This window comes from Conger conger, chromosome 16 (genome assembly GCF_963514075.1).
Source record: "Conger conger chromosome 16, fConCon1.1, whole genome shotgun sequence".
In the NCBI taxonomy this organism is placed as follows: domain Eukaryota; kingdom Metazoa; phylum Chordata; class Actinopteri; order Anguilliformes; family Congridae; genus Conger; species Conger conger.
The window spans coordinates 2431036-2483068 of NC_083775.1; the positions used below are offsets into that span (position 1 = coordinate 2431036).

The window sequence follows — 52033 nt, forward strand, 5'->3', positions numbered from 1 at the left end:
ATTATAATACATTACATTACAATAACTACACTACACTACCTTACACTACATTACAATACACGACATTACACTGTGTTTTACTACATTACAACACGTTACATTATACTATATTACACTACATTACATGACACGACATTACAATACATTATAATCACTTAGCAGATGCAAAACCCACTCGGGGAAACAATCTCGCAAACACGCCGATTCATTTTTAAATATTGCCGTTTAATCACAGAGATCTTGTTACTTCAAAGAGTCTCGGATTTAAGCCCCCATTTCACAGATCTGACCAGTTTCAAGAAATGTGCCGATTGCTTGCTGCAGAATGAGAATGTGTGAGGGTGGATATTTTCCTTTTACCAGTATGTAACGGAAACATATCCCTCATAATATGTGATCATGTAAGAAGGCTTTGTGAATGAGCGACACACACACACACACACACACACACACACACACGCACTGTATAGTTCTCCCGCCTGGCAGCAGATCTGAGGCCTGTATTTGTTGACGAGGGAAATTGCAGCCCACTGCTGCAGCATCCTGCCAAAATTGTTTTATTATTTACTTTCCCAGCAGTAGGACAGGAAATAGCAGCTTATCGTGTTAATAGGAGGTTATTTGATCGGAGTCCAAAATAGTCGTGGATCTGAGAGGGACCCTATATGTTAACTTCCAGGAGGAGGTGGGCGTGTGTGTAACGGAGACCGTTGTAACTGGAAGTCCGTCACAACCCCGGACTATTCATGGAATGCCTTGATGGAGACTCACTCGTTTTGACGGCGTACACATTCATCGTTTGGATCAACCGCGGGGGGCCGGCGATTATGTTCAAAACTTTCTTTCATCTCCGACATTAGCGAAGGAAATGTCTCCTTAATTACCCACGGCCGGGGGTGATCATTTCTTCAGAGGCCTTTCTTGTGGACACGCCCGTCTGGGGTTTAAGCTGCTCCTCTTCCGGCTTCCGAGGCCCCAGACGTGGAGGTTGGCCAGTGAATGCCGCGGGCCGGTCGTCTCCACCGGCTAAACGCTCCCCCTGACGGCCCCCGCCGAGGCCTTCCGCTCCTCCACGAGGCGATCCACACCCTCCCTCCTCCTCCCCCTTCCGCTCCTCCACGAGGCGATCCACACCCCGGCGTGCGGGGCCCGGGGCGGAAGCAGGGTCCTGCGCTGAGCTCTTTTGATTTGAGGCGTCCTCCCTCGACGCCGGCTCCAGTGACACTTCTCTCCTGCCCCTTCCACTCTCCGCTTCAGGCCTGAAGCCAACACGGAGCACTGCTGCACTGCCTTTAATCACAGTAATACGAATAATAACAATATTGATCATTCATTAATCTATTCATTATTTAACCCACTTATTCCCGGTCAGGGTCGTGGGAGGGGTTGCAGTCCATCCCAGCATGCACTGGGCAAGATGTGGGAATACACCAGTTACCCTAATTTACAATTCCTTGGACTGTGGGAGGACCCAGAGGGAACCCACCTGGACAATCTTGCAACCACCAATTTGACTCACCGAAGGACTTTTGGATGGAATTATTACACTTATGATCGTTTTAATGTTAAGCACAAGTGACAGCTGAATGCAGGTGTTTGTTATATGAGATGTCACCTAAATTTGAAACTCAAACACTATTTTTTGTAATTTTGTTATTTTAGCCACAGCAGGTAAACACATTGCACTAGACAATCCCAGACAAACATGGCATCCCCATATGCAAGTAGGTCTCCCCCTGGGGGCCAAGAAGATAATTGCAACTGTCAGTCATCACTATGGGAGACTTGTTTGCCTTTTGGTTTACTTACCGTAGTACTATTAAAATAGATAATATCACGTAAGTTAACAGGCCATTTGGACCAGCAATGCTTGCCTTTCCTACCCCTAAGTGTACTTACATTTTAGCTTCTAGGCAAATTAGGCAGTATCTAACACCGTATCAAGCCTGGTCTTGAAAACCCCTAGTGTTTCTGTCTCCACTGTGTCCTGGTAAGCTATTCCACGCAGTTACCACTCGCTGTGTGAAAAAATACTATCTGTACTAAATGTACAAAATCCTATCTTTGCCAAGTTCCATTTATGCCCTCTCGTTCTGCGAACCGAACTCACCGTGAATAATCGCCGAAAATTCACTTTGTTAATCCCTTTAATGAATTTAAAAGCCTCAATCAAATCCCCAAAGAGGCTTTTAAGATGGTCTGAGGCAGTGGGATTCACTATTTTGAATACACTATAGAGATATATTGGCCCTGTACAAGAAGTATCAGAATAAAAAAAGTTTTATTAGCTACTGAAAGCTATTATTTTTCAAGAGAACTTCTAGAGTAGAAGTTTTGAATTAACATTTACGCAAGGTACGTTTTGGGCTAATATGGGTTATCTGGACGTGGGAGTAGTCTGAAACATCAGAGAGATGTAGCTGCATTAAAAAAAAAAAAAAAAACAGTTGATTTGATGGGTTTTTATATTTTTAAATATATAATGTATTTATGTATTTAAAAAAATACATATTAATGTACTTATTTATTTATTTTGGAGGTTGGGGCGTTCCAAACGTCTGCCGCCGAGTAGTTCTAATTTACAGCCCACGCACTTGTCTGCGATGTATTTACTCTTCACCGACAAATGTTTCCCGAGCAGAAAACTCCCGAGCAATCCCGCCGGAGCGCGCAGACGCCCGTCTGGCAGGCGACACGCCACACAGGCGTCAGCGTACCTAGATCAGCGAAGACAACTGGAGAAAGACGCGAGTGGTGCCGAGAATGCGGCGTCTTTCAAGAACTGTCAATGCCGTTGTATTGGTTTTCAATCGCCCAAAATACCAGCCAGATGAACGGCGAGAGCGTAGTCCAAGAGCGAAGCGAAAAAACGCACGTATGCGCACAAAGTGGCATTAGTTTGAGGCCAGTTTACGAAACAAAACAAGGGGCGCGCTATAGTGAGTACGCTGTGCTCTAAGCGCACTCAGCCGTTAAATGATTACTTTTCGAATACTTACAGGATTACGAGCAAATAAGGCTCACAAAACTGTAGTTCTTACGAACTGTTCTAGCGCGGCATGGCTACTTATGAAAATTGAAAACGTAAAGGCGAGATGATAAACCATGAATCCGTGTTGGCTTCTTGTAGCCGACCCTTAGTCGTGCCTTTTATCTGAGTACGTATCATATTAATGTGTCGGTAAGCGACAGGTCCCTGAACAGCGAAGGCTGTCCGTTTTATGTCCTACATACGCCCTCCGCCGTGCTTACTAGGACTTTTTCAGTTTTCACTGGGATACGTTTGTCTTCCCACGGTGCGAGAAACAAGCGTGCCAAAGGTTTAGCGTATCCTAAGTGATGATCCTACCTGAAGCAGCTCTCATGTTTCATCCAAGACAGCCCTGCGTCAGCAACAGCTGCCCTGCAGCGTGGACTGGCTTTTGGAGAAAGGGGGGTGGGGGGCCAAACGTCTTGAAGCAAAAGCTTGGAGGAAGACTACTCGCCGGGCTAAAACTCGGCTTCTGTGGAAATAACTTTTTTCCTTTTTTTTTTTTTAACTGTTCAAGGTAAAAAAAAGAAAAAAGCACTGTGTTCTCCGTCGCCAATTTGCATGAACGGCCGTCAGTGTTACATAGCGTTGAAGCGTGTGCTTGGACCTTAGACGTCCGGGACGCCTGCTCTGGGCGGTTTTGAACTTCGCGTAATCTCGCTATATTGTTTACACCGTGTGCTGCACGTGCCGACGGGATCAGCTGTTCGTAATGCGTTCAGTTTTTGGTCATAAAATGACAAATATTTAATGACCATTCACTGGGCACGAGTCTCGTTTTTTTGCTTTAGGTATTTTCACCCATGACAATCACCCAGTGGATAGGCTTCTATTTTTGGATATCTGCATTTTCAGTTCAAGAACTAGGAGATGCCTCCTGGATGAATAAGCACACCTAGTCCTTGATATAGTGTTTGAGTTTGTCCTCAAAGCTGACCGTCTGCGTTTATAAAGACAGAAGGTAGTCTTATTTGACAATGAAACCTTTGTGTACTGCAACCATGTGTCCAGTTTAGTCACTGTGATGAAGGAGAGCAGAGAAAGGTGCAAAAGCTTTGCATCTTTGTGAGCAGGTGGATGGAACGCACAGCTAGCGCACTTCCTGGTAAGGGTTAAACGTTGAGCCTCTGCCGTGTGTCAGTTTCCTGGGACACATTTGATAGCTGCATTTCATTTTATGAGCTTGAGTTGAGCTGAGTGCATGCATTTCAGATGTAGACCGGCAGTCCCTTGCCCGTTTAGCATGTTTCTTTAATGTGCAGACTGTTCTCTACGTTGTCTATGTGATGATCTTGTTTTTTGGGGCTCGTTGGAGATAACTTATGATGAATGCCTTGCTGAAAGTAAAATGGAAAACAGAAGATAGTGAGGTATGAGTGGAAGAGAAAATAAATCTCCATCGTCCCTCGTTCCTGTTAATTGTGGGCATGTATTCCAACATCTTGCGTTGAATTAAATGGGCTAACGACCGCAGTGGTGTAAAATATAAACCACACATTTGCAGGAGAATACTACTGGCATAATTAACCCTTTGAAGAATTGACTTTTAGTGTTTTAGAATTGCATCGTTTTAATTTCACAGTCCTGATTGTCATATAGGAATTAGCATTTTATGGGCAGGGGGGGCACATTTTGTTGTCATCCTCCCCCCTCTGTGAAAGGATATCTACATCCTTCAATGAAATGGACGGCTTCAGGATTTCGCCCTCTTACGTATCAGAGGAACAGAATTGTCGCATTATCTTCGATCTGCTCAATGTGATCTCTGACTTGTTCATTAATCTCTTATATAGCTGCACCGAGCAACACAATCTAATGTTTCACTCGTACTGCGCGTGTGACAGCCACACGAGAGGAACTGAGAGCGACAGCGAGGGAAAGTGAGCTTTAACGTTAAAACCCAATGCCTATAACCTTCGGCCATTTCCACAAACGTATTTCCTGCCTATAAGGCAATGCGATTGTGCATTTGACAGTGAGAGAGAGAGAGAGAGAGAGAGAGAGAGAGAGAGAGAGAGAGGGAGACTGAGAGAGCTGAGAGAGAGAGAGAGAGAGAGAGAGAGAGGGAGATATAGACAGAGTTGAGAGAGGGAGACAGAGAGTTGAGAGAGGGAGAAGGAGAGATAGAGAGTTGAGAGAGGGAGAGGGAGAGAGTTGAGAGAGAGAGGGAGACAGAGAGTTGAGAGAGGGAGAGGGAGAGAGAAAGAGAGAAGGGAGAGAGGGAGCTGCAGGTAGCTGACCTGAAGGTGGCCTCAGTGCACACCTGCGTGTACCTGTGGGAGAGTGTGTTCGAGGGGTTTTTGATTGGCAGAGGGGTGCCCACCTGTTGCCCCGCTTGCCCCCCCCCACCGCCTCTCACCTGACCGGCCTGGGCCAGCGTTATTTATAGCCCCCTCCCCAGACATAGTGTCAAACCTCAAGGATGCTGGGTACCATTACACCGGGCCGTTGATCTGGGTTCGCTGCCAGTCAGCGGGACAGAAGGACCAAGCGCAGACTCAGGGAGAGTGACAAACGGCTTTAATGAAGGGCAAACAGAATTCAGCCTGCGCTCGATATCCAGGCAGGCAGGTATAGTACAGGTAATCGGGTGCATAATTGTGACACGGGCAAAAGGTCCAGTAACAGGGAGGCTGTCCAACGCAGGCAACGGTACAAAAACAACAATCCAGAATCAGGATACAGATAGTCCTGGCAGAAGTCATCAACGGACTATCCAGCAAGCAGAACAGAAACCACACTGGTAAAGGAAAGGGGAAGTGAGAGCAGGGGACAGAAATGGATCGTGTACGAAAGCGGGCCGAACTCCCGACGGAAAGAACAGCCGGGCAGGAATAAGTGCACTCACAGATGACACTAAACGATCGTCCGGTGCGGGAGCTGGGGAACAGATAACGAGGAACAGGTGAGATGATTGAATGAATGACAGGAAGGAAGTCCATATAGGGAGTGAAGGGCGGAGACATGTAATGAGGAGAGAGGGAAAACAAGGACCGGAGTGAGAGCACAGAGAGCACGTAGAACGTGGGGAGAACAGGAAAAAGGGCACGGAACGTGACATTAGCATGAGTTAGCATTAGCACGACAGTGTGGCGTCCCCCACGGGCCCCTCCTGAGACCTGCGAGATCGGGTACAAGCTCCTCCTCCTTTGTATCGGGGTGTCGGCGGTGCCCCTCATGTATGCGATCCTATTGGCTCCCTGCCCGGACCTCGAGGCCTGCCACCTCACTGTCTCCGCAGGCAATGGTGTAAAAACATTTTTCGGATGGAAGGGTTGTTGGAAAGAGCGGTCCGCTCTGCCACCAAGGACTTGGAGTGCGCCCTGGTTACTGTGCAACGCCCTCGCGCTCTTTTGACCGTGTTTGTGTGTTCAGATGCTGACTGAAAAACTTCTCGCTGCATCCAGAGTCAGTTTGAGAAAGCCGTGTTGTGTCTGTGGCTTCTCTCAATTCAGCTGAGTCAGCTCAGTACAGATCTGTGTGGGTGAAACGGCTGTTCCGTGTCTTAACAGAGGGCACTGGAGGTCACCAACACTGCCCTATGCTCGTCTTTGCTTTGAAATGCTGATGAATCTGGCAATCTGACAGGAAATATTATTATAATATTATATATATATATTTAATTATAATAATATTATAATAATATGTATTATTATTAATACACTATTATGATATTATTATAATAATAATAATTATTATTATTATGCTCTTGCTGTTCATTATCACCTGCAGTAAGACCTTATTGCTGTTCATTATCACCTGCAGTAAGGCCTTATTGCTGTTCATTATCACCTGCAGTAAGGCCTTATTGCTGTTCATTATCACCTGCAGTAAGGCCTTATTGCTGTTCATTAGGGAAGTTGTCCATCTGCCAAACACCGGAGCCCACAGGAGGGTCGAGGTGTGACCGGAGCGGAGTGGGAGACAGAAAGGTGCGTGTTTTTGGGGCAGACTGAGGGGTGACGGGGTGTTGAACGGCGGGCGGGGTGTGATATGAACCCAGTGACGAGGCTCACAGTGCAGGTCTGTACAGCAGCAGGACACAAAGTTATCTTTCCTTTTCCTTTCATAGACTGAGAGAGAGAGAGAGAGAGAGAGTGTGTTTATGGGTTTAAATGTGTGAGAGACAATGCGTGTGTGTATGTGTTTGTGTGTGTGAGAGAGAATCTGTGTATGTTTAGGTGTTTGTGTGTGAGAGAGAATGTGTGTGTGTTTATGTGTTTGTGTGTGTGTGTGTGTGAGAGAGATAATGTGTGTGTGTATGTGTTTGTGTGTGTGAGAGAGAATGTGTGTGTGTTTATGTGTTTGTGTGTGTGTGTGTGTGAGAGAGAGATAATCTGTGTATCTAGGTGTTTGTGTGTGAGAGAGAGATAATGTGTGTGTGTGTATGTGTTTGTGTGTGTGTGAGAGAGAGAATGTGTGTGTGTGTGTCTGTGTGTGTGAGAGAGAGAGAGTGAGAGAGACTGTGTGTGTGTTTATGTGTTTGTGTGTGTGTGAGAGAGAGAATGTGTGTGTGTGTGTGAGAGAGAGAAAATGTGTGTGAGTGTGTGAGTGTGTGAGTGTGTGAGTGTGTGAGTGTGTGTGAGAGAGAATGTGTGTGTGTGTGTGTGTGTGAGAGATAATGCGTGTGTGTATGTGTTTGTGTGTGTGTGAGAGAGAAAATGTGTGTGTGTGTATGTGTTTGTGTGTGTGAGAGAGAGAAAATGTGTGTGTGTGTGTGTGTGTGTGAGAGAGAGAGAATGTGTCTGTTTATGTGTTTGTGTGTGTGAGAGAGAATGTGTGTGTGTTTGTGTTTGTGTGTGTGTGTGAGAGAGAGATAATCTGTGTGTCTTTAGGTGTTTGTGTGTGTGAGAGAGATAATGTGTGTGTGTTTATGTGTTTGTGTGTGTGTGTGTGAGAGAGAGAATGTGTGTGTGTGTCTGTTTGTGTGTGTGAGAGAGAGAGTGAGAGAGTGAGTGAGAGAGAGAGAGAGAGAGAGAGAGAGAGAGAGAGAGAGAGTGAGAGAGTGAGAGAGTGAGAGAGTGAGAGAGTGAGAGAGTGAGAGAGTGAGAGAGTGAGAGTGTGAGAGTGTGAGAGTGTGAGAGTGTGAGAGTGTGAGAGAGTGTGAGAGAGTGTGAGAGAGTGTGAGAGTGTGTGTGTGAGTGTGTTCATGTCCTCCGATTATCCCTGTCCTAGGGCCAGAGGCCTAAAGGCATGTAACTTCCGGACCGGAATACCTCATCGCTCACATTCCCGGGAATGCTAGTGCAACACTGGGATCTCTGTGCGCGCCGTCCTATGTCGGGAAGGGGGGTGCCTTCATTCCTGGTCCAGAGTGTGGCGATCCCCACAGCTTTCCACCCCCCTCTGTCTCTCAGCGCGGTGGAGCGCTGTTCTCAGACCTGTGGCTTTCCACCCCCACGTGCGGGGCTCTGTCTCTCAGCACGGTGGAGCGCTGTTCTCAGACCTGTGGCTTTCCACCCCCACGTGCGGGGCTCTGTCTCTCAGCGCGGTGGAGCGCTGTTCTCAGACCTGTGGCTTTCCATGGCTCAAGAGCGCTCGGTTGTCATCTCGTCGTGATGTGGATATTTTAATATCTGGATGGCAGTGTTTCCCGCTGGAAAGCTGCGGCTAGTCAGAGTGCTTGCGATTGCAGCCCGGAGAAGATTGCTCGGGCGCTCATTTTGTTTCGGTCCAGCCATGTGTCTCCCTCAGAGTTGAAATGAAAACTTTCTGGAGCGTGCGGTGTTGTAGTCTGCCTGTGAATTTCACCTTGGCGTTGTTCCTCTGCCCTTTGTGTTTTGTTGGAACTTGACAGTTGTCAGTCTCTTGGGTCAGGTGCTACACAGAAGTATGTTCACTCCAATATCAACTCTCAGAGTTTTTTTCATTCATCGTAATCACTGCACCACCTACTTATGGGCCTTATAACAAGGCCTCGTCTTCAGGCCTAAGGGAAATATTTTGGCTGTTTTGGGTTCCCTGTCAGTTGTCAGTTTTCAATTTGTATCCTCTCCTTTTCCCTGCCTGGTAATATTTTACTTGATACCTTACTGTTTGAAGGGTTTTTCGTTCGTTATTTGATTTTGAGTGAATAAAAAGGTGGTAAGCTAAGCGTTTATTTCAGTTTGAGTTTGCGTGTCTGTTCACCGTGTGATGCCAAGCCCCTCCCCTCCCCAGCATCACATCCCTATTCAATCGTGCAACATTAGTCGTTTTATTTGTGCAATTGCAGTGCTGTTTTTGTGTGCAACTTTACTAGTTATTTTGTGCAATTGTAGTGCTGTTTTCTTTTGCAACATTACTGGTTATGTTTGGTGCAATCCCAGTGCTATTTTTGTGCGATTGCAGTGCTGTTTTCTTGTGCAATTGCAGTGCTATTCAAATTATATACATTCTATAAATATGTGTGTATATACAATATGTGCTTGTCATTGGTCATTTTGCGAGTTCAGAACTGTCCTTGTGAATTGATTTGTGAAGCTCACAAGAAGAGTCCAGAAAGTGTCAATTGCACTGACTTGCATATGGGGTGAAACTTAAACAGCCTCAAGAAATCTTGTGCACGCTTAATCTTTCGGGGTTTATGAGGGTTGTAAGATGGTGTTTTTTTGGTTGTAATTTCTCAGAATGTTCTGTTTCATTGGGGATTTGCCGTTTTTACATTTGGTATTCTTCCGTCTAATTTTATGTTGAAGGGAACTCTCTTCTCTTAAACCAGCGGATGGTTTCAGGAAGGCTTTTTGCTATGTTCTGTGGCTAATGTGAGCTGTGCTCTTGCTGATCTGTGTCAGCACTGTGGGATGTCCATCTCAAGGTCTGGAATCTGGATCAGAAATGACCCGGGGGAATGATACGATGCAGCAGAACACCACCTGCCCAATCGCGCTCTGCAGTTTTACACACAATCTTTATTGGTAGGTCTGAACCATACACTGTATTCACGCTGCTATCCTTACTTTGCCATGTTAATATTGGTGAATTCTGCACTTCTAAAAGCCAAACGCTTGCATTGAACAAGGAGTCAAATTTCAGGATAAATGTTGTCTGAATCCAGGGCTTGTTTAAATTCATATCTTCCACGGTAACTTGTTGGCATTTCTTCTCATCGAAGATGCCGTTCCTGATGGCCTAAGCTGTTCAGGCTGGTTTAAGATGGTTTAAGTCCACCAGTTAACCACCAGGTTACTCTCCCAGCTTAACCTGCTTTGTTCAGCTTTGAGACTCGGCTGTGACTGGAAAGTGTCAAAGACGCGGCTTAAACCGCCTTAGAGCGCCGTAGCTGCGATTAGCGGCACGGCGGAACCGTTGCGATGCGTTACAGGAGGGTTTTCAGCGGCGTCTTTTGATTCTCGGCGAAAGCGCTCCGACCTTCGGCTCGCGGGCCGGCGCTGTTACTCTAGCCACGCAGCCGGTGCGCCTGACGTCTGTGCGGAGAGGACTCTCGTTGCGTCACAAACTCTCTTTCTAATCCTCTCCAGGCTAATTGTAGCCAGGGAGCAGCTGGATTTATGAAGTGAGGACGTGGGGGGCTTACCTTGCAGGGCTCGCAACCCAGTGGCCTCTCGTCCTGCATCTCGGCCGCGTTTAAAAACGTGGTCGAAGAATGCCCGGGCAAAAAGAAATTAACCGCAGAAACTTGTTGAGTTATTTTTCTCATCTGTAACCGAAATGCAGGAGAGCGATTAGTAGAACTAATGTAGCCATGAAGGCATATATTCTCAAAAAAGGTCAAATGCCGCACAGATGGCAGGTATTAGGAGGTATTTTTTTCACACAGAGAGTGGTCGCTGTGTGGAATAGCTTGCCAGGACATGTAGTGGAGGCAGAAACACTGGTGTTCAAGACCAAGCTTGATACAGTGCTTGATACCATGAAGCTTTTTAGTAAACGGTGAGCACTCGGTAAACTTTAGCGTTCAGAGCGAGCGTCGTTGAGCTAAATGGCCTGTCGCAGTACCCTATAGGTACTGTACATAAAATTGTACCCTTAGCCAGCAATAAATAATCAATTTGTACATTTTTGCTTGGAAAACGTACTTATTTGTACCCAAGTAGAACATTACTGTCCTCCCAGGGAACGTTTGGGAAGGTTGATGATTGAAGAACAGAAATGTTCATCCAGTGTACCTTCTTATTACACTTCAGGGGCTCAGGGGGCCTTTCCAGTACCTGGTATTTTGCCTGTCTCTGGGACCCTGTCTCTGGGACCCTGTCTCTGGGACCCTGTCTCTGGGGCCCTGTCTCTGGGACCCTGTCTCTGGGGCCCTGTCTCTGGGGCCCTGCGTTTGGGACCCTGTCTCTGGGGCCCTGTCTCTGGGGCCCTGTCTCTGGGACCCTGTCTCTGGGGCCCTGTCTCTGGGACCCTGTCTCTGGGACCCTGTCTCTGGGGCCCTGCGTTTGGGACCCTGTCTCTGGGGCCCTGTCTCTGGGACCTTGTCTCTGGGGCCCTGTCTCTGGGGCCCTGTCTCTGGGGCCCTGTCTCTGGGACCCTGTCTCTGGGGCCCTGTCTCTGGGGCCCTGTCTCTGGGACCCTGTCTCTGGGGCCCTGTCTCTGGGACCCTGTCTCTGGGGCCCTGTCTCTGGGGCCCTGTCTCTGGGGCCCTGCGTTTGGGACCCTGCACCCCCGTGTCTCAGAGCGGTTCACAGCCGCTGGGGCAGGGGCACCATGAGCCATGTTAACAAGTCAGCAAAGCCCAACGACTCACTTAATCCTAGAATATGAGCCTCTGCACCTCAAGTGGCCCTCGTCCTGCCCTCTGGGGTCTTGGCACGTGCACACACACACACACACACTCACACACACACTCACACACACACACACACACACACTCACACACACGCACACACACACTCACACACACGCACACACACACACTCACGCACACGCACACACACACTCACACGCTCACACTCACACTCACACGCACACACACTCACACACACTCACACACACACTCACACACACACACACACACACACACACACACACACACACACACACACACACACACACACACACACGCACGCGTCTCTGTTCAGCAGGTCCTCTGATGGTTTATCTCAGCTGGTGGCTTTTGATTGGCTGTTCTTGATTGGCTGTGTGGGAACAGCTCTGGGGCCTATTCGGTGTATTAAAAGGAGCAAAGGGTTTTCACTGAAACTGAACCGTAGAATCGGTGGGAGGGGGACAGAGAGCTGGAGAACATCTTTTGGGAGATGTGTGGGGGGGGGGGCGGGGGGGTGGGCTATATCAGGGAGAGAGGGCGGGGGGGCTTCTGAAAGAGTAACCAGGACGATATGGGTGAAGCATAATAGTTGTGGGAAGATTGCAGAAGACATCCATCCCCCCGTCCCTGGCAGGACAAGTGAAAGATAAACTGAGAGAGACATGTTGTGTGTGAGTGTGTGTGTGTGTGTGTGTGAGAGTGTGTGACATGTGACATGTTGGAGGGAGGGAGCTGGGGGGGTGGTGGTTTTGGGGGCAGGGGCAGTGGTTAGTGGCAGCTTGGTTTCGGGAGGGGGGGGGGGACGGTGGGCAGAGGAACTAGCTGACGGCTAGGCGCAGGAGAGGCTAGAGGAATAGAAAGCAGAGGACCAGTGTTTCCGTAGAAGAACCCTATCTAGTTGAAGGGTTCTTTGTCTGGGCGCTTTCACGCTTCACACTGATGATGGAGGGTTCCACAAAGAACTGGAATGGGTTCCTCTGTGGAGTCAAGCCAAAGAGCCCTTTCAGAACCCTTTTTTTTTTTCCTCTCGGAGTGTAAACTGAGTTGTAAGGCCAGAGCCTGTTTATCGGCGAGTTGTGAAGGGGCGGGGGTGTGGAGGGGAGGGGGGGGGGGGGGGCAGGAATGAGCGCAGTCATCTCACAGCTGTAACCCGATGCCCTGGGCCCTGATCGCCAGGAGCAGCTGCCTGGCCACTGATCCACGTGTGTGTGTGCTCTGAACCCCTGTTTCTCCCCTCCCCGTCCTCCAGACTATCCCAGCCACTGTGTGCTTAAACCCCCCTCCCCGTCCTCCAGACTATCCCAGCCACTGTGTGCTTAAACCCCCCTCCCCGTCCTCCAGACTATCCCAGCCACTGTGTGCTTAAACCCCCCTCCCCGTCCTCCAGACTATCCCAGCCACTGTGTGCTTAAACCCCCCTCCCCGTCCTCCAGACTATCCCAGCCACTGTGTGCTTAAACCCCCCTCCCCATCCTCCAGACTATCCCAGCCACTGTGTGCTTAAACCCCCCTCCCCGTCCTCCAGACTATCCCAGCCACTGTGTGCTTAAACCCCCCTCCCCGTCCTCCAGACTATCCCAGCCACTGTGTGCTTAAACCCCCCTCCCCGTCCTCCAGACTATCCCAGCCACTGTGTGCTTAAACCCCCCTCCCCATCCTCCAGACTATCCCAGCCACTGTGTGCTTAAACCCCCCACCCCATCCTCCAGACTATCCCAGCCACTGTGTGCTTAAACCCCCCTCCCCATCCTCCAGACTATCCCAGCCACTGTGTGCTTAAACCCCCCTCCCCGTCCTCCAGACTATCCCAGCCACTGTGTGCTTAAACCCCCAGCCCCCCCAGCCCCCCGGTCTAGTCTCCATGCTGTCCGTCTCCATAACCCATCAGACTCATCTTCACCCTCCTGTGGCAGCCTGTAGCCTGCAGTCCGGTCGCTAAGGTACAGCGTAGCCACCATAAGATCCGCACAGCCTTGGGCCCTTGAGCAAGGCCCTTAACCCTGCGTTGCTCCCGGGGAGGATTGTCTCCTGCTTAGTCTAATCAACTGTACATCGCTCTGGATAAGAGCGTCTGCCCAATGGCATTCACGTAATGTATTGTAATGTGTTGTAATTAGTATCTGTATTTGACCTGGGTCTGCTCTGTCGCTCAGTTGTGCAGTGACAGGTGAGTAACACACGGTGAAAGAACGACGTCACGGTCGGGTTGGCCCTCAGGAAGCGCGAATGTGGTGATGGGGCCTCTTCAGCACATCCTGAGTGGCCCTCGATCTCCCGTCATCCTCACCTTTCACCTGGGATCTCCTGGGGTCCCCTGTGGGTCACCCTCCCGCGCTGAGGTACGGCAGTGGCATTAATATGTCTGGGGCATGAAACGGTAGCCTGTCGGGGCCCTGTTCCTCAAATCACGGTCCTCGAGGGCCGAGAACTGCTGGTTCTCCACCCTCCCTTTACCTGGGAGTCAGGTGTGTTCACCCTCCCTTTACCTGGGAGTCAGGTGTGTTCACCCTCCCTTTACCTGGGAGTCAGGTGTGTTCACCCTCCCTTTACCTGGGAGTCAGGTGTGTTCTTCCTCCCTTTACCCGAGAGTCAGGTGTGTTCACCCTCCCTTTACCCGGGAGTCAGGTGTGTTCACCCTCCCTTTACCCGGGAGTCAGGTGTGTTCACCCTCCCTTTACCTGGGAGTCAGGTGTGTTCTTCCTCCCTTTACCCGAGAGTCAGGTGTGTTCGTTCACCCCCCCTTTACCCGAGAGTCAGGTGTGTTCACCCTCCCTTTACCCGGGAGTCAGGTGTGTTCACCCTCCCTTTACCTGAGAGTCAGGTGTGTTCTTCCTCCCTTTACCTGGGAGTCAGGTGTGTTCTTCCTCCCTTTACCTGAGAGTCAGGTGTGTTCACCCTCCCTTTACCTGGGAGTCAGGTGTGATCACCCTCCCGTTACCTGGGAGTCAGGTGTGATCACCCTCCCTTTACCTGGGAGTCAGGTGTGATCACCCTCCCTTTACCTGGGAGTCAGGTGTGTTCACCCTCCCTTTACCTGGGAGTCAGGTGTGATCACCCTCCCTTTACCTGGGAGTCAGGTGTGTTCACCCTCCCTTTACCTGAGAGTCAGGTGTGATCACCCTCCCTTTACCTGGGAGTCAGGTGTGTTCACCCTCCCTTTACCTGGGAGTCAGGTGTGTTCACCCTCCCTTTACCTGGGAGTCAGGTGTGTTCTTCCTCCCTTTACCTGGGAGTCAGGTGTGAAGACAGTCTGGCCAATCGGTGGCACTGCTTTATATTATATGGCTTTATCTGCGTTCTGAGTAGTACTCTGAATGTTATGATGTCAAAATCCTGTCAGATTGGCATATAAACAGCATATTTATGACACAAGCTCATTTCTGTCAGTTCTGTCAGTCTTCAGTTACAAAATTCTAACGTCTCGAGTTGTTCAGTTAATGTGGAGGAAAGAGAACCGGGGCTGGATTTGGATTCAAAGTGAGTATCTTTGCTATAGACTTGCCATTCTTCGTACTTGCTTAACAGAGGGGTGTACGGAGGACGTATGTGTTTCTTCACATTATCAGATTATCCGCTTTCCTCTTCAGTAGATTATTGACCTGAGTGAGCCTGAGTAAGACATTAAGTGAGTACTGAATTAGACTGTCGCCAGCCTGTCAATGGCAATGATACCCTTGGCTCGTTCAGGCTCGAAAAAGAGCGAGATGCTGTCTAGGCCAGGGAGATATTTCCCCGAGCCGTGTTACTGCGATGGCTGAATAACTAATAACTGAACTGAGTAAAACCCGGAGCAGCTCTTTTAACTTCAGTCCTTGTTCCAGAGGAGTCCATACTTAGGAGGGTTCCAGGTTTTGCACCTATCCAGCGAACTCAGTAATCCTGTTTTGTGAAACAATGGTTCCCAGTCTCACCCCTATGTTTGCTGGTTTTTTTCTACGGTCAGTCTCTTGGCGCAAAGAATATTTGAATTCTTGGAATTTACATTGTCTTTGAATTCTTCCAGATTGTTCTTTTCAGTGGCCAGGTGTCCATGTTTTTGACGTTTAGGGTTGGTGAATACCATTGTTTCTGATATCGCATAATCGGCACAATGTCAACGTGGGACTTCATCTATTCTTCATGTAATCTACAGTTGTTTGTGACAGAATGTGGCTTAAAGGGGTAAATAATCCCTCCAAATGCCAAAAGCATCCGGTGAAGAGAGGTTAAGAGTTAAATTCTGAGATTGCGATTTTGGTTTGAACTGAACTCAGAGGAGTCTCTAAGGGTTTTCTAATCAGGGTGTTTTCTCTTTACTTTTACAAGTTTATTCTTACAGGGCCAGCGGGGATTAATCATCATGTCTGTTAATGCCAACTGGCTAAGTTTCAGCTGCAGTCAAGATGGAGAAGCCATGAAAAAAACAGGCTGCAAGACATCAAACTAAGACACTCAAATACACAACAGGTCACAAGAACACATCACTCTTCAATAAGGAGCCGAGCCGGGCAGACTACAGCATACAGAACAGCTCACAGTTAGGCAAACAAATCAGTTGTACGGAGCAGATAAGATACTACTCACAGCAGGATGTGATGCTTTAACTTGTGGAAGAACCTATGCACTTGTAAGTCGCTATGGATGAAAAGCGTCTGCCAAATGACAAAAATGTGTATGTAAATGTCGATAATTCAACCATGCAAACCGTGAGGTGGACCAGGCCCAGGTAGCTGGTAACGCTGACCCATTGTTTATCGATGGACATGACATCGCTGTCCATTACCTAGCACGGTCAAGATCCCATTTCACCTCGCTGCTTGGAGAACCGGCGGCTAAAACGATTCGTTTCTCTCCGTGTCTTTAACGACGAGGCTGCCTGTCAGCTGAACGCGTGCACGCAGTGTGTGTGGGGGAAGTGTCAAAGAGGGCTCTCTTCTCCCCACAAGGCGCACAAGTCAGCCCGATAACAGAGTCACGAGTCGGCGTGTCACCCCGGGGGCCAGTGTGCGAGCGAGTTGATGAATCCAATCTGGACGCAATTCCGGGAACCGAACTGCGGTTTTTGAACCGTTCATCCTGAACCGCCCCGTTGACGCACGCTCATTATCTGGCCATCTGGCAGCGGAACGGGAACGTCGTGAAGCAATCGCAGAAACGGCCGGGAGAAAAACAAGAGCGCCGTTTCTGCGAAGAGAGGAAGGGTTCAGTCTGATAAATGTGGCGCCCACGTAGCGCTGATCCGCTGTATTGTTCTTACGCCGGCCCTGATACCAGCGTGGCTTTGACCTCTTCCTCAAAGGACCCAATTGAAGCGAGTCCATGAAGCATTTAAAAAGAATTTCAAATTTGTCTTGAAAATTTGGGCGGCTGGCTTTTCGCCCAAACCGTCCTTAAGAATGCAGGGCACCCCCACTCATTCGGGTTTTGGATTTCACTGAATATCCATTTCGTATTTTTTTTTTTTCCTATTACATTTATTTTTTGTCTCCAATATTTGCACGTGATGTGACATTATTTTTGTGCACGCATGAGTTTCGAGACCATCAGCTCCTTCTGTTTCCTACGGCGCGCCAAACGTAACATTTATTTGCAATTCACTAAAAGTTATACAAAAATATTTTGAATGCAGAAAGTTCTGCAAAAACAGGGCCGCATTGCACCTAAGTATTAGAAGCAAAAAAAAAAGAGTATATTGTGAAAAAAACAAAAACATTTTATTTGTCATTTTATTCCAGTGGAAAATGCTCAGCCTGAAGTTCTGAAACTCGGACAAGCGCCCTGACCGTTTCACTCCGACAGCAGATCTGCTGAAACTCTATCGCTCAGCTGATCTCTGGATCTCTGTGGAGAAACTGTCCCGTGATCGGCCGTCTCCAGGGAGACCGTGAGCTCTGGAGCACGGACGGGACCTTTAGAGTCCTGCTGGACGGCCTAGCGTCCTAACTGTACGTGTTTTAGCTCGGCGTTAAAGCCGTGACCGACGACCTGCTTCAGAACCAGCCGAATTACATTTAAACACGCCCTATTGCACAGGGCCTTCACTGCTTACACTACCATCGGCAGGGCCTGGAAAAGCATCTAACAGGGAGAGAACTGAGCGAATAACTCTGCCGGTGGCAGTGCGGTGTTGTGGGGAGGAAGGTGGGTCGCCCTTTAACGTGTTAAATATGTGAATAGAATGTCCTTAACCAAACAGTCACATGGGTGGTCTCGCAATCGCTATGGTAACTGAAGGCAGCAGAGTTCTTGGAGCACTTGGAACATTCCTTGGACAAACCTGTTCTTCAAAAGGGTTAACTTGGGGAAGGGGGGGGTTGCCGACTTCATTCTGATGTGGGGTAGGGTCGTACCATTTTGACGTCAGTAAGGTAAGTTTGAGGAAAAGTTCAGAACCCAAAATGATGCTGAGTGGCTTAAGGCAGTGTTTTTGTTTATATTTGGGGTTTTTTGTCGCCAATCATGCAGTCCCGGTTAAGTCGATTGCTCATGTGTACGATGGCCCTGCTCTTCCTGATAATGAGACAGACCTGGCTCCCTGACCATCACGCTCCAGTCCTGTCCTGTCTGGAGCAGGCAGACTGACTTCCAGGACAAATGTGCTTCCCTCCTACATACTTACATACTTACAGTACTGTAGTACTACATTACTAGTATGGTATGATAAGGCATTTCAGTGTCTGCGTCTGTGTGCGTCTGTGGATGTGTGTGTCTGCTTCTATGTGTGTGTGTGTGTGTGTATCTGCGTCTGTGTGCGTCTGTGGATGTGTGTGTCTGCGTTTGTGTGTGTGTGTGTGTGTATCTGCGTCTGTGTGCGTCTGTGGATGTGTGTGTCTGCGTTTGTGTGTGTGTGTGTGTGTATCTGCGTCTGTGTGCGTCTGTGGATGTGTGTGTGTCTTTGTGTGTGTGTGTGTGAGTGTGTATCTGTGTGTGTGTATGTGTGTGTGTATGTCTGTGTGTGTATGTGTGTGTGAGTGTGAGTGTGAGTGTGTGTGTGTGTGTGTGTGTGTGTGTGTATGTCTGTGTGTGTATGTGTGTGTGAGTGTGTGTGTGTGTGTGTGTGAGTGTGTGTGTGTGAGTATGTGTGTGTGAGTATGTGTGTGTGTGTGTGTGTGTGTGTGTCTGTGTCTGTGTTTGTGTGTGTGTGAGTGTGTGTGTATCTGTGTGTGAGTGTGAGTGTGAGTGTGAGTGTGAGTGTGAGTGTGAGTGTGAGTGTGTCTGTGTGTTCACATTCCATGTGGGGCTAGTGTAACACTGGGGTATCTGTAACACTGGGGCTAGTGTAACACTGGGGTATGTGTAACACTGGGGTATGTGTAACACTGGGGTGTGTGTATCCTGTGAGCCCCATGCAGGGGTGGTATGTTCACGCTGGTGTTGTGCTGAAAGTGTGGGGCTTCTGCGGTGATCTGCCTGCTTCCGGACATGGACCGAATCAGACCCCCGTGACACACACCAGCAAACACTGCAAAAATCTCACGTATTTTAGGCTTATATTCAGACTTAAAATCTTATTTCTGTTCCTTTTCTGCGTAATGTGATAAAGAAAATTGACAATGGGGTGACAAAACTTCATATGTCATGCAAAGAGTGGCAGTGAATCATTTCGTAAAAAGCTATCATGCCAGTAACAACGGCCCATTAAAATAAGTATATAAATTAATTGCTTATTGTTTTCGGGGCATCCAAACAGGGATCCTGTTCTTTCTTAGTAACTGAAGACCAATTAAAAATGAGAGGAGAATGAAAATTTGCCATGGCAAAACACAGTGAAAAGTGCAAAACCTTGAAGAAAGGTATTTAATTGGGATTGCATTGACTTTTTGCAAGTATTTCATAGATGCCAAGCTCAGACAAGCATAGAACCGTATTTGAATCCAAAACAATTCCCAAATTTACACCACAGGCTCAACACGGTGGCCTGGAGCTCAATTTTGAATTACAAATAGGAGTTTGTTTGTTTTCTTGATGCGATCAGTTGGGTGATTTCAGCTCTGTGCAATAAACCAACATTTAACGTAAGACTTTTGAGTTTATTTCCAAGTCAGGTTCAAGGGCAAATGTTGATCTCGCAGTCTAACGCTCTCTGTTAAAAATACTTGTGATGTTATCAAACCCATGATATCAATGTGTGAGGCCTGTAACTTGAACATGTGGAAGACTGTTGGCACGCGGTTCGAAGGAAAAGATGTTGACATCTTCAAGCACGTCTTGGGACGTGTTTCACAAAATGAAGAGTGTGCAGTAGCTATCTTTAGTCCGTCGAGCCTGAACGATTGAGCCTTGTATCGGAGAGTTGGTCAAGTGTGACCAGAAACATATTTTTCTAATTTGTACACATTTTGAGAAAGTGCATCTCTATTGCCACCCCTCCTGTCTTGCAGTGACCGCATTTTGCTCTTCTTTTGGTAGCCGTGGATTTCTGTATCTGCCTTTTTCAATTGATATTGATATTGTGTGTGATCACTGAGCCTGTACTTGGTCAGGATCTGTCTCTGCTCTGCATCTCTGATGGAGAAGAGATACTCTACCCGTGTGTCCTCTCTCTTCAGGGCCCAATAACAAGTTTTTTTTGTTCCAATGGTCCAGATAGGATTTATTGATGTGTTTTATAATTTGGCTGACTGTAATGGGCAGTTGTGAAACAGTGCTGATTTGAAGCTGGTTTGTGTTAGTGGGTGTTAACATTGTTCTGGAAACGTTTAGAACCAGATGACTGAGTGGATATTGTTCTGGGCTGTGCTCTTGGGTTTGGAGTGCCAGGAATTGTAAGGAGTTTGTTGAACTCATTTTTATATGGTCAATAAAATTGAATGTCCTTTTCTGAATTTGAATGAGAATTTAAAATCTGCCCTAATTCACCCCTCCATGTATTATTAGTGTTTCTATGTACTTGTAGTATGTTTTTACAGAATTTTGCATGCAGGATTTTTTTGCTGGATGCTTCTCTGATCTGGTGTAGTTCTGCTGATCTGAGTGGACCCCATATGTTACTTCTATATAGCCTTACATGGCGTTGTAATGGGATTTTTCCCCCCCAATTTGGTAGACAATTATACCCCATCTAATCCCATTAGTGTTAGCTGAGGGATACACCGCCCACACCCCGTCCCTCGGCGGCCCGAAGGAGAGCAACACGCCTTCTTCAAGCCGTCTCGTCTCGTGCTCGTGACCACGATTCCCGGCTTCCCTGCAGGCCTTTGCAGTCAGTGCATTCTCTGCCAGGCCAAAGCTTCGTGTCGTAGTCGTAGCTTGGTGTGGTGTGTCCTAGAACACGGAGGTACCTCTGCTTCCCTGAGAATCTGGGCATCTTTTCCAAGATTAGAATCTTTCAAATTTACTGTCAGGGCCCAGTTCTGACGGTACTGCTCCAGCAGATCCAGGTTCTGCCGTAAGCCCTGTTCAGTGGGTGTCAGCAGAACCAGGTTGTCTGCACTCAGCAGAAATTGAACTTCCTTTTTTTATTATTATAATTTTTTTTTGTTTGTTTTATTTAAGTGAGGCCAGAACCTGAAGACTGTTACTGAACACCACTAACTCATTGGTGTAGATATTGAGCAATGTTTTTTTTCAAGTATATATTGATTTAATTATGTCTCTTGACTTTACACCCTCCACTGCTTTCCAGGATTTTATAAAGGCTCTCATGCCAGATTTTTATGAAATGCTTCTTTAAAGTCGATGAAGTTGATTAAGATGTGTGGGGGTCAGTTGTGCTGTGTTTTGGAAGAAAGCCAATCGGACTCTTACTCACAGTGTTCGGTAAGGAGGGCCTGTATTTGGGCATTAAGAATACTGCAGAAAACCTTCCCCAGACTACTGCTCACACAGATGCCTCGGTATTTATCAGGGTCAAATTTATCTCCACTTATATTGGGCATATAAACCCTTGGCTCCAGATCTCAGGGAGGCAGCCTGTTTGTAGAACCAGGTTGAATAACTTAAGACCTTCAAGAATTTCTGTTCTGATGTTGTCAAGGCCTCTCTTTTCTCTTTTCTCTATTGGTCTCTCTCTCTCTCTCTCTCTCTCTCTCTCTCTCTCTCTCTCTCTCTCTCTCTCTCTCTCGCTCTCTCTCGCTCTCTCTCTCTCTCACACACTCACTTATCTCTTTTTTTTTTTTTTTTTTGGGTGGCGGTGGGTGGGAAGAGGTGGGATTTGGGCTTGTAAATGTGGGTTTGGGTTATTTTGAAGTTAGTAGGTTAATTGTGGAAAGGTTTTTGTCTTGCAAAGAAGGAGCATCAAAAGACTCCCCTTCTTCCTCCCTACCTCTCCCTCTATCTCTTCCTCCCTACCTCTCCCTCTATCTCTCCCTCCCTCTCTCCCTCCCTCTCCCTCTCTCTCCCCCCCTCCCTCCCTCCCTCTCTCCCCCCCTCCCCCCCTCCCTCCCTCCCTCTCCCCCTCTCCCCCCCTCTCTCCCTCCCTCCCTCCCCCTCCCCCCCTCCCTCCCACTCCCCCCCTCCCTCTCCGCAGGGCGTTGCTGAGGGACCCCGCCGTGGTGGTTTCCCGTGGAGCAGAATGCGAAGATGGCCCGCCGGCCCCCCCCCACAGGCACCCAGGCGCTCCGCCGCTTCACCCCGGAGTCGCTGGCGGAGATCGAGAGGCGGATGCTGGAGGAGAAGGCCCTGCAGGAGGCCCAGAAGCCCGTAGAGGTGGACGAGGAGGACCGGCCCAAGCCCAGCAGCGACCTGGAGGCCGGCAAGAACCTGCCCTTCATCTACGGAGACGCCCCGTCCGAGCTTCTCAACATCCCCCTGGAGGAGCTGGACCCCTTCTACCAGGCCCAGAAAGTACGAGCCGTCGGCCCCGAATCCTGGGGCCCCGAATCCTGGGGCCCCGAATCCTGGGGCCCCGAATCCTGGGGCCCCGAAGGCCTGCCGTCCTCCTGGACGTTTTTACATGACATTTCATAACATTACATTAATGCCATTTGGCAGACGCTCTTCTCCAGAGCGATGTACAACAAAGTGCATACCCATAACCAGGGATAAGTGCACTTTTTTTTGTCCCACTAACAATGTGTAATGACCCTGTCTAGGGTCTGCCCGCAACAGGAATAAGGGCCAAAAATTGCCAAGTTGCATGAAATCAGATTTTTAAATGGTCATAATTGCACAAGCAAACTGCCAGATAGTTTGACATTTGGTGCCCTGGGAGGCCTTGTATGTGTATATAATTCAAATCTGCTGTCAAGAATGCATTCAACCCTTTTCATTCTGAAGATATTTGGCCTTTGTTTTTTTTGTTTTTTTTGTTTTTTTTCACAAGAAGTCAATTTTGACGCCTCATATCTCAAATATATTTTTGTTGTCAGATTGTCATGGTGTCTTAACAGGTTTGGTTTCTTTGACAGCTTCAGAAACCCTGGCCTCGTACACGTGCGTATACTCTACCAAGCAAGAGAAATAAAATAGTCCAGAGAAACCTGAACTCTTTTAACACTATAATTATCTTATATCATTTTTTTATCAAGACACCATGACATTTTTTTTCTTCAAAGATAATCTTGAGTGAATCTTTAACAAATCCAACGTTGAGGATAGTGACACATTTCTGATGCCCCTTTTTGGCAGTGTTAAAATATCTGTAAATTAACTTAATTGCATTTTTCATGAGCTATGTCTTTGTTGTTAATCACCTGGTGTATTTAAATTTAAACTTATCTCTCTCCCCTCTCCCTCTTTCTCTCTCTTCCCTTCCAGACCTTTATTGTCGTCACCAGAGGGAACACCATCTTCAGGTTTAACGCCGAACCTGCCTGCTACCTGCTGAGCCCGTTCAGCATCGTGAGAAGAGGAGCCATTCGAGTGCTCATTCATTCATATCCTGCATTTCCAGAACGTACATCCTGCTGCGCTATACAAGCCTTTCTCATGCGAGAGCAATCATATAAATCTAAATAAATCTAAAATGAGTCATTTAAGAGAACTGGCCACATTCATCAAATTGTTTCTTATTTAGATTATTTCCTGAGGTAGGGTTTTGTACGAGTCATGAAAACAAAGCCTTGCATTGCTTGTCAGCGCAGATCGCCTGGCACACCCAACTCGGATCAAATTTTCAAACTAGGTGTTGCAGTTTTCGTGCCAAGGCAGAGAGATTAAAAAAAAACTGCATATCATTTGTTTCAGAGTTTGCATGCGGTTTTCAAGATTATTTGCATCTGCTACAATCTTCGGAGTTGTTGCAACTTGCATAGCCCTACATTGCATTTTACTGGTGTCTTGTGTATCATTTGAAAGTTTTCCTTAACTCTACATTAAATTGTTTAGCATGTTCATCATGCTAACCATTCTATCGAACTGCGTGTTCATGACGATGAGCAACCCCCCACCATGGAGTAAAACTGTGGAGTGAGTAGCCATATTGTTTCTTTGATTACAGACAGTACATTTTGACAGTGGGCTGGTTTCATCATTGCTTTCATCAAGACGTGAGATTACAGAGCTGTGTTTGTTTGACCGTTGACCTTTGACCCCCCCCTCTCTTGTGACAGGTATGTTTTTACAGGTATTTACACCTTTGAGGCCACGGTCAAAGTGCTGTCCCGTGGCTTCTGCGTGGGCTCTTTCACATTCCTCCGAGATCCATGGAACTGGCTGGATTTCATGGTGATCAGCATGGCGTGAGTATTACCTGGCTTTATCCAAAGCGCCTTTATCCAAAGCGCCTTTATCCAAAGCGCCTTTATCCAAAGCGCCGTACAACTGATGCTTCTCATTCACCCATCCATACACACACTCACACCCCAGGGCACCGACCAGCTCGTCAGGAGCAATTGGGGGTTAGGTGTCTTGCTCAGGGACACTTCGACACACCCAGGGCAGAATCGAACCGGAACCCTCCGACTGCCAGATGACCGCTCTTACCACCTGAGCCAATGAGACGACCGCTCTTACCGCCTGAGCCAATGAGACGACTGCTCTTACCGCCTGAGCCAATGAGACGACTGCTCTTACTGCCTGAGCCAATGAGACAACTGCTCTTACTGCCTGAGCCAATGTCGCCCCCCATTAAAGCATTAGAGTGTCAGAGTGAGCTGAATTTCATGGTGATCAGCACTATAGTGAGTATTTAGATATTAGAGTGAGTATTAGAGTGAGTAGTACAGTATTATAGTGAGTATTAAAGTATTAGATTGAGTACTATAGTGAGCAATGAAATATTAGAGTGAGTATTAGCGTGAATGCTATCATGTCAGAGTGTAGATTACAGTGCTAGAGTGCTAGGGATTGAATTAGAGTTGCTCGGTGACTGTGATGTTTGTCACCCACCTGTCTGAGGGCTTCAGGCGTATTTAATGTGTTAAAGGGGTGAAGAGAGGGTGAAGAGAGGGTGAAGGGAGGGTGGAGGAGGTGTCTGAGGTCAGTCGGGGTAAATCGGTGCCTCCATGCTAAAAACCAACAGAATTTGTCTCCCTTTAATAAAATATACAACATGAAGGCAATCGGTGGGGTGTTATGGCCAAGTGGCAGGTCATGAGAGGAGGTAGAAGCTTTTTTAGTCTTATCTACCTTATACATAATGCATTCCCCATACTTTCCATACACATATAATCCTTTAAAAAGGTTTTTTGAACGTTTGTATGTGAGCGATCTCATCCCTGAAAGGATTAAGCCTGTCCTCTCATCAGTGTTTCCACACAGCGACACAGTGAAGCGCAGGAAACGTGTCGGTGTTCTTATTTACTTTATTTATCAGGGACAATGCACATTAATCAACATTTTCAGTTTCCACGTCTACGTAAATGCACCAGAGTTAGCGCATGAGCTAATTGTCTTCTGTAGTCCCTAACCTGCATGTGTTTGGACTGTGGGAGGAAAGCAGGAGTACCCGGAGGAAACCCACGCAGACACGGGGAGAGCACAAGGTTTCAGACCCTGGACCTTCAGTGTGCCACCGTGGTAACCCCCGTTCTGGGCTCAGAAGGTTCTGGAAGTTGTGTAAAGAACCCAGATGCTCATGCGGGCGCTCGACAGCCCCTCCCATCTCACTGTCAGAGGTCAGCCGGCCCATCGGGGGTGCGGATTCAACAAGCCCAAAGGGTCAAGGGTCAAAGGTCAGGGTGTTTACACCATCGTATTTACCGGCCTCCAGCCTGTATCTTAATTAACGTCCCCCCCCGCCCAGTCCTCCATCAGCTCCACCCCCCCCCCCCCCACACACTCTAACTCCTGTCTGTTCTCTTAACCTTTCCCAACAACACCGCTCCTCCCAAATGAAAATGTTTGTCCACTTGCAACCTGGGGGTCATGTAGCTGGTCTATTTTTACACCTCCCACACCCCCACCCCAACTTCCAAACTACCCTGTCTTTCCCCCTCCTTAGCAGTACTCCAGGACTCCTCCATCTCCCCACGCCCCCCTTTTGATCTGGCAAATCAGTAAATCCAAATATTCCAAATATTTCCTTCATATATTTCTCTGTATTTTAAGATGCAAGCTATTTGCTACGACAAATTACCTCCATAATCAAACTCGGAGAACACATTTGTGCAGGTTCAAGCGTCAATACACTAACTTGTCTTTGTGATCTAAGATGATCCCACTTGCCAATATCAACACCTCTCTCAAAGATGTTTTAATGATCGTCCTCTGCGTTTGAGCTACACGCTCTTTCCCATTTCAAACCCGTTAATATTCACCGGGTGTGTGGATATCATGTGACGGCGCAGAGCGCAGACTGAATTAAACAAATCAACAGCGTGTTTAGTGTGGCCTTGCGAGACCTCTGTTGATTTTCACTCTCGAGGTACAAATTTAATTTCGCCCTGGATTTGAGCCCAGGTTTCCCACTGAAACGCAGTCTTTCGCCTTTCATTAATTGGTTCAAATGCTGCTTATTCAGCTGCCAGTCATCAGATATTGCCGTTTGGCTCCAGAAAGTGAGTTGTTGCTTTCATGCTAAATATAGCCTTTCTCAAACCCTATCATTTGCCATAGCAGCAGTTGCTGTTCACCTTTTGTATAATTGACTGCTTAAATGGGGAAGGGGTATTTGAAATCGTAACATGAAATCATACAATTACAATACCCTGATTCCTGGCCAGGCCAGGGTCAAATATTCATTTTAAATATTTCAACAAACCTTTTCACACCTGTAAATCCCAGCAGATTTCGGTCACTTTCAAGAAACTGATTTCTGTTTTCACCAAAATTCAGGAGAAAAGTCTTGTTTGGTGTAAAAAAAAAATTCTTATGAACAAAATGAGAAAGTATACATATCTGCTATACGTGGGACTCTTTTCACATTTAAGCAGCATGGAAAGAGTCACGTTGCTTCAGACTGCACCTTGGCTAACTCTAACACAACTCCTCAGTAGAATTACCCCCCAGTATAATACCACTATAATATCCCACCTGTATCTTCATCTTCCAGCACGTCGGTGTTGCACCTGTATCTTCATCTTGATGTTGTAGCTCTTCATCACATCTCTTAGAGTTATGACATGCCATAACTTTACTGACTTAGCCCATGCTTACCCTGTGAACTAGACTTGTTGTTCATGGCCTTAGACTGATTCTCTGTCTAGAAGTTATCTGACCCGTGTTCTGCAGTTGTTCCAATGACCGTTGGTATGTGCTTACAGTATCATACCTGTCTTTGGGGGCAGCCTGTTGCCTAGTGGCTAAGGTGCATATCAGAGACCCGCCAGGTTGGTGGTTCGATCCCTGGTGTAGCCACGATCAGGTCCGCTGTCTCCCTTTTAGACCCCTGACCCCACACTGCTCCAGGGGTGGATTGCCACCTGCTTAGTCTAATCAACTGTAAGTCGCTTTGGATAATAATGTCAGCCAGTTAACATGTAATGTAATGGATAAAAGTGTCTGACAAAATGAAAGTAATGTAATGTGTTGTGACTGCGTGCTGGGCCCCTGAACGCCCCAGGTGTTGACCTCTTCCGGCCGTGTCTGCAGGTACATCACGGAGTTCGTCGACCTGGGCAACGTGTCTGCCCTCCGGACATTCCGTGTGCTCCGAGCTCTGAAAACGATCACCGTAATTCCCGGTACGTGTCACTGCGGAATTCCCGCTGCGGGTTCCAGCGCTGCTGGAAACAAGACCCTCTTAAACTCCCTGCCGCTTTGTTACCCGTGGTGATGAGTTGCAACAAAATCGTTTTTAGAAGTTTGAGCACGCGGGTGTTTTGCTCCTGTTTGTGGTTTGACTTGAGCATTATATGAATCCAGAGCCAAATGGATCGGAATTTGTCCGGAATGATGGGAATGTTTGTCATGAATTAAAAGAAAAAGAAAATGATTCCCATTTAATATTAACTGCCTGTGTGTTGACACTATAACTGCTGACATTGGTGTTTACTAGGGGTAATCCGAATACACGAGTGCTATACGAGCGATTGACTCATCATGCGTGATGATCGATGAATTGGCGTATTTCATTTATTTATTTATTTTCATTGGCTGCAGTAGCTGTACACCAGAAAGGAATGTGCAACATAAACTTCATTTACAACAGCGGAACAAAAAATGATTTGAATGCAGTCGGTGCAATAACCGAAATATCAGTGTTAGCTCGCCGGTTCACCACAACCGCTGAGCGATCAGTGTTCAAATTCTGAAATACAGCTGTGTCTTCATTCACTGCACTTACCCTGTACGTGCTGACGTCCAGTAGTTTCAGTGTAACTGAACGCGTCTTTGCCTCTCCTGTGCCTTGCGGGCGGCAGGTCTGAAAACCATCGTGGGCGCCCTGATCCAGTCGGTGAAGAAGCTGGCGGACGTGATGATCCTCACCGTCTTCTGCCTAGCCGTCTTCGCCCTGATCGGCCTGCAGCTCTTCATGGGGAACCTGCGGCAGAAGTGCGTCCGCTGGCCTCTGCTCAACGACACCTGGTCCTACAACGCGTCCGACTACGCCGGCGACGGCTATTCCAACGGCTCCGACATCAACGGATACGACTTCAACTCCTACGTCAACAACCCAGGTTTAGCGCTGCGGCGGAGCCACCGGACGCACGTCGTCATTCCAGTGTTGCCTTGACAACAGCAACTGCCATTATCCGGTCTGGCCAGGCTGTATTCTGAATAAGTCTGTGTTCTGAATATGTGCAGTACATTGACATTTTTATTACACATTTCATTCCGTTGGCCACCAAACCGAATGCGTGACGTAAATCGAATCGCTTGAGCGAGCTGCCTAATTTTGTTGTGAATTATGGTTATGTCAAGTAAATGTGCATAACAGTTGGCTGTTGTAAAGTAAATCAGTGGTCAAGTAAATGGATCTGTCTTATACTTGCACTGTGTTGTGTCCTTCATAGAGAACTACTACTTTTTGGATGGGCAACTGGATCCTCTTCTTTGTGGAAACAGCTCTGATGCTGGGTCAGTCCATGTTCTAGGCTGATATCTTGTAAATGATATGGTTTTCAGGTTTTTGTTGAGTCAATGAACTAAGTATGTTACATGTGGGCCATGTTACATAAAAAAAATAAATAATAATAATAATAATAAAAAATTCAGTTGCAGGTTTAACCCAGAGTATGTTTTCAAAAAAAGTAAATTAATTTCAATAATCCAAATAACATTGATACCTGGCTTGGTCTGTTGAGTTAGAATGTTTGGGGAGGTAAGGCGTGGTAGACTGAGAGAGTTCTGTTTGAACTAATTATTCATAATTCTGTTGTTCAAAGAAAATGTCCGGAGGGATACATGTGTATGAAGGTTGGACCGAACCCAAACTACGGCTACACGAGTTACGATAACTTCGGCTGGGCGTTCCTGGCCCTCTTCCGACTCATGACACAGGACTTCTGGGAGAATCTGTTTCAGCTGGTACCTACACACATCCACACGTCAAACCCACCCTAACCGAGGCCTGGATTCAACCAGCATCTCTACCTGACTTAATATTAGACTATCGAGGCACCGCTCCATGCACGTTGTGTCTTTGTTTTTCTCCGGTCCCAGGCAGAAGCTAAGCTAGCAAGGAGCTCAGTAGTTTCAGTAGATGCCTTGCTTATTTTCTTTGGAAATCATGAAGACGTGAGAGTTGTGTCTTTGTACTGAGATGTGATTGGAGAGCATTTTGGCTTTGCGGCGTTCAAACTCTTAATTTTGATTCTGAAAAGGGCAAGACGTAGAAGTTATGCATATAAGCTAACTTTATAGGAGGGTTGGAGAATATTCTAGCTTGGTTGGAAAGTTTTTGTGAGGTTTGAAGATGAGATAACATTATAACAAGAAATTACTTCTATGAATTTACGAATCCTGCTCCAGCATTACAGAAGAACATTCCAAGCATCTCCCATTTTCACTTACAGTCAGCATCCCTGAACAATGATAATTTCCTCATGTTAGACACATAATGGAGAGCACAAATCGGTAGCATTTTACGCCCGAATGTAAGAATGTATTTCAATTCCAAATTTGACTAATCCTCCTTACAATGAAAACCAATGACTGATTCCAGACCATCTGATTCCCATTTAACACCACCAACCTTTTCTGTGGTTCCTTGAAGCCCAGATCTCCAAGCGGCTCCGAGAAAAAGAAGCCCGATGCTGCATATAATGAGCCAAAACCGGTGTCCTTGCTCTCGCTCGATCTCCTGTTCCCTTCTTGTGCAGACGCTACGAGCCGCGGGGAAGACCTACATGATCTTCTTCGTGGTCATCATCTTCCTGGGGTCCTTCTACCTCATCAACCTCATCCTGGCCGTGGTCGCCATGGCGTACGCGGAGCAGAACGAGGCCACCATCAACGAGGCCCGGGAGAAGGAGGAGGAGTACCAGAGGATCCTCGAGCAGTTGAAGCACCAGGTGAGTTTGTCACGTTGAATCGTCTTTAATTGATTGATTGATTGATTGATTGATTGATTGAAACCTTTATTTATCAGAGGAAGTCCCACTGTGCCCAAGGTCTCTTTCAGGGGAGCCCTGTTGGCAGTTACAAAATTTACAAAAATAAAGTTACTACTTATTTACAAATACTATCACAAATATAGAAAATACACAAATAAATACAATATTATATTTTACATGAGAAACAACACAAAATGATCAATTCAGTCAATCGGCAATGGAGCTATTGTGGTTTAATTCCAAGAAGCCACAACCTGATGGGCATCAAATGAGCTTAACGGCACAATTATGTGATATCATAAACTTTGTGGTGATGGACCCATTTGTGGACTTGGGCATCACAATCTGCATTGTCCTAAACACCCTATTCATGGCAATGGAGCACTACCCTATGACAGAGGAGTTTGGTGAACCTATGCACTCGTAAGTCGCTTTGGATTAAAAGTGTCTGCCAAATGACTAAAACGTAAAATGCAAATAATAAGGTTTAAAATGAACAAATCTGGTGGCACGGATGGTGCAGTGGGTAGCACTGTCGCCTCACAGCAAGGAGGTCCTGGGTTCGCATCCCCGTCGGCCGGGGCCTCTCTGTGTGGAGTTTGCATGTTCTCCCCGTGTTTGCGTGGGTTTCCTCCGGGTACTCCGGTTTCCTCCCACAGTCCAAAGACATGCAGGTTAGGCTGATTGGAGAGTCTAAATTGCCCATGTGTGAGTGAATGGTGTGTGTGCCCTGTGATGTACTGGTGACCTGTCCAGGGTGTATTCCTGCCTTTCGCCCAATGTATGCTGGGATAGGCTCCAGCCCCCCTGCGACCCTGTTCAGGATAAGCGGGTTAGGATAATGAATGAACGAATGAATTAACAAATCTCGTACTTGAACGCCGGTCCTTGATTGGTTGATAATTTATCTCGCAGTCGCACCACCTTGAGCCAGAGGAGAACGGTTCGGAGCAGGGGTTTGCCCATGACGAAAAGAGCCTCGGAGAGGATGGAAAGGTCAGGGGAAGGGGGGGCTCCTGAAAACTGGTACTAGTAGACAAATTCATTGTCCCTCTCCTGATCAGACCAAGCCTGCAAAGACCCAGTTGGTTGTGTTCTGCACAGGGCCTCCGGGGGAAGATGGACGACATGTCCGACGGATCGATGCCTGACCTGGACCATGAAGCCCTGAAGAAGAAAAGAGCCTCCATTGCTGTTAGTGTCATCAGCAATCAGATAGAAGGTAACCCCCGACAGCTCATACTAGGCCTATCTCTCTTGCTCATGAGTATCAGCCGGGCTTATTATTATTCAATATGGGTTATCTACCCAATAACAGCATCCTTGCTCTTATTCAAGTCACTCTCGATAAACTTGAACTTGAACTTGAGGTGCGTCCTCTTCATGGGAGGAGTCCCATTGAAGACCCCACTGAATTTTTTTTTATCTTGGTGTGTGGTCAAGCACAGTTTGGCAAATGCACATACTGCCAAAGTCAACTCATCAAGTGAGCGAGTGTTTACATCTCAAAAAATAACACTTGTTTTGGATAATTAATGATTAATGATAAGACCATCTCCTAAATGCATTGTTGACCGTCTTCTGTGTTTTGATAGAGCTTGAGGCAGCTGAGAGACCGTGTCCGCCAGGGTGGTACAAATTTGCTGACATCTTCCTGAAATGGGACTGCTGTAAGCCATGGATCGTCTTTAAAAAATGGGTGTACTTTGTGGTGATGGACCCATTTGTGGACTTGGGCATCACAATCTGCATTGTCCTAAATACCCTCTTCATGGCAATGGAGCACTACCCTATGACAGAGGAGTTTGGTAATATGCTGGGCGTTGGAAACCTGGTAAGACATTGGCTCTTTAATTTTTCGACAAACATTTTGGTATATTGGTAGCATATTTAGCGATAATATAAATCTATGGGCTGTTTCTTCCTCTAGGTTTTCACTGGGATCTTCACAGCTGAGATGGTCCTCAAACTCATTGCCATGGACCCATACTATTATTTCCAGGTTGGCTGGAATATATTTGACAGCATTATTGTCACGCTGAGCCTGGTGGAGCTGGGGTTGGCAGATGTCGAGGGCCTGTCCGTGCTCAGGTCATTCCGTTTGGTAAGGCTAATCTTCAGGCTTGTGGTCTCGCCCTGTGGCCTTAGCTGGAATATTCAGCTGGGGTGCCCGCTCAATAAAGGCATATACTCGTATACATGAAGGCGCCTGAAAGTGTACCTTCCTGTCCCGTTTTTGTCCCCCCTCGGCTGTGTGTTGGAGGGTAGCTGCGAGTGTTCAAGCTGGCCAAGTCGTGGCCGACCCTCAGCATGCTGATCAAGATCATCGGGAACTCGGTGGGCGCCCTGGGAAACCTGACCCTGGTGCTGGCCATCATCGTCTTCATCTTCGCCGTGGTGGGCATGCAGCTGTTCGGCAAGAGCTACAAGGACTGCGTGTGCAAGATCGCCGGCGACTGCGAGCTGCCGCGCTGGCACATGACCGACTTCTTCCACGCCTTCCTCATCATCTTCCGCATCCTGTGCGGGGAGTGGATCGAGACCATGTGGGACTGCATGGAGGTGGCGGGCCAGGCCATGTGCCTCAGCGTCTTCATGATGGTCATGGTCATCGGCAACCTGGTGGTGAGTGCCAGCCCGAGATGCCAACACGTATTGGAAACTGATGGGGTTTGAGTTTGAGGTGCTTCCACTGGATTCTGTCGACATTATGTTTTTTTTCTTTCCCTGCTGTGATGTTGAGGTTCAGAAAACATGTTGATTGAATTCTGGTATCTGTCAGAAGCAAATTGCGAAGGGAGGCAAATATTGTGTAGGACTACAAAACACAAAGAAGAGTCACTTGTAACCTTTTTTGAAAACATTTGTATTCCAGTTGTATATATTGTATTTGTGACTATATAGTCCATTTATCCAGCACAAAAAATATACAGGGACCATCCTGCTTATCGCTTCTAGACCTCCATAAAATCATTTTCAAGAGTCCTATCACCATCAGTGTAAGATATATCTGCTGTGCCTTGCGTCAAACACTTGGCAAAGTTAAGCTGTTGCTCAATAACTTTGATGTCATCCAGGATGTCTGAAATGGCTGATCCATCTGTGATATTGCGTTTAGTATTACAGAAAAAGGCACACTGGTGAGTGGTGGTAAAGTTAATTATATAAGCTCTTTATTTATCGTTGGTAGCAAGAGGTCCTTTGCTATAAATGAAAGTGACTTTATTTCCCTTTAGGGTTATTCATAGGCATTTCCTGAGAGGAAATCGTTTCTGGAACGGGGGTAACAAAAGACCAGCGACAAATTCTGCATCAAAACAAACCTGTCCGATACCCTCCCCGCTCCTGCCAGAACGTCCGCCCCATGTCCTTGGCCTCACACCATCCAAAAGACAAAGCAATCACATTAGACAGGAGCTGAGCTATTTTTTCAACACGGATTCTATTTAAATCCCATGACTGGAGCCAGACAACCGTGGTCCTGACCAAGGGGTTTTTGGTGAGGACCTGTTTCAGTGAGCCACTGGTACAGGAGGTGCAATTGTTGCAATGTGCTTTACAACTGTCGCAATGTCTGGCCCAAACCACCTCTAGGGCAAGCCTTGGGTAACAGGAAGGAAACGCTCCCCGGTGTTATTTTTATGAAGGAAGCTTCAGAGGAAGCAGAGGTGATCCTGTCCTTCTCTGGCCCGGCTCAGGGTGTAGGTTTTACTGAAGGTGAAAGTGAGATCTTTTCACAGGCCTGAAGTCCTCAGGAGCTTGGGAGTGGAAGCATGATGGTTATTGTTTATGAGGTACCATATGAAATAAGACTTAGCAGCTGTGTTTTATGGGATATCCAAGATGTATTCCCCATTACCACCATACATTCTCAACCAGAGGCACGAGTGCTGCAGCGCAATGCATTATGGGATACCATGGATGTATTCCCCATTATCACCACACACTCTGAACAAGAGGCACAAGTGCTGTGGAAGATTCTATGGATTAGTACTACAGAGAAGGATAACAGACAGGCTTAGTGCCAGTGTACATTTTATAATAAGTGCATGGCTCTTTCGAGTTGCTTGTGTGGTCAACAAACCTGACAAACTAATGAAACTAATGAATTGTATTTGGCGCATTGGCATTACATTACATTACATTAATGGCATTTGGCAGATGCTCTTATTCATGGAGACATACAGTTGATTAGACTAAGCAGGCGACAAAGCCTTCTCGTCAAGAGTGGCAGATGGCATATCTATATACCTTCGTCACAACCGAACATCACTCATCTGATAGGGGGTTTAGGGTACAAGTCCCTTAGGTTGCTTCAGAGTGAAGCACAAAGTACTCCCCCTGCCCAGACATTACATTACATTACATTAATGGCATTTGGCAGACGCTGTTATGCAGAGTGATGTACCGTTGGTTAGACTAAGCAGGCGACAATCCTCCCCTGGAGCAACGCAGGGTTCAGGGCCTTGCTCAAGGGCCCAACGGTTGTACAGATTTTATTGTGGCTGAACCACCGGCCTTGCAGGGCCCTGTCATGTACCTTAACCACTACGCTACAGGCCGCCCTCATCAAATTCAAGTCTTCAAACTGGACGAGTCCCTTTCATGTTAGTCCCCCCCCCCCTCAGCCCGTTGAGGCCCCCCCTCAGAACCGTCGCGGCCGAATGAAACGGATCGACCTCCTGTCGGCTCTCTCCGGCCAACTGTGTAACCATGATCCGTCTAACATGAGAAATAGGAACCAAGAAATGGGCTAACGTGGACTCCGCACTAAAGATAGCCTTCTCGTCAAGAGTGGCAGATGACATATCTATATACCTTCGTCACAACCGAACATCACTCATCTGATGGGGGGTTTAGGGTACAAGTCCCTTAGCTTGCTTCAAAGTGAAGCACAAAGTACTCCCCCTGCCCAGACATTACATTACATTACATTAATGGCATTTGGCAGACGCTGTTATCCAGAGTGATGTACCGTTGATTAGACTAAGCAGGAGACAGTCCTCCCCTCGAGCAATGTGGGGTTAAGGGCCTCGCTCAAGGATTATCAAGGCTGTGCGGATTTTATTGTGGCTACACCGGGATTCGAACGACCAAACTTGTGGGTCCCAGTGATGCACCTTAACCACTACGCTACAGGCCACTACGTTACAGGCCGCCCAGACAGACAGATATACTTCATGATTTGTCCTCATACTGTAGATGAACATGAATAAAATAGTACAAGGAAATGATAGAATCAATCTACTGATTTAATTATTTATCAGTATGATTGCTGATGCACCCCAACCTCGTGATTGACTAAGTCAAGGAAAGCTATACTTGTATATAATTTAATCTAGTCTAATCAACGACCAAAGGCTAACTTGCCACACAGCAGGCTAAATATGTGATGATGATGATGTTGAGCAACGTGGCTAATCTCACACAGTTTTGGTCGAAACCAGCATTTGAAGGAATGTTGGGACCCAATTGGGTCTCATATTTGTGGTAACAGCTGTACTCAGCTGGTCTGGTGCATTGAAACCTGTGAAATACTCTTTCAAAAAAGCGCAAACCATGGTCTTCTGGTCTTCTTGGCAGGCTCAGTTGCACCAGCAAAGATCAAAAGAGCACAGTATTGTATGGTGTTTGAATCCAAAAACAAATACATATTTGACCCAGGTTTGCGTTTAATGGTGATTCCTCTGAAGACAGCAACTGAAAAGTTGTTTGTCTGTATAATTCCAGGAACCGGGTAACTTTATTGGTAAAGTTACACTTGGAAATACGGTATCGTACGGTCATGCTAAAAATCGACCCCCAAATCTCACACAACACCTCCTCCTGCCCGCAGGTACTCAACCTGTTCCTGGCGCTGCTGCTGAGCTCCTTCAGCGGGGACAACTTGGCAGCCCCGGACGAGGACGGCGAGCTGAACAACCTGCAGATCGCCGTCAACCGCATCAACAGCGGCATCGCCTGGGTGAAAGCGTTCGCCCACGGGCTGTTCCAGAGGCTGCTGGGAAGGAAGCCCAAGGGCGAGAAGGATGACGGCGGCGGCGGAGACCGCCTGGACCACTTGGACCCCAAGACGGGCAAGGTGGTCAAAATGCTGGACGGCACGACCGTGATCCCGGACGAGGTCTCCGTGGACGGATTCGTCAACAGCCTGGCCCTTGTCGTGCCCATGGCCAAGGTCGAGTCGGATTTCGAAAACCCGGACGAGGACACTTCCGAGGAGGAGAACGACGTCGACGCCACGGCGAAGGTATGTGAATCGTTTTTTGCTTTTTCCTTTTTTTTTGTTTTTTTTGTGGCTTTTTAATTAAACCCTGTGATGTACATGACAGAGGCAGAGCAGCACAGAAAAACGGGGGGGAAAGCAGGCATGTGTTTGCAGGTGTGTTTGTAGAATGCCCTCTCAGAAAAAAAAGGTTCTTTGGCTTGTCTCCATAGAGGAGCCCTTTTCTGTTCTTTTTGGAACCATATACCGTACAGGAGGTGTGAAGTGTGAAAGCTCGCAGACAAGCATCCATTGTGTCTGACGAGCCGTTGAATAAGAACCCTTGAACAAGAAAGGGTGTCCTGTAGCGTAGTGGTTAAGGTACATGACTGGGACCTGCAGGGTCGGTGGTTCGATCCCTGGTGTAGCCACAATAAGCCGTTGGGCCTTAACCTTGGGGAGGATTGTCTCCTGCTTGGTCTAATCAACTGTAAGTCACTTTGGATAAAAGCGTCAGCCAAATGACATGCCATTGTACCCGTAAGTAAAGTGACTGTATATTTGTACATTGCAAGTATGCAACTGCCCGGGCAACTACCACAAATTATTCAGACACCGTACGGATGTTCTCCTTGGTCCCGGACAAGAGATTACTGACAGACAGTCAAATTTAACCGTCCCAGACAGTTTAGAGGCGCGGCGCGTTTTGGGCCCTGGGGCCGATCTCTCCAGTTCTGCTGGCCTCAGCGGGCCGGGACCCAGAAACCCACACGCGCTGCGGAGCATCTGCAGAGGCAATCGAGTGTCACAGGATCGAGAGGGGGGGGCGGGGGGGGCGCGGAAGGCTCTGGTGGCAAAGCCCAGGTCATGTGACCCTGGGAAGATCGTGGGAAGCAGAACTAGCGCAGCACTATGTGACATCCTGTGTTATATTCGGTAGCTACCTGAGCAACACCGACCCCAACTTTCATAAACTCTCGCCCCCCCTGTAATCTGGCTGCTACAAACCAACCCTGTGTCTCCAGCCTGGCCCTCACCCCAGCTCCAAAGATGGTATACCACGACGATGTTCATTAGTTTAGTTTTTTTTTTACGTCTGTGACGTAGAGATCGTTTGCGTTGCGTATCGCCGCGGTGCTAAATGCTAAATGCTAAACGGTAATGTCTCGCGAGGGATCGAGTGACAACTTTCTCACGGTTAACCGTGAGCTCCGCTTACGTCAAAACACTTGGCATTTCAGCTGCGACTTGCGAAAGCCCCGATCAGAATGAGCTGAGGCGAGGACAGGCGTCACATCGCCGTCGATCATTATTCAGCAAAACGGTAAATCATCGAGTTTGACGTGAAATCCAGTGGTGTCGCTGCCAACATTCCCGCCGGTCACGGATATGGAGAGGGGAGAATCTGAACCCGGCTTGATGGAGCTCCTGGTGGAACCCAAGAGATACGAACACTGGAGTTATGATAATATTGCTGGTTGCAGACGTATCAAGATATGAAACAATACATTCACAATATATTGGCAAATTATTGCCATTTTCACATATTGTATTGAACACTATCATTAATTGTTCTCCTAATTTTCAGATGATATCTATCATCTACATTTTTTTCCCCATAAATTCCATAAAGTTACAACATATTGCAGGACATCTACATTGCTTGGTTAATCCCACATTTGGTCTGGACAGTTTACCAGTAAAATGCGGGATAAACCGCTTGAAAGCGTTTGAGAAAGAGCTGAGAAGGTCGCCTCTATGTTCAGCAGTGGATCTGTTTTTCCATCAAGTGAATTCATGAAATTCAGGATCAGGAACATTTTCAGAGACGGGTAGGACCTGCACTCTTTAAGCTACACAAGCAGTAAAAGTGAGCGAAAATGGTTTCAGTTCAATTCAGTTCACTGCTTTGCCTGATCTACTTTTTGACATCTGTGTGGAACGGCCTAGACCGAGGAGGCCGTATATGTATACGTAGGTATTTTAGTTTTTCTCACGGTTCAGTTGCCGGTGTTTTGTTTAGTGATGAATGTCATGACCCAAGTGGGCATGTAACTGTAAGAGGATTCTCCTGTTCCACCGGAGGAGATTTATGGGGGTGAGAAAGTGAGAAAACTCCAACCAACCTCCTTAGATCTTCCTGCTTGGTAAATTCACCTTGTCATCTTGTCACTTCAGTCATACTATACAGTGAGCTCCATAACATTTGGGACAAAGACATATTTTTATCTTGATTTGGCTGTACACTCCACAATTTTAATTCACATATGGTTAAAGTGCAGATTTTAAGCTTTTCTAAAAGAGTATTTCTTGTATTTCGGTTTATACATCTTAGTTTATGCATAGTCCCCCCCATTAATGGATTGTACAGTGCAGGGATCATCAAATCATGGTCCTCAAGCTAATAACTTCTGGTTTTCAATCCTTGGTGTGAAGACAGGCCAATAAGAAGCATCAATTATTCAGTGTGTTACACTGTAAAAAGAAATCCTGTAAAATTACAGTAAAATACTGGCAGCTAAATTCACCAGTATTCTTCTGTTTTTTTACGGTGCCTCTACCGTAATTTATTTCAACAGTTAATTACTGTAAAATGTATTACAGTACTCTACAGTTGTTTTAGTGTGCTTACTGTAATTTCACAATTTAGTACTGTAAAAATATACAGTAATGTTCTGTATATAAGCTTTGCATTACAGTGTACCTACTGTAAACTAACAGTAATATTGTTTAAGCTTTACAGTAGGATACGGTCAGCTGTTTGGTTTTCATTATACTGTGTATTACTGTAAAATTAAAGTACAGCAGGATAATATGATTTTCTTCAACAAGTCAATGATTTTAAAAAGTGACATTTCAAATTAAAAACTCCTGAAAATTGCTAGCATAGAAATGGATCAGACAAGAGATGGCCTTACAACATTTATTAAAGCCAATGCATATTACTCACCAACAGTTTTTTAGTAATGAAATGTAGTTCAACAGTTTAAACACTAAGAGAAAGATTGGTTCCTGAAGAAAAAATCGTTTTCACACTTGTCTCAATACCATATCCACTTTTTCAAAACACTTAACATATTCACCACATCAATAGACTATGCGAACTAAACTGTGGATATTTTTGTATTGCTTTCATACTAAAGACATTCAATCACCACTTCTTCCAAAATTCATTCTCTCAGTCAGTGTTCACTACCAGCAAAAGTCTGTACAAATACAGCAAATTTTGCAGACATTTAGATACTCTGTTCAAAACAGTTAACTTTCAGTTCAAAACCCAATAAAATTCTGATCACTGTGGAAGGAAATATGCTGCATTTTGGCAGATAAATGAAACTATATGCTTGAAATACGCAAGACAGATCATTCTGATTTGAGCAGAAAGTTTATACAGTTTATTCAATTTTTTTTGTTTGCAGCCTTGATACCATCTATACAAAAGTGATCATACAAGTGATCAAACAGTATTTGCATTTTACAGTATTGTACTGTACTTAAGAAAAACTGTACATTACTGTTAGAATTTGGCTGTACTTTTACAGTAATTTTGTACAGTGTACGGTAGAAAAGAAAGCCAGTGCTAGATTTGGATTCGAGGTCTAGATTTGATGATCCCCTACTATAGCGGAATAGCAGAAAATGTCTAAGGTCTTGGGCCCTGTTTCAGAAAGCAGAGTTCCTGAGTTAGCTGGATAAAGACACTGAGTAAAACCCAGAACAGCCCTTTTTTTTTTTTTACCTCAGTCCATGTTCCAAATTTGGTAGGCTTCCGGGTTTTACCCGGCCGACTCAGTGACCCTCCTTTGTGAAACAGGGCTCAGGGATCGTTTGGATAATAAAATGTAATAATAACAGTTTTGTGGAGCTGCATGTGACCTGTGGAAGTGACCCAGGCCCCTGCCTCCTCAGCGGGGGGATCAGGACGAGATGTCCAGCTGCAGCACCATCGACTGCAAGCCGGAGGAAGAGGGGGCCGAGGAGGACGAACTGGAGGCAGACGACCCGTCCCAGTGCTTCACCGACGGTACGGAGACGCCCCGCTCTTTCCTGCCCTTTACTGGGCCCGTCTGGTGTAGCAGGACCGACTAAATACTCTCGAAAAGTGCCAACCCTGTCTTCTGCTCTGGTCCTATTGATTGGCTCAATTGCACCAGGCATGATCAATCGAGCACAGAAACGTATTTGCAGCAAAAACAATTATGTATTGGACACAGGTCTGGTAAATACGGCGTTAGACGTTTACGCTGTGATGTAGGGCAGCCTGTAGCCTAGAAGGTTGGTGGTTCAAGCCCCAGTGTGGCCACAATAAGATCGGTGCAGCTGTTGGGCCCTTGAGCAAGGCCCTGAACCCCGCATTGCTCTTGGAGGGGTTGGCCCCTGCTTTGTCTAATCAACTGTAAGTCACTTTGGATAAAAGTGTCAGCTAAATAACTGTAATGTAATGTAAGCCCTCCCCCCCAATAGAACTATGGGCTCTCTGTAAACCCCTCTCTGTTGGGGAAGAGGGCCCACTCACTCTCTCTTCACAATCCGACTTTTAGAGGCAAGGACGTAATGTTAACTAATGTTTGTGACTCAAACTGTGGGCCTGATATGGACCATAACGAGAGGGCATGAATGGAAATTGGCAAAGGATAAATTCCACTCAGGCATTAGGAAGTATTTTCTTCACACAGAGATTGGTCACTGCATGGAAGAGCTTGCCAGGACATGTAGTGGAGGCAGAAACACTGGGGGTTTTCAAGACCAGGCTGGATACTATTTAGCTTTTAGGCAAACTAAGCAGTAGGTACACATTAGAGGTAGGAAACATACTATTCACTGGTTCTGTTGGGGTTGCTGGTGCCAAAAGGTTTTACATGTGCTATCGGACTATGTAAATCAGGCCCAAAATGTCAGTGGGCAAAAATGCAATTGGGCTTTCCATATCTAGGGAAATAGGAATGAGCTAAACCAGTAGCCTAAAAGTTTTCCTGGTTTTCTTTTCTCCTGGGTAATAAACAAACCACTTATTGATACTGATTGTCCAGACTGTCTTCACACCTGACTCCCAGGAAAGGGGAAGGTAGTGTGGACAATAACAACGGTTCTCAGCCCTGGAGGAGCGGGGTTTGATGATACCTACGGGAGAGTTTAATGGTAAATGGTTGGCATTTATATAGCGCCTTTATCCAAAGCGCTGTACAATTGATGCTTCTCATTCACCCATTCATACACACACTCACACATCAACGGCGATTGGCTGCCATGCAAGGTGCCGACCAGCTCGTCAGGAGCATTTGGGGGTTGGGTGTCTTGCTCAGGGACACTTCGACACAGCCCGGGCGGGGGATCGAACCGGCAACCCTCCGACTGCCAGACGACTGCTCTTACTGCCTGAGCCATGTCGCCCCTAGAGAGTAGTTTGCTGAGAGTTCCCAGGCAGCACCTGGCCGTCCTCTCTGTTGGAGGTGTAGATCTCGCGGTCCTTTTTGCAGGGTGTATCCGACGTTTCCCGTGCCTGACGGCGGACATCACGCAGGGCCGAGGGAAGATGTGGTGGAACCTCAGGAGGACCTGCTTCACCATCGTGGAGCACAACTACTTTGAGACCTTCATCATCTTCATGATCCTTCTCAGCAGCGGAGCTCTGGTGAGTGGACCTTGAAAAAACAGATACAGCCCTCTTTGTCCATCTTTGTTACCTACACAATGCTAACATACAAACTAGATTAGACATTTCTCAGCAAAGGGACTTCAAGCAGACAATGAAATTATGTTATGCTTTGTGTCTTCTCTGTGCTTTCAATGAATTCTTTATATATTTGCTCATTCCTGGATATATGATATCAAAGATAATTTTTTGATCATAATAATAACATATTGCTTCATTTTGCCATTTCATTTATGGAAGGACATTTTCAATAAATTATTTCTGTGTGTTGGGCTCTCAGTGCGAAATTCTCAGCGGATTTTATTATGCAAATGACTATGCTGATCGCAGTGCGATTGGGGGCTTCATGGGAATACTGTGCATGGGTGGATAATTCTACACCATGAAACTATTCAACAATCTGCAACTGTTCGTGATTTTGTTATTATTTGTTGACATTTTGGCTTATTTTCAGGCTTTTGAGGACATATACATCGAGCAGCGCAGAACTATCAAAATCATCCTGGAGTATGCAGACCAAGTCTTCACTTATGTGTTTGTGATTGAGATGCTCCTGAAATGGGTGGCGTACGGCTATAAGACCTACTTCACCAACGCCTGGTGCTGGCTGGACTTCCTCATTGTAGATGTAAGTTTCCTTTTATTGCATTTTTCATTAATTAGATTCATTACCTGAGACATAATAAATGGTAAACATTATTTTCTAAGACATAATTGACTCTCCTCGTAACATATTTTATGTGAGTGTGGGAAACATCTTTTAAAAAATCCAAATCAATCCTTGTACTATGTCTGGAAAATTATTATCTTTAAAGAACTGAGATTAGGCATAGCCATCTTTCAGGGTGTTTTGGTGTTGTGTAAAATTAATAAATCCATCCCTTCCTAAAGGTACTACCCAAACACAATTCATGGTGTATTTTAAGGCACAGTCTGAGTTTTGACAAATATATATGAGATGAAAATGAAATGTGATTTGAGGAATCAATTTGCACCATCAATAAAACATTTGAGGAAACATTTCAACATTTTACTCATTTGAATTTTATTTTAAGAACAAAAAAACACATCTGTGTAGAAAATTATTAGCTCTGAAAAACTGAGATTAGGTCATTAGGCGATCTTTCAGTGTGTTCAAATGCATGAATCCATCCCTCCCTAAATGTACTACCCAAATGCAATTCAAGGTGTTGTTTTATTGAATTTAGGCCTAATCTGTGCTTTGACAAATTACCAAATGCAAAATATTAATGAGATGAAAGTAAAATTCAAATGAAATGAAAAATGTGATTTGAGGGATCTCAGCCACAGTTCTTACACCAAAGATAATTCGGAAACATGAACATTTAACTAATTAAAAAGACATTTTAGAAACAAAGGATTACAACACATTAGAGTTTTGCATAACATTTGACGAGGCCTTGGCTTGTAAATGGGGGTTGAAATTGTGTCTCAGGTTTCACTCATCAGCCTGACGGCGAATCTCCTGGGCTACTCTGAGCTGGGGCCCATCAAGTCTTTGAGGACCCTGAGGGCCCTGCGGCCCTTGAGGGCCCTGTCCCGGTTTGAGGGCATGAGGGTGAGTCACCGCCTCCTCTTTTTCACCATCACAGCACCTGAACGAGCACTGTACCCTGTGCGCAACTGATCTGTCCTGCTGTGTGTGTGTTTGTGTGTGTGTGTGTGTGTGTGTGTGTGTACCCTGTGTGCAACTGATCTGTCCTGCTATGTGTGTGTGTGTGTGTGTGTGTGTATCCTGTGTGCAACTGTCCTTCTGCGTGTGTGTGTGTGTGTATCCTTTGTGCAACTGTCCTTCTGTGTGTGTGTGTGTGTATGTGTATTCTGTGTGCAACTGATCTGTCCTGCTATGTGTGTGTATGTGTGTGTGTGTGTGTATGTATATGTATGTGTGTATATGTGTATGTGTATGTGTATGTGTGTGTGTACGTGTGTGTGTGTGTACGTGTGTGTGTGTGTGCGTGTGTGGATGTATATGTATGTGTGTATATGTGTATGTATATGTGTATGTGTGTGTGTACGTGTGTGTGTGTGTGTGTGTGTGTATGTGTGTGTGTACGTGTGTACGTGTGTGTGTGTGTGTGTGCGTGTGTGTGTGTGTGTGTGTCGGCCCCTACAGGTCGTGGTGAACGCTCTTGTTGGGGCCATCCCCTCCATCTTCAACGTGCTCCTGGTCTGCCTCATCTTCTGGCTCATCTTCAGCATCATGGGGGTCAACCTGTTCGCCGGGAAGTTCTACCGATGCATCAACACCACGAACGATGAGCTGTTCGACATTTCCGTCGTCAACAACTACACAGAGTGCACGCTTCTCGGGCTGGCCACCAACGAGACCCGATGGGTCAACCTAAAGGTCAACTACGACAACGTCGGGATGGGCTACCTCTCCCTACTGCAAGTGGTAAGTCTGTCGGGATTTCAGAGTTTCAGGTTTGAATGTATCGGTGTAGCAGGGGCTCATCACGGCTTCCTGTATGTGACTTGTTTTTTTTGTTTGTTTTTTTAATGTTCAGGCAACATTTAAAGGTTGGATGGATATCATGTATGCAGCTGTGGATTCACGTAACGTAAGGTTTTCTCCGTTACACATCCCTGCACATATTTGGAATTTGTATATGATATTTAAGCCCTGGCTGATGCTTGATGTTGACCCTCATTTAGTATGGAATATACAGAAAATATATTGACTTGTATTGTAGCTGCGGCTGGCTAACTAGCTAGCCACCGCGTCTTGTTGACAAGCAACTGTCTGTGTAATACGTTTGAGCAGCTAGGTCAGGATTGGTCTGGACAAAACTTCTCAGTGTATGAGTAGTTATACTAATTGTGATTCTTAGATACTGTATGTCAATATATTGCAATTCTGTTGAATATATTTACAATATGTTGCTGTACATTGCATTTATTGGTAGATCTTATCGTGGTCACACTGGAGCTTAAACCACCAACCTTCTGGGTCTCAGTCATGTACCTTGTACCATGTACAAGCTCCCTCAGTTGGACTTGTATGTCTGTTTTTTCCGTCTTTGCTGGTGCTTCCGAAAATGGAGGTGCTACTGAAAATGGTGGATGCTCTAAAAATGGCGGATGCTCCTGGAGGTGGTTTTCTCTCTGTTTTATCAAGAAAAACAATGTCTTGTTGTTGAATTTATGTAGCTCCTGATATTCAAATTCATATTCATATAAAGTACAGGAACTGTGTACATATAGTACAGTTCTACATGTAGAACTACATATAGTACAGTTGACAGGATCTACACATGCGGGTGGATTTTTATTATAGTTTGACACTGAACTTGTCTTTCCACTTTTCATTCATACAGGTTGAGGACCAGCCCGTGTATGAAATCAACCTGTACATGTACCTGTACTTTGTCATCTTCATCATCTTTGGGTCCTTCTTCACCCTCAACCTCTTCATCGGTGTTATTATCGACAACTTTAACCAGCAGAAGTCTAAGATAAGTATCAGCCATTCTTTTCTAGACATTTCCATTATAATTATCTACTATTTGTGTTGGGCTTTTTGCAGAAGACTGTCCCAAGGGCGCTTTACAGATTAACAGAAGGGGAAATACCAGTCCAAATCCCCCAAATAACATATGAGGTAAACAACTCCCTAGTGAGGAGGAAAAACTCCCAGATGGGAATAAATATTGGGAGGAATCTGGTGATAGGGGATGCTCATCCTCTGCTGGCCTATGATTTCAGATGGTAACAGTTCAGGTTTTAAACTAGCAGGTCCACATGGAGGGATGTAGAGTGTCTACTAAAGAGGGGAGGGAGGGGGATGAATCTGTAGCTCCAGGAAGTGTGGAAACGTGGGCATGAACCACGGGAGGAGCAGGCCTGCAGCAGTCCACCACCTCAGACCGGGAGTCCGGTTGGAGTGGTCCATGAGGAAGGGGGGGGGGGGGGGGGGGAAATAAACAAAGGAAAAATAAACAAAGAAGGATGTTTAGGCACTTGTGAAATGTATCGGTGCATACAACAAGCTCATGCTCACAACACCAATACCAAACTTGCCCCCTGCCAGCGAGCTGAAACTAAGCCCACTGGCACCGTTCAGGCCTGCTCAGTGCCACCGGTCACAGAACCACCAACCGTCAACCTTCTGGGTCCCAGTCAAGCGACTTAGCCACTAGGCTACTGGACGGCCCAAGCACGAAGGTTGCTGGCATGTGCATCAAGAATAATTATCTCTGGCTCTTTACTTAGGAGGACAGGATCTCTTCATGACAGAGGAGCAGAAGAAATACTACAACGCCATGAAGAAACTGGGCTCCAAGAAGCCCCAGAAGCCCATTCCGAGACCTCAGGTGTGTAATGGCAGCAAGAAGGCACCTGAGCACCTGCCTTCTGGGTTTATCTACCTGTCTGTTATGTTCTTCTGCCATCTTTCTGGTTAGATGTTAAACCAAGGTCCTGACGCACTGTGGTCATAAAAGATCCCATGACACGTGTTTCTGTTAACGGTTTTCTTCTTGGTCTCTCCAAAGAACTGTCTACAAGGCATGGTGTTTGACTTCATCACGAAGCAGTTCTTTGACATCTTCATCATGGTGCTGATCTGCCTCAACATGGTGACTATGATGGTGGAGACGGACGACCAAAGTCACGAAATGGAGGAAATCCTGCACAAAATAAATCTGGTCTTCATCGTGATCTTCACCACCGAGTGTGTCCTGAAAATGATCGCGCTTCGGCAATACTTCTTCACCATAGGATGGAATATTTTTGATTTTGTTGTCGTGATTCTCTCCGTAGTGGGTAAGCAGACTGTCTGAGGAAAACCTTTGTAAAATTAACTTTCACTGCACAAGCAAGTTAAATCAAAAAGGTGCAGTGTGTAATTAAACAAATACGGCAGGGAGCCATTGCTGTGCCATGGATACGGTCCTGACTACAGGACGCAAAGCGACCCCCCGTAGCCATGACTGCATCCAAGATACAGGATGGCCTTGGGTGCCATATTGCTTTTATATATACTGTATATTATAGGGCCGGTTTCACAGTCAAAGATTCAGCTTAGTCCTGGACTAAACTGAGTTCTCTCTGGAGAATCTCTATTCAAAATAGAATTCAGTCTCGGACTAGATTTAATATTTATCTACAAACCTGGCCCATCGAAACATTGTTTAACCTTATTTGATGACACAAAATTATTTATTTTGTAATAATATTTGTACGTTGTGGTTTGTGTGTAACTAGTGATATTGTTCACAGGCTGTTACTCTATTGGACTTACAATCCATGTAGAAACACTGCCTCCGCCAATCAGCACCCAGGAAGAAAACAATATTATATTATTATGTGATATCGTTTCTTTCTTTCTTTCAAGGCATCATGCTGGCGGACATCATCGAGAAGTACTTTGTGTCGCCGACACTGTTCCGTGTGATCAGACTGGCCAGGATCGGCCGCGTCCTGCGTCTGATCAGGGGCGCCAAGGGCATCAGGACACTCCTGTTCGCGCTGATGATGTCACTTCCTGCCCTGTTCAACATAGGCCTGCTTCTCTTCCTCATCATGTTCATCTTCTCCATCTTCGGCATGGCGAACTTTGCCTACGTCAAGAAAATGGGCGGCATCGACGACATGTTCAACTTCGAGACGTTCGGGAACAGCATCATCTGCCTGTTCGAGATCACCACGTCGGCGGGCTGGGACGGTCTGCTGCTCCCCATTATGAACAGCGGCCCGCCGGACTGCGACCCCGACATCGAGAACCCGGGGACGGACGTGCGGGGGGACTGCGGGAGCCCTCTCATGGGCATCATCTTCTTCTGCAGCTACATCATCATGTCCTTCCTGGTGGTGGTCAACATGTACATCGCCATCATCCTGGAGAACTTCAACGTGGCCACCGAGGAGAGCGCCGACCCGCTGTGCGAGGACGACTTCGAGATGTTCTACGAGACCTGGGAGAAGTTCGACCCGGACGCCACCCAGTACGTGGCCTACAACCAGCTCTCGGACTTCTGCGACACCCTGAAGGACCCGCTGAGGATCCCCAAGCCCAACAACGTTAAACTCATCACCATGGAGCTGCCCTTGGTCACCGGCGACAAGATCCACTGCCTGGACATCCTGATGGCGCTCACGGCGGAGGTGCTGGGCGACTCGGAGGAGATGGACTCCCTCAAGGCGGGCATGGAGGAGAAGTTCATGATGAACAACCCGTCCAAGTTGGCCTACGAGCCCATCAACACCACCCTGAGGCGCAAGCAGGAGGAGGTGGCGGCGGCGGTCATCCAGAGGGCCTACCGGAAGCATCTGCTGAAGCGCTCCGTCAAGCAGGCGTCCTTCATGTTCCGTGACAAGACGCACAAAACCCGGGCCGACGAGGAGGCGCCGGAGACGGAGGGCATGATCGCCCGGGCGATGGGCACCCTCTACGGCGGCCGCAGGGCCGCCGCCACCCTGGTTCTCCCGAAAACCCAGCCGCCGCCGACGCCCAGGGAAGACCAGCCGGAGACGGACCCTAAGGAAGCGGGCGGCGCTGCCCCCGTGGAGGTCAAGAGCGAAGTGGTCCTGCGTTCCGCCCCGGCCCCGGCCCCGGTCCCCCAGCCTGCCGGACCTCCCAGCGACCTGCGGGAGTCCGTCGTTTAAAACAGAACCTCAGAACAACGCGCCTTGGTCTTCCTGTTGACACCCTCGCCGAGACTGGCCATCGTTCCCAGCGCTGGATTTTGTTCGTGTCGATGGGAGGGGTTAAGTAGAGGTGGTGGTGGGGGCGGGGAGTCTCTGCAATATGGCCGATCCTCGCTAGTTTAACAGCCCGATAATTTGACAGGGTTGCCTGTAGGTGTGTATAACCCAGCCTGGAATGTAAAAAGTTGTGAAACAGGGTTTATGCTACTCTTGCCAGGTCTTTTGTCTGTAATGGATGTGTAGATTTCTTTGTTCGGGTCATACAGTCTGTTCTTATTGTTGAGGAGGCCAAATCGAGTGTAAATACCAGCACCTGGGCCTTCCTTTGAGACACACCCATATGAAAAAGTTGTACTGTGCATACTTGCTATAAACGTTAGTTATATTTCAAGTATTCTTAAGGATAAAATAGTGTACTTCAACATGGTGATTTTTTACATGGGCTTTGATTCATTCAGTCATTTGAATGGCCGTTCATTGGAAATAAGCTAAAGAACCCAAATTATGAATATAGTGCTTTCAAGCGAAAATGCCACGCTGTCTTTAATGTCTAAACTCAGTATTAGTTTTTTTTTTAAATCTATGCTATCTATTTCTGGAAGTTTTTGCATAGTTTTGCTGTGATGCTGTCAAACAGCCTCAAGGACTGTGCTTTCTCTATCAAACGTGTTTATGCTTTTCGTAGAGAATGGCTCAGCTTTTCTATGTTCTTTATTTTATCACATTTTGTTACTTATATTTATTTACAAAACATGCTGATATTTTTTACTCAAAGTTAAAGGTACAATAGGTAAGATTTTTGTGTTAAACCAATTTTAGGAGACAATTGTAAATTCCTTCCTATCATCGAAAAAGGTTCACTGACATGTTGACTCACCCTCTGCCTGTGTTTATAGTGCTTAAATTCGGGTTCCAAAATATACAGTTGACAGCCCAACACATTGTTTCACTGTACAATAATTCAAGGTCATTGGTTGAAAATTGGTTCTAAGGCCAATGGCATTTCAAAGTGCATTTACAGAGAAGGGGGAGGGATAAACAGTGTTGTAGTTTGAAGGTGTTTGTTGCTGCTATTCCTCTCTTGACTGTTAGAAGTCTGAATTTACCTATTGTACCTTTAAGGCAGAAGAAATGACTATTCAGTGGAGTGCCAATTGAGATGACACTTACACTGTTCTGCTGTGTGTACCCTGACCTCCCCATGGTGTATCCCTGCCTCTCTCCCAACCACCCCATGCATATACGCATTTCCACAAGAATGTAGACATTTCAATCATGTCAAAACTAAATGAGTGAGCTAGAATTCGATCTGCTTTCTACATAAGATATGCATTTATCTTTTATCGTCGTGTGATATCATGTCCTTATTACAACTTTAAATGGGATTCCAAAGCCACTATTCAATATAAGCATAGTACAAGGGCAATATGCAGTCTAAACCCGATTTGTCTGAGTTTGCATTTCAGAGAGGTTTGCACACAAACATCTTATAGTAAAGCAGTAAAGGGGGAAAAACTGTAATACACATCAGATAAATGTAATTGTGAAGCACTGTGACTATTACAGTTTAGTTTTTATTTGCATTTTTCTTTGGCACAAAAAACTGTGAACTTATTTTATTCTGTTTGCGCTTCATTTGGACATACATTTCATGACAAAACACGTTATTAGTCACTGGCTTCGGCTTTGGTCGTACACTGATGCAATTTTTTTAATCAAGCTGATACAGCTATTGGATGCTGAAATATTCAAAATAACTGTAGATGAAATAGAACAATTCTTGACAAAAGGTTACTGGCATGAATGTGGAATGTGATATAAACATATGTCACCATAGCGGTTTCCTTGGTTACCAATTTGAGGCCTTTATCCTGATTATTATTGTGTTCATCTTATGAGATATGACTCTGTTAACGTGGTAATTGAAGCAGTAAGTGCCTGGGTGTGTTTTGGCATTCTGTTTATCAGATTAACACCCATCAAAGTATAAACAGTATTTATTGAAGTGTAAGTGGTACTTTTTAAAATTTAAATATTGTCATTGTTGAAATCCCTGTTTTTTTATGCTGTTACGAAACGTGTCTTGATACATTAACGATGTATTCTATATTATGAATAGATCTGCACTTGAGTATTTATAGTCATCTAAAGTTCTCCTCAGTCTTACATAATAAATGTCTTAATTTGGGAATTTGAGGATACATAAATAAGCAGTAATAAAATGAGCACTTTAAAATATCTCTGTCAGACATTGCAAACCATTGACCCCAAAACTCCTGATATTTTTTTTCTTCATTGTCAAATTTGGAGAAGATTTTTTTTGTGGCACTGAACAATATGCATTTTCAAATAAGAGATTGTCTTAATACATTTGAAATACATGTGAAAGACAAATATGGAAGGTATATTCTCAGCAGTGCTTAAAGAATGCATCAGAATGCACCGGTCAAATCTTCTATGAGCATGAGTGAGTTGTTTTCCTTACATTTTTTATTTATTTATTAATTTATTTATTTTCATGTGAATGAGCATCCGGTGGTACCCGACCCAGCTGTTTCTTGGTCAGTAATGTTTAAAATGTAGGGCTGGCACATTTGGTGCAGTCTGCCTATGTTTCTTTGCACTATGCAACATGAAGTGTGCTGTTTTTTGTTGCTGTTGAGGTTTTTGTTTTGGTTACTTTCTTGCCTCTTGATTGGATCCCTTCCTCATTTCCCATGTAAACTGGAAATGTTTATTCGTCGAGAGTTTCTTGAACCATTATTTATTTTGTCAAACAAGTATATGCAGAACAGGTCATGGCACTACAACAAAAAAATACTTATTTTTAGTTTTAAGTTTTGCACTCCACTCCCAAATTTAATTCCCAGTGCAACTTAATTAAACAGTGATCAGCTGTTTCCTCAATAATATTGAAACGTTTATTTCATTTCTATATTAATTTTATTGTATCAGTCGAGATAGGGCC

At 46.2% G+C, this 52033-nt stretch overlaps 2 protein-coding genes across 4 annotated transcripts; one reads left to right on the forward strand and one right to left on the reverse strand.

The window, feature by feature from the left end:
* Window positions 1–2735: 2735 nt before the first annotated feature.
* Window positions 2736–51808, forward strand: LOC133115266 (sodium channel protein type 4 subunit alpha A-like). 3 transcript variants are annotated; one of them, XM_061225090.1, is made up of 26 exons: window positions 2736–3548; window positions 22186–22502; window positions 23415–23533; window positions 23976–24065; window positions 24209–24337; window positions 27630–27721; window positions 28400–28657; window positions 28994–29057; window positions 29366–29507; window positions 30302–30493; window positions 31451–31531; window positions 31640–31757; window positions 32131–32369; window positions 32466–32639; window positions 32804–33160; window positions 36372–36785; window positions 40650–40764; window positions 42218–42372; window positions 42848–43021; window positions 43850–43972; window positions 44531–44812; window positions 44925–44978; window positions 45735–45876; window positions 46630–46730; window positions 46911–47181; window positions 47753–51808. In XM_061225090.1, exons 2-26 carry the CDS (start codon window positions 22239–22241, stop codon window positions 49021–49023), a joined length of 5421 nt encoding a protein of 1806 aa, XP_061081074.1. In that variant the 5' UTR covers window positions 2736–3548; window positions 22186–22238; the 3' UTR covers window positions 49024–51808. The 3 variants fall into 3 exon arrangements, with proteins under 3 accessions (XP_061081074.1, XP_061081076.1, XP_061081075.1); XM_061225092.1 differs by lacking the exon at window positions 2736–3548 and adding an exon at window positions 3676–4136; XM_061225091.1 differs by lacking the exon at window positions 2736–3548 and adding an exon at window positions 5464–5936.
* On the reverse strand, window positions 11162–11686 carry LOC133114903 (proline-rich protein HaeIII subfamily 1-like). Its single transcript, XM_061224594.1, has one exon. The coding sequence runs from the start codon at window positions 11684–11686 to the stop codon at window positions 11162–11164; it is 525 nt and encodes a 174-aa protein (XP_061080578.1).
* Window positions 51809–52033: the final 225 nt, after the last annotated feature.

What these genes read in the sequence shown, in the direction of transcription:
- LOC133114903 (XM_061224594.1), bottom strand. Translation starts at nt 11,686, where the DNA reads ATGGCTCATGGTGCCCCTGCCCCAGCGGCTGTGAACCGCTCTGAGACA.
- LOC133115266 (XM_061225090.1), top strand. Translation starts at nt 22,239, where the DNA reads ATGGCCCGCCGGCCCCCCCCCACAGGCACCCAGGCGCTCCGCCGCTTC. An exon ending in TTCATGGTGATCAGCATGGC is followed by an intron (nt 24,338 to 27,629) that starts GTGAGTATTACC and finishes CCGTGTCTGCAG; the next exon opens with GTACATCACGGAGTTCGTCG. An exon ending in ACCTCTCCCTACTGCAAGTG is followed by an intron (nt 44,813 to 44,924) that starts GTAAGTCTGTCG and finishes TTTAATGTTCAG; the next exon opens with GCAACATTTAAAGGTTGGAT.